The sequence below is a fragment of the Dromaius novaehollandiae genome, unplaced genomic scaffold, assembly GCF_036370855.1.
Source record: "Dromaius novaehollandiae isolate bDroNov1 unplaced genomic scaffold, bDroNov1.hap1 HAP1_SCAFFOLD_42, whole genome shotgun sequence".
Lineage (NCBI taxonomy): Eukaryota > Metazoa > Chordata > Aves > Casuariiformes > Dromaiidae > Dromaius > Dromaius novaehollandiae.
The window spans coordinates 1,386,236-1,456,428 of record NW_026991361.1 but is presented as its reverse complement, the minus strand read 5'-3'; positions in this window follow the sequence as shown (position 1 = coordinate 1,456,428).

Below are 70,193 nucleotides of genomic sequence, written 5' to 3'. Positions count from 1 at the left end.
AGCAGTGGCAGCTGAGAGGCAATGCCAGCTTGCCCCATGCCAGCCTGCGGCCCAGCACGAGGGGTTGAGTGCTGCTTTCTGCTGAGGCTCTCAGGGCACAACAGGGCTGTGCTTGTCAGGGACATGTCGTGGCATGAAATGTCCCCGCATCAGCCCCCTCCCCCCGACAATTTGTAAGGGGATGTAGCTCAGTGGAAGAGCACCTGCTTTGCATGCAGGAGGTCCTGGGTTCAATGCCCAGCATCTCCGGCGGAGGGGGAGCTTTTTCCTCAGTCTCCACCCCCCTGACCAACAGCGGGGAGGGCTGGCAAGCGGCTGCATTGCTCCTCTCCACAAAGTGTCGGCTTGCCCTCCAACGACATGGCAGGCTGTCATGTGGGAAGTGGAGCTCCCCATGCAGGAAGAGCCCAGCCACATCCTCAGAAAGCCTGCCCAGGGCAAAGGACATCATGAGGGCACGACTCTTGCAACAAGCTGAGTGGCCAGCAGTAGGCAAACAGGCAGGACTTGTCAGATCCTCAAGTGCCTCTCAGCAGAGACCACAGCCCTGTGAGGCAAGAGGGTGTGCCCATGAAGACGAGAGGGCTGGCTGCTGGCTGGGAGCTTCTTTTAGCTGCAGCAGCAGCAGCACTGCCCTGGCTGGGCAGGCAGGCGCTGGGAGGGCATCAGGCCCAGCAGGTACCTCCGAGCACGGGAGGTGAGAGCTTGGCAGGAGGGCAGAGGGGAGGCAGGTGGAGGGGAGCACTGGCACGTCGCTGGGGAATGGCTCCTGTGCCAGCAGCGCCGGCCAGCAGCAGGGGAGCAGCCACTGGGGTCACCAGGAGCGCTGGGAGCTGATTCAACAGCTGGGCATGTGGCAGCGGGAGCGGGAGCGGGAAGGGCAGGCACAAGCACAATGGCTGCTGTGTTGGTTGTGAGCTCACTTGCATTCCAGTTAGCCCAGTGGCCAGCAGTGGGTGGGCAGGCAGGTGTTAGGAGGTCATCAGCAGCATGGGAGAGGCTGCCCAGCAGCAAGGAGAGCTTGGGAGGAGGTGAGAGGGAGGGAGAGGGGAAGGTGACCTTGGTGGCTTGGATGGTGAGGTCTCTGCTTTCAGAGCAGCTGATTGGCCAGTAGCAGGTGGGCAGGCATGGGAGGTGGCCAAGGGCCTGACAAAGCCCAGGAGGTAGAGGGCAGAGCCTGGAGGGAGGAAGGAGGCAGAGAGAGGCAGGTGACTGTGGCAGCACTGGCACAGTGCTTGTGAGATGAGCTCTGTGACTGCAGCCTGCTTGGCCAGCAGCAGGCGGGCAGCACTGGGAGGTCATGCAGGGCAGGAGAAAGCCCCCAGCCGAGAGGAGAGCTGCTGAAGAGGGCAGAGGCAGAGGCAGGGAAAGCTGGCATGGCTGGGAGCTTGTTTGGGAGGTCACTTCTCTTGCAGCACTCTGATTGGGCAGCAGGCAGGCACGGTGGGGTCAGGAAGCAGCTGAGAAAAGCTTGCCCATGGAGAGGAGAGCTCTGGGGAGGGGAGAGGTGGGTCTTCAGGAAATTATTGACCTGAAAGTGTCCAGAGGGAGCTGCTTAGGACAACTTCTATCCAACTTGCTTAGCAGGAGGAGCTACATTTGCTGCAGCCTTAGGCTGCACTCAGAGAACATGAGGCACTTTCACCTAGGTCAGTAAGCAAGGGCCCCAGAGCTGGTTCAAGCTGGGCAGATAAGGAAGCTACAAGCAGTCGGCATTGCTGAGTCTCACCCTCCGAAAGGGAGGATGTTGTTAAAGAAGAGTGACTTGAAACTGTCTAGAAATAGCTGCTTAGCACAACTTCTATAAAACTTGCTTAGCATGAGTAGCTACATTTGCTGAAGCCTTAGGCCGCACTTGGGAAAAGTAATAAACCTTTACCGAGTTTAGTAAAAAATAGTGCCTCAGAGCTCGTTCAGGCTGGGAAAACAGGGAAACCACACGCAGTCTGCGTTCCTGTGTTACCCACCCCAAAAGGGAAGACGTCAAAACAATTGAAAAAGAAGACCTTGGGAGACAACCGCCAGACCCAACAAAAACAGAGGTACAACCTTCATCAGAGACCGCAAAAAACAAGAAGGAGGAGAAAACCAGCTTACCTAAGAACGACGGTGAGACCCAATGAGGAGCAGGAGACTCCAGACCAAAAAATTACTATTGGTCTAGCTTCCGCGTGAGGGGTGGGAAATGTAAGTGGAAAAACCTATAATTGCCCAGGATTTGTTTACGTTAGGGTCCCTCTTTGGAGGCACCCAGCTCGAGCTGTAATGACGGCACGCGCGTGATTAAAATGTAATTTGTTTTGATTTGGCTCTGAACTTTACTTGCGGCAACCTAGGCTCGATGCCTGTCATGGTGGCCGACAAGCCTAATTTCCATAACAGATGTCGAGGCTTTGAAATAAGACCGGCGCAGGGCATCAGGACCTTGAGGGACAAAGCCTCCGCTCACTGCTGGGGCAGTCTTCATTGCTATGGGTTGGAATCACCTCCTCCTCCTCCTTCTCTGGACCTTGCGAGGCAACGGTAGGCCCCAACAAGAAACAAAGACACATCCGTCAGCAGAAACCGCAACAGTAAAGATAAGGGAGAAAAGCAGCCTACCTAGGAACAACCATGCGAGCCAGTAAGGAGCAGGAGACCCCAGACCTGAATACTACTAGTGGTCTGAACTACCACGGGAGGGGTGGAGAGCTTCGACTGGAAAGTCGTAATGGCCCCGGGATTTCTTTGCTCGGGGTCCCTCTTTGGAGGCACCCAGCTCGAGCTGTAATGACGGCATGCACGTCCTTAAAATGTCATTATTTAATTTGCTTTGATTTGGCTGGGAACTTTTCTGCGGGAACCTAGGGTTGGAGCCTGTTCTGGTGGCCGGCGAGCCTAACCTTCCCTAAGAGCGTGGCACCCCAGATGGGACCCTAGGTGAGCACTGTTGGGGCCTCTCGTCTCCAAACGATCATCTGGCGCCATGGGGTGAGTTCACCTGGGATCTTTGGCAAGAGGAGGCCCCAAGAAGGTGAGTCTTAAATTCCCGCCTGCATTCTAAATTCTGCTCTGGTAACAGAGTGCGCTGAAGGGGTACGCGGGCTGATCACCGTAAGACGTACCAGGGGGATGGGTAGGAGTCCCATCCCCAGGGTTGGAGTGGGTTTGAAGTCCCATCTCGGTGTGGCCAGAAAGGGGAGTGCACAGCCTGGTCAGCATGAGGCGCACCGCAAGACTATAGGAACAGAAATGTAGAGAGACTGTGACTGGTGTGAGTGTGAGCAGTACTGTGTGTGAGAGTGCGTAGAGCCTGGGAACGGACCGGGGCGCCCGTGGGCTGAGGAAGCCGCCCGCTGCGAAGGGACAGCAGTCCTGGCAGTGCAAGCCTGGTGCAGGAGCAGTGGCAGCTGAGAGGCAATGCCAGCTTGCCCCATGCCAGCCTGCGGGCCAGCACGAGGGGTTGAGTGCTGCTTTCTGCTGAGGCTCTCAGGGCAGCAGGGCACAACAGGGCTGTGCTTGTCAGGGACATGTCGTGGCATGAGATGTGCCCGCATCAGCCCCCTCCCCCCGACAATTTGTAAGGGGATGTAGCTCAGTGGAAGAGCACCTGCTTTGCATGCAGGAGGTCCTGGGTTCAATGCCCAGCATCTCCGGCGGAGGGGGAGCTTTTTCCTCAGTCTCCACCCCCCTGACCAACAGCGGGGAGGGCTGGCAAGCGGCTGCATTGCTCCTCTCCACAGAGTGTCGGCTTGCCCTCCAACGACATGGCAGGCTGTCATGTGGGAAGTGGAGCTCGCCATGCAGGAAGAGCCCAGCCACATCCTCAGAAAGCCTGCCCAGGGCAAAGGACATCATGAGGGCACGACTCTTGCAACAAGCTGAGTGGCCAGCAGTAGGCAAACAGGCAGGACTTGTCAGATCCTCAAGTGCCTCTCAGCAGAGACCACAGCCCTGTGAGGCAAGAGGGTGTGCCCATGAAGACGAGAGGGCTGGCTGCTGGATGGGAGCTTCTTGTAGCTGCAGCAGCAGCAGCACTGCCCTGGCTGGGCAGGCAGGCGCTGGGAGGGCATCAGGCCCAGCAGGTACCTCCGAGCACGGGAGGTGAGAGCTTGGCAGGAGGGCAGAGGGGAGGCAGGTGGAGGGGAGCACTGGCACGTCGCTGGGGAATGGCTCCTGTGCCAGCAGCGCCGGCCAGCAGCAGGGGAGCAGCCACTGGGGTCACCAGGAGCGCTGGGAGCTGATTCAACAGCTGGGCATGTGGCAGCGGGAGCGGAAGCGGGAAGGGCAGGCGCAAGCACAATGGCTGCTGTGTTGGTTGTGAGCTCACTTGCATTCCAGTTAGCCCAGTGGCCAGCAGTGGGTGGGCAGGCAGGTGTTAGGAGGTCATCAGCAGCATGGGAGAGGCTGCCCAGCAGCAAGGAGAGCTTGGGAGGAGGTGAGAGGGAGGGAGAGGGGAAGGTGACCTTGGTGGCTTGGATGGTGAGGTCTCTGCTTTCAGAGCAGCTGATTGGCCAGTAGCAGGTGGGCAGGCATGGGAGGTGGCCAAGGGCCTGACAAAGCCCAGGAGGTAGAGGGCAGAGCCTGGAGGGAGGAAGGAGGCAGAGAGAGGCAGGTGACTGTGGCAGCACTGGCACAGTGCTTGTGAGATGAGCTCTGTGACTGCAGCCTGCTTGGCCAGCAGCAGGCGGGCAGCACTGGGAGGTCATGCAGGGCAGGAGAAAGCCCCCAGCCGAGAGGAGAGCTGCTGAAGAGGGCAGAGGCAGAGGCCGGGAAAGCTGGCATGGCTGGGAGCTTGTTTGGGAGGTCACTTCTCTTGCAGCACTCTGATTGGGCAGCAGGCAGGCACGGTGGGGTCAGGAAGCAGCTGAGAAAAGCTTGCCCATGGAGAGGAGAGCTCTGGGGAGGGGAGAGGTGGGTCTTCAGGAAATTACTGAACTGAAAGTGTCCAGAGGGAGCTGCTTAGGACAACTTCTATCCAACTTGCTTAGCAGGAGGAGCTACATTTGCTGCAGCCTTAGGCTGCACTCAGAGAACATGAGGCACTTTCACCTAGGTCAGTAAGCAAGGGCCCCAGAGCTGGTTCAAGCTGGGCAGATAAGGAAGCTACAAGCAGTCGGCATTGCTGAGTCTCACCCTCCGAAAGGGAGGATGTTGTTAAAGAAGAGTGACTTGAAACTGTCTAGAAATAGCTGCTTAGCACAACTTCTATAAAACTTGCTTAGCATGAGTAGCTACATTTGCTGAAGCCTTAGGCCGCACTTGGGAAAAGTAATAAACCTTTACCGAGTTTAGTAAAAAATAGTGCCTCAGAGCTCGTTCAGGCTGGGAAAACAGGGAAACCACACGCAGTCTGCGTTCCTGTGTTACCCACCCCAAAAGGGAAGACGTCAAAACAATTGAAAAAGAAGACCTTGGGAGACAACCGCCAGACCCAACAAAAACAGAGGTACAACCTTCATCAGAGACCTCAAAAAACAAGAAGGAGGAGAAAACCAGCTTACCTAAGAACGACAGTGAGACCCAATGAGGAGCAGGAGACTCCAGACCAAAAAATTACTATTGGTCTAGCTTCTGCGTGAGGGGTGGGAAATGTAAGTGGAAAAACCTATAATTGCCCAGGATTTGTTTACGTTAGGGTCCCTCTTTGGAGGCACCCAGCTCGAGCTGTAATGACGGCACGCGCGTGATTAAAATGTAATTTGTTTTGATTTGGCTCTGAACTTTACTTGCGGCAACCTAGGCTCGAGCCCTGTCATGGTGGCCGACAAGCCTAATGTCCATAACAGATGTCGAGGCTTTGAAATAAGACCGGCGCAGGGCATCAGGACCTTGAGGGACAAAGCCTCTGCTCACTGCTGGGGCAGTCTTCATTGCTATGGGTTGGAATCACCTCCTCCTCCTCCTTGTCCGGACCTTGCGAGGCAACGGTAGGCCCCAACAAGAAACAAAGACACATCCGTCAGCAGAAACCGCAACAGTAAAGATAAGGGAGAAAAGCAGCCTACCTAGGAACAACCATGCGAGCCAGTAAGGAGCAGGAGACCCCAGACCTGAATACTACTAGTGGTCTGAACTACCACAGGAGGGGTGGAGAGCTTCGACTGGAAAGTCGTAATGGCCCCGGGATTTCTTTGCTCGGGGTCCCTCTTTGGAGGCACCCAGCTCGAGCTGTAATGACGGCATGCACGTCCTTAAAATGTCATTATGTAATTTGCTTTGATTTGGCTGGGAACTTTTCTGCGGGAACCTAGGGTTGGAGCCTGTTCTGGTGGCCGGCGAGCCTAACCTTCCCTAAGAGCGTGGCACCCCAGATGGGACCCTAGGTGAGCACTGTTGGGGCCTCTCGTCTCCAAACGATCATCTGGTGCCATGGGGTGAGTTCACCTGGGATCTTTGGCAAGAGGAGGCCCCAAGAAGGTGAGTCTTAAATTCCTGCCTGCATTCTAAATTCTGCTCTGGTAACAGAGTGCGCTGAAGGGGTACGCGGGCTGATCACCGTAAGGCGTCCCAGGCAGGGGGGTACGCGGGCTGGCCACCGCAAGACGTACCAGGGGGATGGGTAGGAGTCCCATCCCCAGGGCTGGAGTAGGTTTGAAGTCCCATCTCGGTGTGGCCAGAAAGGGGAGTGCACAGCCTGGTCAGCATGAGGCGCACCGCAAGACTATAGGAACAGAAATGTAGAGAGACTGTGACTGGTGTGAGTGTGAGCAGTACTGTGTGTGAGAGTGCGTAGAGCCTGGGAACGGACCGGGGCGCCCGTGGGCTGAGGAAGCCGCCCGCTGCGAAGGCACAGCAGTCCTGGCAGTGCAAGCCTGGTGCAGGAGCAGTGGCAGCTGAGAGGCAATGCCAGCTTGCCCCATGCCAGCCTGCGGCCCAGCACGAGGGGTTGAGTGCTGCTTTCTGCTGAGGCTCTCAGGGCAGCAGGGCACAACAGGGCTGTGCTTGTCAGGGACATGTCATGGCATGAGATGTGCCCGCATCAGCCCCCTCCCCCCGACAATTTGTAAGGGGATGTAGCTCAGTGGAAGAGCACCTGCTTTGCATGCAGGAGGTCCTGGGTTCAATGCCCAGCATCTCCGGCGGAGGGGGAGCTTTTTCCTCAGTCTCCACCCCCCTGACCAACAGCGGGGAGGGCTGGCAAGCGGCTGCATTGCTCCTCTCCACAGAGTGTCGGCTTGCCCTCCAACGACATGGCAGGCTGTCATGTGGGAAGTGGAGCTCGCCATGCAGGAAGAGCCCAGCCACATCCTCAGAAAGCCTGCCCAGGGCAAAGGACATCATGAGGGCACGACTCTTGCAACAAGCTGAGTGGCCAGCAGTAGGCAAACAGGCAGGACTTGTCAGATCCTCAAGTGCCTCTCAGCAGAGACCACAGCCCTGTGAGGCAAGAGGGTGTGCCCATGAAGACGAGAGGGCTGGCTGCTGGATGGGAGCTTCTTGTAGCTGCAGCAGCAGCAGCACTGCCCTGGCTGGGCAGGCAGGCGCTGGGAGGGCATCAGGCCCAGCAGGTACCTCCGACCACGGGAGGTGAGAGCTTGGCAGGAGGGCAGAGGGCAGGCAGGTGGAGGGGAGCACTGGCACGTCGCTGGGGAATGGCTCCTGTGCCAGCAGCGCCGGCCAGCAGCAGGGGAGCAGCCACTGGGGTCACCATGAGCGCTGGGAGCTGATTCAACAGCTGGGCATGTGGCAGCGGGAGCGGGAAGGGCAGGCGCAAGCACAATGGCTGCTGTGTTGGTTGTGAGCTCACTTGCATTCCAGTTAGCCCAGTGGCCAGCAGTGGGTGGGCAGGCAGGTGTTAGGAGGTCATCAGCAGCATGGGAGAGGCTGCCCAGCAGCAAGGAGAGCTTGGGAGGAGGTGAGAGGGAGGGAGAGGGGAAGGTGACCTTGGTGGCTTGGATGGTGAGGTCTCTGCTTTCAGAGCAGCTGATTGGCCAGCAGCAGGTGGGCAGGCATGGGAGGTGGCCAAGGGCAGGACAAAGCCCAGGAGGTAGAGGGCAGAGCCTGGAGGGAGGAAGGAGGCAGAGAGAGGCAGGTGACTGTGGCAGCACTGGCACAGTGCTTGTGAGATGAGCTCTGTGACTGCAGCCTGCTTGGCCAGCAGCAGGCGGGCAGCACTGGGAGGTCATGCAGGGCAGGAGAAAGCCCCCAGCCGAGAGGAGAGCTGCTGAAGAGGGCAGAGGCAGAGGCCGGGAAAGCTGGCATGGCTGGGAGCTTGTTTGGGAGGTCACTTCTCTTGCAGCACTCTGATTGGGCAGCAGGCAGGCACGGTGGGGTCAGGAAGCAGCTGAGAAAAGCTTGCCCATGGAGAGGAGAGCTCTGGGGAGGGGAGAGGTGGGTCTTCAGGAAATTACTGAACTGAAAGTGTCCAGAGGGAGCTGCTTAGGACAACTTCTATCCAACTTGCTTAGCAGGAGGAGCTACATTTGCTGCAGCCTTAGGCTGCACTCAGAGAACATGAGGCACTTTCACCTAGGTCAGTAAGCAAGGGCCCCAGAGCTGGTTCAAGCTGGGCAGATAAGGAAGCTACAAGCAGTCGGCATTGCTGAGTCTCACCCTCCGAAAGGGAGGATGTTGTTAAAGAAGAGTGACTTGAAACTGTCTAGAAATAGCTGCTTAGCACAACTTCTATAAAACTTGCTTAGCATGAGTAGCTACATTTGCTGAAGCCTTAGGCCGCACTTGGGAAAAGTAATAAACCTTTACCGAGTTTAGTAAAAAATAGTGCCTCAGAGCTCGTTCAGGCTGGGAAAACAGGGAAACCACACGCAGTCTGCGTTCCTGTGTTACCCACCCCAAAAGGGAAGACGTCAAAACAATTGAAAAAGAAGACCTTGGGAGACAACCGCCAGACCCAACAAAAACAGAGGTACAACCTTCATCAGAGACCTCAAAAAACAAGAAGGAGGAGAAAACCAGCTTACCTAAGAACGACAGTGAGACCCAATGAGGAGCAGGAGACTCCAGACCAAAAAATTACTATTGGTCTAGCTTCTGCGTGAGGGGTGGGAAATGTAAGTGGAAAAACCTATAATTGCCCAGGATTTGTTTACGTTAGGGTCCCTCTTTGGAGGCACCCAGCTCGAGCTGTAATGACGGCACGCGCGTGATTAAAATGTAATTTGTTTTGATTTGGCTCTGAACTTTACTTGCGGCAACCTAGGCTCGAGCCCTGTCATGGTGGCCGACAAGCCTAATGTCCATAACAGATGTCGAGGCTTTGAAATAAGACCGGCGCAGGGCATCAGGACCTTGAGGGACAAAGCCTCTGCTCACTGCTGGGGCAGTCTTCATTGCTATGGGTTGGAATCACCTCCTCCTCCTCCTTGTCCGGACCTTGCGAGGCAACGGTAGGCCCCAACAAGAAACAAAGACACATCCGTCAGCAGAAACCGCAACAGTAAAGATAAGGGAGAAAAGCAGCCTACCTAGGAACAACCATGCGAGCCAGTAAGGAGCAGGAGACCCCAGACCTGAATACTACTAGTGGTCTGAACTACCACAGGAGGGGTGGAGAGCTTCGACTGGAAAGTCGTAATGGCCCCGGGATTTCTTTGCTCGGGGTCCCTCTTTGGAGGCACCCAGCTCGAGCTGTAATGACGGCATGCACGTCCTTAAAATGTCATTATGTAATTTGCTTTGATTTGGCTGGGAACTTTTCTGCGGGAACCTAGGGTTGGAGCCTGTTCTGGTGGCCGGCGAGCCTAACCTTCCCTAAGAGCGTGGCACCCCAGATGGGACCCTAGGTGAGCACTGTTGGGGCCTCTCGTCTCCAAACGATCATCTGGTGCCATGGGGTGAGTTCACCTGGGATCTTTGGCAAGAGGAGGCCCCAAGAAGGTGAGTCTTAAATTCCTGCCTGCATTCTAAATTCTGCTCTGGTAACAGAGTGCGCTGAAGGGGTACGCGGGCTGATCACCGTAAGGCGTCCCAGGCAGGGGGGTACGCGGGCTGGCCACCGCAAGACGTACCAGGGGGATGGGTAGGAGTCCCATCCCCAGGGCTGGAGTAGGTTTGAAGTCCCATCTCGGTGTGGCCAGAAAGGGGAGTGCACAGCCTGGTCAGCATGAGGCGCACCGCAAGACTATAGGAACAGAAATGTAGAGAGACTGTGACTGGTGTGAGTGTGAGCAGTACTGTGTGTGAGAGTGCGTAGAGCCTGGGAACGGACCGGGGCGCCCGTGGGCTGAGGAAGCCGCCCGCTGCGAAGGCACAGCAGTCCTGGCAGTGCAAGCCTGGTGCAGGAGCAGTGGCAGCTGAGAGGCAATGCCAGCTTGCCCCATGCCAGCCTGCGGCCCAGCACGAGGGGTTGAGTGCTGCTTTCTGCTGAGGCTCTCAGGGCAGCAGGGCACAACAGGGCTGTGCTTGTCAGGGACATGTCATGGCATGAGATGTGCCCGCATCAGCCCCCTCCCCCCGACAATTTGTAAGGGGATGTAGCTCAGTGGAAGAGCACCTGCTTTGCATGCAGGAGGTCCTGGGTTCAATGCCCAGCATCTCCGGCGGAGGGGGAGCTTTTTCCTCAGTCTCCACCCCCCTGACCAACAGCGGGGAGGGCTGGCAAGCGGCTGCATTGCTCCTCTCCACAGAGTGTCGGCTTGCCCTCCAACGACATGGCAGGCTGTCATGTGGGAAGTGGAGCTCGCCATGCAGGAAGAGCCCAGCCACATCCTCAGAAAGCCTGCCCAGGGCAAAGGACATCATGAGGGCACGACTCTTGCAACAAGCTGAGTGGCCAGCAGTAGGCAAACAGGCAGGACTTGTCAGATCCTCAAGTGCCTCTCAGCAGAGACCACAGCCCTGTGAGGCAAGAGGGTGTGCCCATGAAGACGAGAGGGCTGGCTGCTGGATGGGAGCTTCTTGTAGCTGCAGCAGCAGCAGCACTGCCCTGGCTGGGCAGGCAGGCGCTGGGAGGGCATCAGGCCCAGCAGGTACCTCCGACCACGGGAGGTGAGAGCTTGGCAGGAGGGCAGAGGGCAGGCAGGTGGAGGGGAGCACTGGCACGTCGCTGGGGAATGGCTCCTGTGCCAGCAGCGCCGGCCAGCAGCAGGGGAGCAGCCACTGGGGTCACCATGAGCGCTGGGAGCTGATTCAACAGCTGGGCATGTGGCAGCGGGAGCGGGAAGGGCAGGCGCAAGCACAATGGCTGCTGTGTTGGTTGTGAGCTCACTTGCATTCCAGTTAGCCCAGTGGCCAGCAGTGGGTGGGCAGGCAGGTGTTAGGAGGTCATCAGCAGCATGGGAGAGGCTGCCCAGCAGCAAGGAGAGCTTGGGAGGAGGTGAGAGGGAGGGAGAGGGGAAGGTGACCTTGGTGGCTTGGATGGTGAGGTCTCTGCTTTCAGAGCAGCTGATTGGCCAGCAGCAGGTGGGCAGGCATGGGAGGTGGCCAAGGGCAGGACAAAGCCCAGGAGGTAGAGGGCAGAGCCTGGAGGGAGGAAGGAGGCAGAGAGAGGCAGGTGACTGTGGCAGCACTGGCACAGTGCTTGTGAGATGAGCTCTGTGACTGCAGCCTGCTTGGCCAGCAGCAGGCGGGCAGCACTGGGAGGTCATGCAGGGCAGGAGAAAGCCCCCAGCCGAGAGGAGAGCTGCTGAAGAGGGCAGAGGCAGAGGCCGGGAAAGCTGGCATGGCTGGGAGCTTGTTTGGGAGGTCACTTCTCTTGCAGCACTCTGATTGGGCAGCAGGCAGGCACGGTGGGGTCAGGAAGCAGCTGAGTAAAGCTTGCCCATGGAGAGGAGAGCTCTGGGGAGGGGAGAGGTGGGTCTTCAGGAAATTATTGACCTGAAAGTGTCCAGAGGGAGCTGCTTAGGACAACTTCTATCCAACTTGCTTAGCAGGAGGAGCTACATTTGCTGCAGCCTTAGGCTGCACTCAGAGAACATGAGGCACTTTCACCTAGGTCAGTAAGCAAGGGCCCCAGAGCTGGTTCAAGCTGGGCAGATAAGGAAGCTACAAGCAGTCGGCATTGCTGAGTCTCACCCTCCGAAAGGGAGGATGTTGTTAAAGAAGAGTGACTTGAAACTGTCTAGAAATAGCTGCTTAGCACAACTTCTATAAAACTTGCTTAGCATGAGTAGCTACATTTGCTGAAGCCTTAGGCCGCACTTGGGAAAAGTAATAAACCTTTACCGAGTTTAGTAAAAAATAGTGCCTCAGAGCTCGTTCAGGCTGGGAAAACAGGGAAACCACACGCAGCCTGCGTTCCTGTGTTACCCACCCCAAAAGGGAAGACGTCAAAACAATTGAAAAAGAAGACCTTGGGAGACAACCGCCAGGCCCAACAAAAACAGAGGTACAACCTTCATCAGAGACTGCAAAAAACAAGAAGGAGGAGAAAAACAGCTTACCTAAGAACGACGGTGAGACCCAATGAGGAGCAGGAGACCCCAGACCAAAACATTACTATTGGTCTAGCTTCTGCGTGAGGGGTGGGAAATGTAAGTGGAAAAACCTATAATTGCCCAGGATTTGTTTACGTTCGGGTCCCTCTTTGGAGGCACCCAGCTCGAGCTGTAATGACGGCACGCGCGTGATTAAAATGTAATTTGTTTTGATTTGGCTCTGAACTTTACTTGCGGCAACCTAGGCTCGAGCCCTGTCATGGTGGCCGACAAGCCTAATGTCCATAACAGATGTCGAGGCTTTGAAATAAGACCGGCGCAGGGCATCAGGACCTTGAGGGACAAAGCCTCCGCTCACTGCTGGGGCAGTCTTCATTGCTATGGGTTGGAATCACCTCCTCCTCCTCCTTCTCTGGACCTTGCGAGGCAACGGTAGGCCCCAACAAGAAACAAAGACACATCCGTCAGCAGAAACCGCAACAGTAAAGATAAGGGAGAAAAGCAGCCTACCTAGGAACAACCATGCGAGCCAGTAAGGAGCAGGAGACCCCAGACCTGAATACTACTAGTGGTCTGAACTACCACGGGAGGGGTGGAGAGCTTCGATTGGAAAGTCGTAATGGCCCCGGGATTTCTTTGCTCGGGGTCCCTCTTTGGAGGCACCCAGCTCGAGCTGTAATGACGGCATGCACGTCCTTAAAATGTCATTATGTAATTTGCTTTGATTTGGCTGGGAACTTTTCTGCGGGAACCTAGGGTTGGACCCTGTTCTGGTGGCCGGTGAGCCTAACCTTCCCTAAGAGCGTGGCACCCCAGATGGGACCCTAGGTGAGCACTGTTGGGGCCTCTCGTCTCCAAACGATCATCTGGCGCCATGGGGTGAGTTCACCTGGGATCTTTGGCAAGAGGAGGCCCCAAGAAGGTGAGTCTTAAATTCCCGCCTGCATTCTAAATTCTGCTCTGGTAACAGAGTGCGCTGAAGGGGTACGCGGGCTGATCACCGTAAGGCGTCCCAGGCAGGGGGGTACGCGGGCTGGCCACCGTAAGATGTACCAGGGGGATGGGTAGGAGTCCCATCCCCAGGGCTGGAGTGGGTTTGAAGTCCCATCTCGGTGTGGCCAGAAAGGGGAGTGCACAGCCTGGTCAGCATGAGGCGCACCGCAAGACTATAGGAACAGAAATGTAGAGAGACTGTGACTGGTGTGAGTGTGAGCAGTACTGTGTGTGAGAGTGCGTAGAGCCTGGGAACGGACCGGGGCGCCCGTGGGCTGAGGAAGCCGCCCGCTGCGAAGGCACAGCAGTCCTGGCAGTGCAAGCCTGGTGCAGGAGCAGTGGCAGCTGAGAGGCAATGCCAGCTTGCCCCATGCCAGCCTGCGGGCCAGCACGAGGGGTTGAGTGCTGCTTTCTGCTGAGGCTCTCAGGGCAGCAGGGCACAACAGGGCTGTGCTTGTCAGGGACATGTCGTGGCATGAGATGTGCCCGCATCAGCCCCCTCCCCCCGACAATTTGTAAGGGGATGTAGCTCAGTGGAAGAGCACCTGCTTTGCATGCAGGAGGTCCTGGGTTCAATGCCCAGCATCTCCGGCGGAGGGGGAGCTTTTTCCTCAGTCTCCACCCCCCTGACCAACAGCGGGGAGGGCTGGCAAGCGGCTGCATTGCTCCTCTCCACAGAGTGTCGGCTTGCCCTCCAACGACATGGCAGGCTGTCATGTGGGAAGTGGAGCTCCCCATGCAGGAAGAGCCCAGCCACATCCTCAGAAAGCCTGCCCAGGGCAAAGGACATCATGAGGGCACGACTCTTGCAACAAGCTGAGTGGCCAGCAGTAGGCAAACAGGCAGGACTTGTCAGATCCTCAAGTGCCTCTCAGCAGAGACCACAGCCCTGTGAGACAAGAGGGTGTGCCCATGAAGACGAGAGGGCTGGCTGCTGGCTGGGAGCTTCTTTTAGCTGCAGCAGCAGCAGCACTGCCCTGGCTGGGCAGGCAGGCGCTGGGAGGGCATCAGGCCCAGCAGGTACCTCCGACCACGGGAGGTGAGAGCTTGGCAGGAGGGCAGGGCAGAGGGCAGGCAGGTGGAGGGGAGCACTGGCACGTCGCTGGGGAATGGCTCCTGTGCCAGCAGCGCCGGCCAGCAGCAGGGGAGCAGCCACTGGCGTCACCATGAGCGCTGGGAGCTGATTCAACAGCTGGGCATGTGGCAGCGGGAGCGGGAGCGGGAGCGGGAAGGGCAGGCACAAGCACAATGGCTGCTGTGTTGGTTGTGAGCTCACTTGCATTCCAGTTAGCCCAGTGGCCAGCAGTGGGTGGGCAGGCAGGTGTTAGGAGGTCATCAGCAGCATGGGAGAGGCTGCCCAGCAGCAAGGAGAGCTTGGGAGGAGGTGAGAGGGAGGGAGAGGGGAAGGTGACCTTGGTGGCTTGGATGGTGAGGTCTCTGCTTTCAGAGCAGCTGATTGGCCAGCAGCAGGTGGGCAGGCATGGGAGGTGGCCAAGGGCAGGACAAAGCCCAGGAGGTAGAGGGCAGAGCCTGGAGGGAGGAAGGAGGCAGAGAGAGGCAGGTGACTGTGGCAGCACTGGCACAGTGCTTGTGAGATGAGCTCTGTGACTGCAGCCTGCTTGGCCAGCAGCAGGCGGGCAGCACTGGGAGGTCATGCAGGGCAGGAGAAAGCCCCCAGCCGAGAGGAGAGCTGCTGAAGAGGGCAGAGGCAGAGGCCGGGAAAGCTGGCATGGCTGGGAGCTTGTTTGGGAGGTCACTTCTCTTGCAGCACTCTGATTGGGCAGCAGGCAGGCACGGTGGGCTCAGGAAGCAGCTGAGTAAAGCTTGCCCATGGAGAGGAGAGCTCTGGGGAGGGGAGAGGTGGGTCTTCAGGAAATTATTGACCTGAAAGTGTCCAGAGGGAGCTGCTTAGGACAACTTCTATCCAACTTGCTTAGCAGGAGGAGCTACATTTGCTGCAGCCTTAGGCTGCACTCAGAGAACATGAGGCACTTTCACCTAGGTCAGTAAGCAAGGGCCCCAGAGCTGGTTCAAGCTGGGCAGATAAGGAAGCTACAAGCAGTCGGCATTGCTGAGTCTCACCCTCCGAAAGGGAGGATGTTGTTAAAGAAGAGTGACTTGAAACTGTCTAGAAATAGCTGCTTAGCACAACTTCTATAAAACTTGCTTAGCATGAGTAGCTACATTTGCTGAAGCCTTAGGCCGCACTTGGGAAAAGTAATAAACCTTTACCGAGTTTAGTAAAAAATAGTGCCTCAGAGCTCGTTCAGGCTGGGAAAACAGGGAAACCACACACAGTCTGCGTTCCTGTGTTACCCACCCCAAAAGGGAAGACGTCAAAACAATTGAAAAAGAAGACCTTGGGAGACAACCGCCAGGCCCAACAAAAACAGAGGTACAACCTTCATCAGAGACCGCAAAAAACAAGAAGGAGGAGAAAAACAGCTTAGCTAAGAACGACGGTGAGACCCAATGAGGAGCAGGAGACCCCAGACCAAGAAATTACTATTGGTCTAGCTTCCGCGTGAGGGGTGGGAAATGTAAGTGGAAAAACCTATAATTGCCCAGGATTTGTTTACGTTAGGGTCCCTCTTTGGAGGCACCCAGCTCGAGCTGTAATGACGGCACGCGCGTGATTAAAATGTAATTTGTTTTGATTTGGCTCTGAACTTTACTTGCGGCAACCTAGGCTCGATGCCTGTCATGGTGGCCGACAAGCCTAATTTCCATAACAGATGTCGAGGCTTTGAAATAAGACCAGCGCAGGGCATCAGGACCTTGAGGGACAAAGCCTCCGCTCACTGCTGGGGCAGTCTTCATTGCTATGGGTTGGAATCACCTCCTCCTCCTCCTTGTCCGGACCTTGCGAGGCAACGGTAGGCCCCAACAAGAAACAAAGACACATCCGTCAGCAGAAACCGCAACAGTAAAGATAAGGGAGAAAAGCAGCCTACCTAGGAACAACCATGCGAGCCAGTAAGGAGCAGGAGACCCCAGACCTGAATACTACTAGTGGTCTGAACTACCACGGGAGGGGTGGAGAGCTTCGATTGGAAAGTCGTAATGGCCCCGGGATTTCTTTGCTCGGGGTCCCTCTTTGGAGGCACCCAGCTCGAGCTGTAATGACGGCATGCACGTCCTTAAAATGTCATTATGTAATTTGCTTTGATTTGGCTGGGAACTTTTCTGCGGGAACCTAGGGTTGGAGCCTGTTCTGGTAGCCGGTGAGCCTAACCTTCCCTAAGAGCGTGGCACCCCAGATGGGACCCTAGGTGAGCACTGTTGGGGCCTCTCGTCTCCAAACGATCATCTGGCGCCATGGGGTGAGTTCACCTGGGATCTTTGGCAAGAGGAGGCCCCAAGAAGGTGAGTCTTAAATTCCCGCCTGCATTCTAAATTCTGCTCTGGTAACAGAGTGCGCTGAAGGGGTACGCGGGCTGATCACCGTAAGGCGTCCCAGGCAGGGGGGTACGCGGGCTGGCCACCGTAAGACGTACCAGGGGGATGGGTAGGAGTCCCATCCCCAGGGCTGGAGTGGGTTTGAAGTCCCATCTCGGTGTGGCCAGAAAGGGGAGTGCACAGCCTGGTCAGCATGAGGCGCACCGCAAGACTATAGGAACAGAAATGTAGAGAGACTGTGACTGGTGTGAGTGTGAGCAGTACTGTGTGTGAGAGTGCGTAGAGCCTGGGAACGGACCGGGGCGCCCGTGGGCTGAGGAAGCCGCCCGCTGCGAAGGCACAGCAGTCCTGGCAGTGCAAGCCTGGTGCAGGAGCAGTGGCAGCTGAGAGGCAATGCCAGCTTGCCCCATGCCAGCCTGCGGGCCAGCACGAGGGGTTGAGTGCTGCTTTCTGCTGAGGCTCTCAGGGCAGCAGGGCACAACAGGGCTGTGCTTGTCAGGGACATGTCGTGGCATGAGATGTGCCCGCATCAGCCCCCTCCCCCCGACAATTTGTAAGGGGATGTAGCTCAGTGGAAGAGCACCTGCTTTGCATGCAGGAGGTCCTGGGTTCAATGCCCAGCATCTCCGGCGGAGGGGGAGCTTTTTCCTCAGTCTCCACCCCCCTGACCAACAGCGGGGAGGGCTGGCAAGCGGCTGCATTGCTCCTCTCCACAGAGTGTCGGCTTGCCCTCCAACGACATGGCAGGCTGTCATGTGGGAAGTGGAGCTCGCCATGCAGGAAGAGCCCAGCCACATCCTCAGAAAGCCTGCCCAGGGCAAAGGACATCATGAGGGCACGACTCTTGCAACAAGCTGAGTGGCCAGCAGTAGGCAAACAGGCAGGACTTGTCAGATCCTCAAGTGCCTCTCAGCAGAGACCACAGCCCTGTGAGACAAGAGGGTGTGCCCATGAAGACGAGAGGGCTGGCTGCTGGCTGGGAGCTTCTTGTAGCTGCAGCAGCAGCAGCACTGCCCTGGCTGGGCAGGCAGGCGCTGGGAGGGCATCAGGCCCAGCAGGTACCTCCGAGCACGGGAGGTGAGAGCTTGGCAGGAGGGCAGGGCAGAGGGGAGGCAGGTGGAGGGGAGCACTGGCACGTCGCTGGGGAATGGCTCCTGTGCCAGCAGCGCCGGCCAGCAGCAGGGGAGCAGCCACTGGCGTCACCATGAGCGCTGGGAGCTGATTCAACAGCTGGGCATGTGGCAGCGGGAGCGGGAGCGGGAGCGGGAAGGGCAGGCACAAGCACAATGGCTGCTGTGTTGGTTGTGAGCTCACTTGCATTCCAGTTAGCCCAGTGGCCAGCAGTGGGTGGGCAGGCAGGTGTTAGGAGGTCATCAGCAGCATGGGAGAGGCTGCCCAGCAGCAAGGAGAGCTTGGGAGGAGGTGAGAGGGAGGGAGAGGGGAAGGTGACCTTGGTGGCTTGGATGGTGAGGTCTCTGCTTTCAGAGCAGCTGATTGGCCAGCAGCAGGTGGGCAGGCATGGGAGGTGGCCCAGGGCAGGACAAAGCCCAGGAGGTAGAGGGCAGAGCCTGGAGGGAGGAAGGAGGCAGAGAGAGGCAGGTGACTGTGGCAGCACTGGCACAGTGCTTGTGAGATGAGCTCTGTGACTGCAGCCTGCTTGGCCAGCAGCAGGCGGGCAGCACTGGGAGGTCATGCAGGGCAGGAGAAAGCCCCCAGCCGAGAGGAGAGCTGCTGAAGAGGGCAGAGGCAGAGGCAGGGAAAGCTGGCATGGCTGGGAGCTTGTTTGGGAGGTCACTTCTCTTGCAGCACTCTGATTGGGCAGCAGGCAGGCACGGTGGGGTCAGGAAGCAGCTGAGAAAAGCTTGCCCATGGAGAGGAGAGCTCTGGGGAGGGGAGAGGTGGGTCTTCAGGAAATTATTGAACTGAAAGTGTCCAGAGGGAGCTGCTTAGGACAACTTCTATCCAACTTGCTTGGCAGGAGGAGCTACATTTGCTGCAGCCTTAGGCTGCACTCAGAGAACATGAGGCACTTTCACCTAGGTCAGTAAGCAAGGGCCCCAGAGCTGGTTCAAGCTGGGCAGATAAGGAAGCTACAAGCAGTCGGCATTGCTGAGTCTCACCCTCCGAAAGGGAGGATGTTGTTAAAGAAGAGTGACTTGAAACTGTCTAGAAATAGCTGCTTAGCACAACTTCTATAAAACTTGCTTAGCATGAGTAGCTACATTTGCTGAAGCCTTAGGCTGCACTTGGGAAAAGTAATAAACCTTTACCGAGTTTAGTAAAAAATAGTGCCTCAGAGCTCGTTCAGGCTGGGAAAACAGGGAAACCACACGCAGTCTGCGTTCCTGTGTTACCCACCCCAAAAGGGAAGACGTCAAAACAATTGAAAAAGAAGACCTTGGGAGACAACCGCCAGACCCAACAAAAACAGGTACAACCTTCATCAGAGACCGCAAAAAACAAGAAGGAGGAGAAAACCAGCTTACCTAAGAACGACAGTGAGACCCAATGAGGAGCAGGAGACTCCAGACCAAAAAATTACTATTGGTCTAGCTTCTGCGTGAGGGGTGGGAAATGTAAGTGGAAAAACCTATAATTGCCCAGGATTTGTTTACGTTAGGGTCCCTCTTTGGAGGCACCCAGCTCGAGCTGTAATGACGGCACGCGCGTGATTAAAATGTAATTTGTTTTGATTTGGCTCTGAACTTTCCTTGCGGCAACCTAGGCTCGAGCCCTGTCATGGTGGCCGACAAGCCTAATGTCCATAACAGATGTCGAGGCTTTGAAATAAGACCGGCGCAGGGCATCAGGACCTTGAGGGACAAAGCCTCTGCTCACTGCTGGGGCAGTCTTCATTGCTATGGGTTGGAATCACCTCCTCCTCCTCCTTGTCCGGACCTTGCGAGGCAACGGTAGGCCCCAACAAGAAACAAAGACACATCCGTCAGCAGAAACCGCAACAGTAAAGATAAGGGAGAAAAGCAGCCTACCTAGGAACAACCATGCGAGCCAGTAAGGAGCAGGAGACCCCAGACCTGAATACTACTAGTGGTCTGAACTACCACAGGAGGGGTGGAGAGCTTCGACTGGAAAGTCGTAATGGCCCCGGGATTTCTTTGCTCGGGGTCCCTCTTTGGAGGCACCCAGCTCGAGCTGTAATGACGGCATGCACGTCCTTAAAATGTCATTATTTAATTTGCTTTGATTTGGCTGGGAACTTTTCTGCGGGAACCTAGGGTTGGACCCTGTTCTGGTGGCCGGCGAGCCTAACCTTCCCTAAGAGCGTGGCACCCCAGATGGGACCCTAGGTGAGCACTGTTGGGGCCTCTCATCTCCAAACGATCATCTGGCGCCATGGGGTGAGTTCACCTGGGATCTTTGGCAAGAGGAGGCCCCAAGAAGGTGAGTCTTAAATTCCCGCCTGCATTCTAAATTCTGCTCTGGTAACAGAGTGCGCTGAAGGGGTACGTGGGCTGATCACCGTAAGACGTACCAGGGGGATGGGTAGGAGTCCCATCCCCAGGGTTGGAGTGGGTTTGAAGTCCCATCTCGGTGTGGCCAGAAAGGGGAGTGCGCAGCCTGGTCAGCATGAGGCGCACCGCAAGACTATAGGAACAGAAATGTAGAGAGACTGTGACTGGTGTGAGTGTGAGCAGTACTGTGTGTGAGAGTGCGTAGAGCCTGGGAACGGACCGGGGCGCCCGTGGGCTGAGGAAGCCGCCCGCTGCGAAGGCACAGCAGTCCTGGCAGTGCAAGCCTGGTGCAGGAGCAGTGGCAGCTGAGAGGCAATGCCAGCTTGCCCCATGCCAGCCTGCGGGCCAGCACGAGGGGTTGAGTGCTGCTTTCTGCTGAGGCTCTCAGGGCACCAGGGCACAACAGGGCTGTGCTTGTCAGGGACATGTCGTGGCATGAGATGTGCCCGCATCAGCCCCCTCCCCCCGACAATTTGTAAGGGGATGTAGCTCAGTGGAAGAGCACCTGCTTTGCATGCAGGAGGTCCTGGGTTCAATGCCCAGCATCTCCGGCGGAGGGGGAGCTTTTTCCTCAGTCTCCACCCCCCTGACCAACAGCGGGGAGGGCTGGCAAGCGGCTGCATTGCTCCTCTCCACAAAGTGTTGGCTTGCCCTCCAACGACATGGCAGGCTGTCATGTGGGAAGTGGAGCTCCCCATGCAGGAAGAGCCCAGCCACATCCTCAGAAAGCCTGCCCAGGGCAAAGGACATCATGAGGGCACGACTCTTGCAACAAGCTGAGTGGCCAGCAGTAGGCAAACAGGCAGGACTTGTCAGATCCTCAAGTGCCTCTCAGCAGAGACCACAGCCCTGTGAGACAAGAGGGTGTGCCCATGAAGACGAGAGGGCTGGCTGCTGGCTGGGAGCTTCTTGTAGCTGCAGCAGCAGCAGCAGCAGCACTGCCCTGGCTGGGCAGGCAGGCGCTGGGAGGGCATCAGGCCCAGCAGGTACCTCCGAGCACGGGAGGTGAGAGCTTGGCAGGAGGGCAGGGCAGAGGGCAGGCAGGTGGAGGGGAGCACTGGCACGTCGCTGGGGAATGGCTCCTGTGCCAGCAGCGCCGGCCAGCAGCAGGGGAGCAGCCACTGGCGTCACCATGAGCGCTGGGAGCTGATTCAACAGCTGGGCATGTGGCAGCGGGAGCGGGAGCGGGAGCGGGAAGGGCAGGCACAAGCACAATGGCTGCTGTGTTGGTTGTGAGCTCACTTGCATTCCAGTTAGCCCAGTGGCCAGCAGTGGGTGGGCAGGCAGGTGTTAGGAGGTCATCAGCAGCATGGGAGAGGCTGCCCAGCAGCAAGGAGAGCTTGGGAGGAGGTGAGAGGGAGGGAGAGGGGAAGGTGACCTTGGTGGCTTGGATGGTGAGGTCTCTGCTTTCAGAGCAGCTGATTGGCCAGCAGCAGGTGGGCAGGCATGGGAGGTGGCCCAGGGCAGGACAAAGCCCAGGAGGTAGAGGGCAGAGCCTGGAGGGAGGAAGGAGGCAGAGAGAGGCAGGTGACTGTGGCAGCACTGGCACAGTGCTTGTGAGATGAGCTCTGTGACTGCAGCCTGCTTGGCCAGCAGCAGGCGGGCAGCACTGGGAGGTCATGCAGGGCAGGAGAAAGCCCCCAGCCGAGAGGAGAGCTGCTGAAGAGGGCAGAGGCAGAGGCAGGGAAAGCTGGCATGGCTGGGAGCTTGTTTGGGAGGTCACTTCTCTTGCAGCACTCTGATTGGGCAGCAGGCAGGCACGGTGGGGTCAGGAAGCAGCTGAGAAAAGCTTGCCCATGGAGAGGAGAGCTCTGGGGAGGGCAGAGGTGGGTCTTCAGGAAATTATTGACCTGAAAGTGTCCAGAGGGAGCTGCTTAGGACAACTTCTATCCAACTTGCTTGGCAGGAGGAGCTACATTTGCTGCAGCCTTAGGCTGCACTCAGAGAACATGAGGCACTTTCACCTAGGTCAGTAAGCAAGGGCCCCAGAGCTGGTTCAAGCTGGGCAGATAAGGAAGCTACAAGCAGTCGGCATTGCTGAGTCTCACCCTCCGAAAGGGAGGATGTTGTTAAAGAAGAGTGACTTGAAACTGTCTAGAAATAGCTGCTTAGCACAACTTCTATAAAACTTGCTTAGCATGAGTAGCTACATTTGCTGAAGCCTTAGGCTGCACTTGGGAAAAGTAATAAACCTTTACCGAGTTTAGTAAAAAATAGTGCCTCAGAGCTCGTTCAGGCTGGGAAAATAGGGAAACCACACGCAGTCTGCGTTCCTGTGTTACCCACCCCAAAAGGGAAGACGTCAAAACAATTGAAAAAGAAGACCTTGGGAGACAAACGCCAGACCCAACAAAAACAGAGGTACAACCTTCATCAGAGACCGCAAAAAACAAGAAGGAGGAGAAAACCAGCTTACCTAAGAACGACAGTGAGACCCAATGAGGAGCAGGAGACTCCAGACCAAAAAATTACTATTGGTCTAGCTTCTGCGTGAGGGGTGGGAAATGTAAGTGGAAAAACCTATAATTGCCCAGGATTTGTTTACGTTAGGGTCCCTCTTTGGAGGCACCCAGCTCGAGCTGTAATGACGGCACGCGCGTGATTAAAATGTAATTTGTTTGGATTTGGCTCTGAACTTTACTTGCGGCAACCTAGGCTCGAGCCCTGTCATGGTGGCCGACAAGCCTAATGTCCATAACAGATGTCGAGGCTTTGAAATAAGACCGGCGCAGGGCATCAGGACCTTGAGGGACAAAGCCTCCGCTCACTGCTGGGGCAGTCTTCATTGCTATGGGTTGGAATCACCTCCTCCTCCTCCTTGTCCGGACCTTGCGAGGCAACGGTAGGCCCCAACAAGAAACAAAGACACATCCGTCAGCAGAAACCGCAACAGTAAAGATAAGGGAGAAAAGCAGCCTACCTAGGAACAACCATGCGAGCCAGTAAGGAGCAGGAGACCCCAGACCTGAATACTACTAGTGGTCTGAACTACCACGGGAGGGGTGGAGAGCTTCGATTGGAAAGTCGTAATGGCCCCGGGATTTCTTTGCTCGGGGTCCCTCTTTGGAGGCACCCAGCTCGAGCTGTAATGACGGCATGCACGTCCTTAAAATGTCATTATTTAATTTGCTTTGATTTGGCTGGGAACTTTTCTGTGGGAACCTAGGGTTGGAGCCTGTTCTGGTGGCCGGCGAGCCTAACCTTCCCTAAGAGCGTGGCACCCCAGATGGGACCCTAGGTGAGCACTGTTGGGGCCTCTCGTCTCCAAACGATCATCTGGCGCCATGGGGTGAGTTCACCTGGGATCTTTGGCAAGAGGAGGCCCCAAGAAGGTGAGTCTTAAATTCCCGCCTGCATTCTAAATTCTGCTCTGGTAACAGAGTGCGCTGAAGGGGTACGCGGGCTGATCACCGTAAGGCGTCCCAGGCAGGGGGGTACGCGGGCTGGCCACCGTAAGATGTACCAGGGGGATGGGTAGGAGTCCCATCCCCAGGGCTGGAGTGGGTTTGAAGTCCCATCTCGGTGTGGCCAGAAAGGGGAGTGCACAGCCTGGTCAGCATGAGGCGCACCGCAAGACTATAGGAACAGAAATGTAGAGAGACTGTGACTGGTGTGAGTGTGAGCAGTACTGTGTGTGAGAGTGCGTAGAGCCTGGGAACGGACCGGGGCGCCCGTGGGCTGAGGAAGCCGCCCGCTGCGAAGGGACAGCAGTCCTGGCAGTGCAAGCCTGGTGCAGGAGCAGTGGCAGCTGAGAGGCAATGCCAGCTTGCCCCATGCCAGCCTGCGGGCCAGCACGAGGGGTTGAGTGCTGCTTTCTGCTGAGGCTCTCAGGGCAGCAGGGCACAACAGGGCTGTGCTTGTCAGGGACATGTCGTGGCATGAGATGTGCCCGCATCAGCCCCCTCCCCCCGACAATTTGTAAGGGGATGTAGCTCAGTGGAAGAGCACCTGCTTTGCATGCAGGAGGTCCTGGGTTCAATGCCCAGCATCTCCGGCGGAGGGGGAGCTTTTTCCTCAGTCTCCACCCCCCTGACCAACAGCGGGGAGGGCTGGCAAGCGGCTGCATTGCTCCTCTCCACAGAGTGTCGGCTTGCCCTCCAACGACATGGCAGGCTGTCATGTGGGAAGTGGAGCTCGCCATGCAGGAAGAGCCCAGCCACATCCTCAGAAAGCCTGCCCAGGGCAAAGGACATCATGATGGCACGACTCTTGCAACAAGCTGAGTGGCCAGCAGTAGGCAAACAGGCAGGACTTGTCAGATCCTCAAGTGCCTCTCAGCAGAGACCACAGCCCTGTGAGACAAGAGGGTGTGCCCATGAAGACGAGAGGGCTGGCTGCTGGCTGGGAGCTTCTTGTAGCTGCAGCAGCAGCAGCACTGCCCTGGCTGGGCAGGCAGGCGCTGGGAGGGCATCAGGCCCAGCAGGTACCTCCGAGCACGGGAGGTGAGAGCTTGGCAGGAGGGCAGGGCAGAGGGGAGGCAGGTGGAGGGGAGCACTGGCACGTCGCTGGGGAATGGCTCCTGTGCCAGCAGCGCCGGCCAGCAGCAGGGGAGCAGCCACTGGGGTCACCATGAGCGCTGGGAGCTGATTCAACAGCTGGGCATGTGGCAGCGGGAGCGGGAGCGGGAAGGGCAGGCACAAGCACAATGGCTGCTGTGTTGGTTGTGAGCTCACTTGCATTCCAGTTAGCCCAGTGGCCAGCAGTGGGTGGGCAGGCAGGTGTTAGGAGGTCATCAGCAGCATGGGAGAGGCTGCCCAGCAGCAAGGAGAGCTTGGGAGGAGGTGAGAGGGAGGGAGAGGGGAAGGTGACCTTGGTGGCTTGGATGGTGAGGTCTCTGCTTTCAGAGCAGCTGATTGGCCAGCAGCAGGTGGGCAGGCATGGGAGGTGACCAAGGGCAGGACAAAGCCCAGGAGGTAGAGGGCAGAGCCTGGAGGGAGGAAGGAGGCAGAGAGAGGCAGGTGACTGTGGCAGCACTGGCACAGTGCTTGTGAGATGAGCTCTGTGACTGCAGCCTGCTTGGCCAGCAGCAGGCGGGCAGCACTGGGAGGTCATGCAGGGCAGGAGAAAGCCCCCAGCCGAGAGGAGAGCTGCTGAAGAGGGCAGAGGCAGAGGCAGGGAAAGCTGGCATGGCTGGGAGCTTGTTTGGGAGGTCACTTCTCTTGCAGCACTCTGATTGGGCAGCAGGCAGGCACGGTGGGGTCAGGAAGCAGCTGAGAAAAGCTTGCCCATGGAGAGGAGAGCTCTGGGGAGGGCAGAGGTGGGTCTTCAGGAAATTATTGAACTGAAAGTGTCCAGAGGGAGCTGCTTAGGACAACTTCTATCCAACTTGCTTGGCAGGAGGAGCTACATTTGCTGCAGCCTTAGGCTGCACTCAGAGAACATGAGGCACTTTCACCTAGGTCAGTAAGCAAGGGCCCCAGAGCTGGTTCAAGCTGGGCAGATAAGGAAGCTACAAGCAGTCGGCATTGCTGAGTCTCACCCTCCGAAAGGGAGGATGTTGTTAAAGAAGAGTGACTTGAAACTGTCTAGAAATAGCTGCTTAGCACAACTTCTATAAAACTTGCTTAGCATGAGTAGCTACATTTGCTGAAGCCTTAGGCTGCACTTGGGAAAAGTAATAAACCTTTACCGAGTTTAGTAAAAAATAGTGCCTCAGAGCTCGTTCAGGCTGGGAAAACAGGGAAACCACACGCAGTCTGCGTTCCTGTGTTACCCACCCCAAAAGGGAAGACGTCAGAACAATTGAAAAAGAAGACCTTGGGAGACAACCGCCAGACCCAACAAAAACAGAGGTACAACCTTCATCAGAGACCGCAAAAAACAAGAAGGAGGAGAAAAACAGCTTAGCTAAGAACGACGGTGAGACCCAATGAGGAGCAGGAGACCCCAGACCAAAAAATGACTATTGGTCTAGCTTCCGCGTGAGGGGTGGGAAATGTAAGTGGAAAAACCTATAATTGCCCAGGATTTGTTTACGTTAGGGTCCCTCTTTGGAGGCACCCAGCTCGAGCTGTAATGACGGCACGCGCGTGATTAAAATGTAATTTGTTTTGATTTGGCTCTGAACTTTCCTTGCGGCAACCTAGGCTCGAGGCCTGTCATGGTGGCCGACAAGCCTAATTTCCATAACAGATGTCGAGGCTTTGAAATAAGACCGGCGCAGGGCATCAGGACCTTGAGGGACAAAGCCTCCGCTCACTGCTGGGGCAGTCTTCATTGCTATGGGTTGGAATCACCTCCTCCTCCTCCTTGTCCGGACCTTGCGAGGCAACGGTAGGCCCCAACAAGAAACAAAGACACATCCGTCAGCAGAAACCGCAACAGTAAAGATAAGGGAGAAAAGCAGCCTACCTAGGAACAACCATGCGAGCCAGTAAGGAGCAGGAGACCCCAGACCTGAATACTACTAGTGGTCTGAACTACCACGGGAGGGGTGGAGAGCTTCGATTGGAAAGTCGTAATGGCCCCGGGATTTCTTTGCTCGGGGTCCCTCTTTGGAGGCACCCAGCTCGAGCTGTAATGACGGCATGCACGTCCTTAAAATGTCATTATGTAATTTGCTTTGATTTGGCTGGGAACTTTTCTGCGGGAACCTAGGGTTGGAGCCTGTTCTGGTGGCCGGCGAGCCTAACCTTCCCTAAGAGCGTGGCACCCCAGATGGGACCCTAGGTGAGCACTGTTGGGGCCTCTCGTCTCCAAACGATCATCTGGCGCCATGGGGTGAGTTCACCTGGGATCTTTGGCAAGAGGAGGCCCCAAGAAGGTGAGTCTTAAATTCCCGCCTGCATTCTAAATTCTGCTCTGGTAACAGAGTGCGCTGAAGGGGTACGTGGGCTGATCACCGTAAGGCGTCCCAGGCAGCGGGGTACGCGGGCTGGCCACCGTAAGACGTACCAGGGGGATGGGTAGGAGTCCCATCCCCAGGGTTGGAGTGGGTTTGAAGTCCCATCTCGGTGTGGCCAGAAAGGGGAGTGCGCAGCCTGGTCAGCATGAGGCGCACCGCAAGACTATAGGAACAGAAATGTAGAGAGACTGTGACTGGTGTGAGTGTGAGCAGTACTGTGTGTGAGAGTGCGTAGAGCCTGGGAACGGACCGGGGCGCCCGTGGGCTGAGGAAGCCGCCCGCTGCGAAGGCACAGCAGTCCTGGCAGTGCAAGCCTGGTGCAGGAGCAGTGGCAGCTGAGAGGCAATGCCAGCTTGCCCCATGCCAGCCTGCGGGCCAGCACGAGGGGTTGAGTGCTGCTTTCTGCTGAGGCTCTCAGGGCAGCAGGGCACAACAGGGCTGTGCTTGTCAGGGACATGTCGTGGCATGAGATGTGCCCGCATCAGCCCCCTCCCCCCGACAATTTGTAAGGGGATGTAGCTCAGTGGAAGAGCACCTGCTTTGCATGCAGGAGGTCCTGGGTTCAATGCCCAGCATCTCCGGCGGAGGGGGAGCTTTTTCCTCAGTCTCCACCCCCCTGACCAACAGCGGGGAGGGCTGGCAAGCGGCTGCATTGCTCCTCTCCACAGAGTGTCGGCTTGCCCTCCAACGACATGGCAGGCTGTCATGTGGGAAGTGGAGCTCCCCATGCAGGAAGAGCCCAGCCACATCCTCAGAAAGCCTGCCCAGGGCAAAGGACATCATGAGGGCACGACTCTTGCAACAAGCTGAGTGGCCAGCAGTAGGCAAACAGGCAGGACTTGTCAGATCCTCAAGTGCCTCTCAGCAGAGACCACAGCCCTGTGAGACAAGAGGGTGTGCCCATGAAGACGAGAGGGCTGGCTGCTGGCTGGGAGCTTCTTTTAGCTGCAGCAGCAGCAGCACTGCCCTGGCTGGGCAGGCAGGCGCTGGGAGGGCATCAGGCCCAGCAGGTACCTCCGAGCACGGGAGGTGAGAGCTTGGCAGGAGGGCAGAGGGGAGGCAGGTGGAGGGGAGCACTGGCACGTCGCTGGGGAATGGCTCCTGTGCCAGCAGCGCCGGCCAGCAGCAGGGGAGCAGCCACTGGGGTCACCATGAGCGCTGGGAGCTGATTCAACAGCTGGGCATGTGGCAGCGGGAGCGGGAAGGGCAGGCGCAAGCACAATGGCTGCTGTGTTGGTTGTGAGCTCACTTGCATTCCAGTTAGCCCAGTGGCCAGCAGTGGATGGGCAGGCAGGTGTTAGGAGGTCATCAGCAGCATGGGAGAGGCTGCCCAGCAGCAAGGAGAGCTTGGGAGGAGGTGAGAGGGAGGGAAAGGGGAAGGTGACCTTGGTGGCTTGGATGGTGAGGTCTCTGCTTTCAGAGCAGCTGATTGGCCAGTAGCAGGTGGGCAGGCATGGGAGGTGGCCAAGGGCAGGACAAAGCCCAGGAGGTAGAGGGCAGAGCCTGGAGGGAGGAAGGAGGCAGAGAGAGGCAGGTGACTGTGGCAGCACTGGCACAGTGCTTGTGAGATGAGCTCTGTGACTGCAGCCTGCTTGGCCAGCAGCAGGCGGGCAGCACTGGGAGGTCATGCAGGGCAGGAGAAAGCCCCCAGCCGAGAGGAGAGCTGCTGAAGAGGGCAGAGGCAGAGGCAGGGAAAGCTGGCATGGCTGGGAGCTTGTTTGGGAGGTCACTTCTCTTGCAGCACTCTGATTGGGCAGCAGGCAGGCACGGTGGGGTCAGGAAGCAGCTGAGAAAAGCTTGCCCATGGAGAGGAGAGCTCTGGGGAGGGGAGAGGTGGGCCTTCAGGAAATTATTGAACTGAAAGTGTCCAGAGGGAGCTGCTTAGGACAACTTCTATCCAACTTGCTTAGCAGGAGGAGCTACATTTGCTGCAGCCTTAGGCTGCACTCAGAGAACATGAGGCACTTTCACCTAGGTCAGTAAGCAAGGGCCCCAGAGCTGGTTCAAGCTGGGCAGATAAGGAAGCTACAAGCAGCCGGCATTGCTGGGTCTCACCCTCCGAAAGGGAGGATGTTGTTGAAGAAGAGTGACTTGAAACTGTCTAGAAATAGCTGCTTAGCACAACTTCTATAAAACTTGCTTAGCATGAGTAGCTAAATTTGCTGAAGCCTTAGGCTGCACTTGGGAAAAGTAATAAACCTTTACCGAGTTTAGTAAAAAATAGTGCCTCAGAGCTCGTTCAGGCTGGGAAAACAGGGAAACCACACGCAGCCTGCGTTCCTGTGTTACCCACCCCAAAAGGGAAGACGTCAAAACAATTGAAAAAGAAGACCTTGGGAGACAACTGCCAGGCCCAACAAAAACAGAGGTACAACCTTCATCAGAGACCGCAAAAAACAAGAAGGAGGAGAAAACCAGCTTAGCTAAGAACGACGGTGAGACCCAATGAGGAGCAGGAGACCCCAGACCAAAAAATTACTATTGGTCTATGTTGGAAACTTGCACGGGAGGAGCCGACGGAGGGAAGACCCAGACGCTCAATATGAGTGATCAGTGTACTTCAACTTTATTAGGTGTGGTCTTTCTTTATATAGCACAGGACTAATCAGGCTCATACATATTGCAAAAGCTGAGCTCCTTATTGGTAACAGCAATTTGGTTTACCCAGCAACTTCTGCATTACATCACCCGCAAGTTCCCAGGACTAATCATTGATAACACCTTGGAGCCAAGGACAATGTGTCCTTGGCTCTAGCTGTTTTTACTCTCATACGGGACTTGGCTCACATCAACTGTGTGCGATATGCACTTAGTTCTGCTTCCTTTAGTTGTTCAGTCTTCACATGACCTCTGCCCTCAAGCCAGTCCTCCACAATTTCCCCGTTTTTATTTTGTGCGAGAAAGACTTTTTCAGTTAATTGTTCAAGCTTTTGTGTTAAGCAGCCAAAAATTACTCTTACAGCAATTAAAATTAATACAATTATGAATAGAATACGTAGCCCTTCTTTGATCAAGCTCAAAATCCAGGTACTCACATTACCAAACATCTTTCTAAACAGATCATCAAACCAATTATACTGTACGGTGATTCTCTGGGTGTGGTCCTTTAGCCATTTCAATTGCTCATGGATTGACTGTCCATGATCAGAAAGATTAAAACAACACATTCCTTCAAAATCCTCACACCCGCGTCCCTGTGCCAAAAGCAGAAAGTCTATAGCTGCTCTATTTTGCAACACTGCATGTCTCAGGCTATCCATATCCTGTGACATTTCAGAGAGAATTTGTGTAGTAACATTTGATTGCCTAACAGCCCAACAAGCAAGTTTATTTAGATTAGACATGGCATGCGCAACTGCAACGTTAGGAGCTAAAGCTGCGGCGAAAAACCTTTCCGCAGGCCCCCATAATTCTACATCATCAGCACAATCTGAACCTAGTTTTTTCAATTCACGCTTGCCTCGACGATTCTCACTTCTTCTATGTCTGATTGCTGCAGTCAGATTTGACCAACGCTGATCATGTAAGTCAGGGGCGAAGAGTGTCCTAATGAGTTCGGCCAGCGTTGAAATTTTTTCTTGAATAGTTCGTTTTGGTTGTAACGGTGGTGCTATCCATTCTAGTACAATGGGTTCCGCCAACCCTCTTTTTTCCCCGTTTTTATTTTGTGTTGTGTAATGGCTCCCATTAGGTATTGTGGGCCACATAAAATAGTAAGATCAAGTGGCTGATTTTCCAGGCATCGGTGCGTAGCACGCGTAGTAATTAGCGATGCAATCTCCTGGAGTGCTCGTTGCTGTTCCTCTGTGAGCGTGACGGCAGCCGCTGGGTCTGTTCCCTTCAGCAAGGGGCGTAGCAGATTTAAGAGTTCATTAGGAATGCCGACAACCGGACGGATCCATTGGAGGTCTCCTAATAGTTTTTGAGCATCATTGAGTGTTCTTATGTCAGTCCTGATTGTCAATTTCTGTGGTCTGATGGTGGCATTCGAAATATGCCAACCTAGATACTGCCAGGGGCTGGATTCCTGTACCTTTTCCGGGGCCACCACAAGTTCCTTTTTCTTTAATTGTGTGATTAGATCAAATTTTTGTTCAGGAGAAAAAGGGGTTTTTTGTGCCAACAATATGTCGTCCATGTAGTGATATATCATGGTCTCTGGCCACTGTTGACGTAACGGTTGAAGTGCCGCATCGACATAGAGTTGACAGAGGGTTGGTGAGTTTCGCATACCCTGCGGTAGTACTGTCCATTCAAATCTTTGGTCTGGCCCCTCTCTATTGATAGCAGGGAGTGTAAATGCAAATCACTGTTTATCATCTTCATGGAGGGCTGTAGTAAAGAAACAGTCCTTTAAATCTACGATTAGCAGGTGCCAGCCTTCTGGGATCATTGCTGGGTTGGGTAACCCCGGTTGTAAAGCGCCCATGTCATGCATCTGTCTGTTTACAGCACGTAGATCGTGTAAAAGTCTGTATTTGCCGGATTTTTTCTTGATCACAAATATTGGGGTATTCCAAGGGCTGGTAGATAGTCTTAGATGACCTTGTTTGTACTGTTCCTTTACTAGTTCATGTGCTTGAATGAGACTTTCCCGTTTAAACGGCCATTGCTCTACCCACACAGGCTGATCAGTCCTCCAGCTGAGTGGGATTGGGAAAGTCCAGGCAATGGCCGGTGCTATAAAGGGTGTTCCGAGGTAAGCACCATACCCATCTGGGCAAGGATATCGCGCCCTATTAATGTTTGCACTCCTTCAGGTAGGGGTAAAATGGAAACGGAGCAATTAACCACCTTGTTCCCTATAGTCCATTGTAGCGTCGATGATTTTCGGGCGAGGGTGACCCCGCCTACTCCAGCTACCGTGGAGCTGGTCTCTCGGGTTGGCCAATGCTGGGGCCAAATCTTAGTGCTAATTATTGATACATCCGCTCCAGTGTCCAATAAGGCATTAGTGCGTATAGATTCTTCTTTATACTTTACAGTCACGGTTTGTCAGGGCCTTTGATGCATTCCGACAGTCAGTAATACTACACTTCCAGTGGAACCAAAAGCACCATAGCCTCGTGGTTGCTCTTTCGCTGGTGCCACCCCTACAGTCAGGTGGGGAAGCGGAATAAGCTGGGCTATTCTCGATCCTTGTGGTATGTGCATAGGTGGAAACATTGCTGGAACCACAATTTGTATTTCCCCGAAATAGTCCTTGTCGATCAATCCTGTCAAAACTTGTAATCCTTTCATTGTAGTGGACGATCTTCCAATCAGTAAGGCACCTACTGGCTCATGATGATTAATAATTACTGGTCCGTAGACATTCGTCCGGATTCTTGTTGGCTTTGTATCCAATAAGGTGGCGTCTACCGCTGTTGCCAAGTCCAGTCCGAGACTCCCTCTGGTGGCTGGTCGAAGACAAAGGGGTTCATGCCGTTCGGAGTGGAGCTGGGCGCCGGCTGAGGTGGTTGTGTTAACTGCGGGGGTTGCTGAGTTGTTGTGGTGAAGGCTGCCTTTTGTGTCGTCGCGGGGCGGCTCGTCCCGCTTCTCCGGGCGTTTCCCGAGCCAGCCTTCCAACAAGCCGCTCCATCATGTTTGTTGCTTTTGCAGTTGGGACACCATACTCTACTAGCTTGGCATTCTCTGCGAAGATGACCAACAACGCCGCATCGGTAGCAGTGTGCCGATCGTCGATTAGGGGGGATATTTCCGCCGGGATTTTGCAAAGGAGCAAGGGCAGCGAATACCTGACTTTGATTCTGTTGCATATTATCCCGCAACGCCTGTGCTTGCTCTCTCATGCTCTCTCCTAATTGTTTCACTGCCTCTACTAGCATAGCTTGCGGTCCTACAGGTACCTGCGCCATTCTTTCTAGCCCCTCCTCAATAGTCCATGTTCCCGGGAGTGTGGCTAAAATACTACGCGTTGAAGGGTTACTATTCTGTATTGCACATTGTTTCAAGATAGTCCCTTTCAGATAATCTGGTACCCCTGCTGCTTGTATAGCATTGGCTACTCTGTCAATAAACAAGCCGAAAGGCTGTTCCCAGCCCTGCTTTATTCCCATATAAGATGGGATACCCCTTTTTTTTTTTTTTCTTTTTTTTTTCTTTTTTTTCCTTTTTTTTTCTTTTTTTTTTTTTTTTTTCAAACTGCTTTTATTAGTGGTTTCTGACCATTAATATCATAGAGAAAAACTTATTTCACATTGATAGCCTGAGATGGGTGTCCTCAGATAACTGTGGCCAAAGGAAGAGGAGAAGGAGGAGAGGAGAAAAAGGGGGGGGGGGAAGAGAGAGGGGGGGAGAGAGAGAGGGGGGAGAGAGAGAGGGGGGGAGAGAGAGGGGGGGAGGGGGGGAAGGAGGCGCTGAGGGAGGAGGGGGGATCTGCCGCATGGTCAATGTTACTCCTTTTGGCAGGCCTGTGTTCCCAGACCCTCCCTGGGCAATAGTAAAGGTTCGAGGGGGGTGATGGGTATGGGAACACAGGGGACACCTCTGCATGCGGGGGTTCCTTGAACCCATCGGGGCTTCCCAAATGCTCCGCGGCGGCGGCAGCTACCTTTTTTTTTTTTTTTTTTTTTTTTTTTTTGAGGTGCGAGAGCATTAGTAACTGCCCTCCACGGCTTCATCAGCTTTTTTACTGTCTTGTTGTCACTTATTACTTCATCAAACAACTTGTCCCCAAATTTTTTCCATTCAGTTTGTTCGAACATGGTATCTGGGTTAACAAAACACCCCTTAGCCACTCCGTCAGCTAATAGCCCTGGGAGTTCCTTATCTGGGTTAACAAAACACCCCTTAGCCACTCCGTAAGCTAATAGCCCTGGGAGTTCCTTATGACATTCTATTCCTTGAGTACCTCGCTTTTCTAAAAAGCATCTTAATAAATAATAAGCCGCTTGTCGCGCCGTGGTTACTCACTTACCGTTGCAACCTTTGCAAGACCTGCGGCGAGACTTTCTGGCAGGACCCCGTCTCGTCCTGGGCACGGACCCCCTTTGTTTGTGTCCTCTCCACCTCCTCTGTAACTCTGGCACGTAGACCCCCTTTTGTGTCACGTCGCCTTTAGCACAGCAGGACCAGCTGTCTCTAGCACTCTGTCGACTCCTGAGTTTTTAATCACCGAGTCCCTGACCGGCAGGGTCCCTGTTCGGGCGCCATTTGTTGGAAACTTGCACGGGAGGAGCCGACGGAGGGAAGACCCAGACGCTCAATATGAGTGATCAGTGTACTTCAACTTTATTAGGTGTGGTCTTTCTTTATATAGCACAGGACTAATCAGGCTCATACATATTGCAAAAGCTGAGCTCCTTATTGGTAACAGCAATTTGGTTTACCCAGCAACTTCTGCATTACATCACCCGCAAGTTCCCAGGACTAATCATTGATAACACCTTGGAGCCAAGGACAATGTGTCCTTGGCTCTAGCTGTTTTTACTCTCATACGGGACTTGGCTCACATCAACTGTGTGCGATATGCACTTAGTTCTCCTTCCTTTAGTTGTTCAGTCTTCACATGACCTCTGCCCTCAAGCCAGTCCTCCACAGGTCTAGCTTCTGCGTGAGGGGTGGGAAATGTAAGTGGAAAAACCTATAATTGCCCAGGATTTGTTTACGTTAGGGTCCCTCTTTGGAGGCACCCAGCTCGAGCTGTAATGACGGCACGCGCGTGATTAAAATGTAATTTGTTTTGATTTGGCTCTGAACTTTCCTTGCGGCAACCTAGGCTCGAGCCCTGTCATGGTGGCCGACAAGCCTAATGTCCATAACAGATGTCGAGGCTTTGAAATAAGACCGGCGCAGGGCATCAGGACCTTGAGGGACAAAGCCTCCGCTCACTGCTGGGGCAGTCTTCATTGCTATGGGTTGGAATCACCTCCTCCTCCTCCTTGTCCGGACCTTGCGAGGCAACGGTAGGCCCCAACAAGAAACAAAGACACATCCGTCAGCAGAAACCGCAACAGTAAAGATAAGGGAGAAAAGCAGCCTACCTAGGAACAACCATGCGAGCCAGTAAGGAGCAGGAGACCCCAGACCTGAATACTACTAGTGGTCTGAACTACCACGGGAGGGGTGGAGAGCTTGGACTGGAAAGTTGTAATGGCCCCGGGATTTCTTTGCTCGGGGTCCCTCTTTGGAGGCACCCAGCTCGAGCTGTAATGACGGCATGCACGTCCTTAAAATGTCATTATTTAATTTGCTTTGATTTGGCTGGGAACTTTTCTGCGGGAACCTAGGGTTGGACCCTGTTCTGGTGGCCGGCGAGCCTAACCTTCCCTAAGAGCGTGGCACCCCAGATGGGACCCTAGGTGAGCACTGTTGGGGCCTCTCGTCTCCAAACGATCATCTGGCGCCATGGGGTGAGTTCACCTGGGATCTTTGGCAAGAGGAGGCCCCAAGAAGGTGAGTCTTAAATTCCCGCCTGCATTCTAAATTCTGCTCTGGTAACAGAGTGCGCTGAAGGGGTACGCGGGCTGATGACCGTAAGGCGTCCCAGGCAGGGGGGTACGCGGGCTGGCCACCGTAAGGCGTCCCAGGCAGGGGGGTACGCGGGCTGGCCACCGTAAGACGTACCAGGGGGATGGGTAGGAGTCCCATCCCCAGGGTTGGAGTGGGTTTGAAGTCCCATCTCGGTGTGGCCAGAAAGGGGAGTGCACAGCCTGGTCAGCATGAGGCGCACCGCAAGACTATAGGAACAGAAATGTAGAGAGACTGTGACTGGTGTGAGTGTGAGCAGTACTGTGTGTGAGAGTGCGTAGAGCCTGGGAACGGACCGGGGCGCCCGTGGGCTGAGGAAGCCGCCCGCTGCGAAGGCACAGCAGTCCTGGCAGTGCAAGCCTGGTGCAGGAGCAGTGGCAGCTGAGAGGCAATGCCAGCTTGCCCCATGCCAGCCTGCGGGCCAGCACGAGGGGTTGAGTGCTGCTTTCTGCTGAGGCTCTCAGGGCAGCAGGGCACAACAGGGCTGTGCTTGTCAGGGACATGTCGTGGCATGAGATGTGCCCGCATCAGCCCCCTCCCCCCGACAATTTGTAAGGGGATGTAGCTCAGTGGAAGAGCACCTGCTTTGCATGCAGGAGGTCCTGGGTTCAATGCCCAGCATCTCCGGCGGAGGGGGAGCTTTTTCCTCAGTCTCCACCCCCCTGACCAACAGCGGGGAGGGCTGGCAAGCGGCTGCATTGCTCCTCTCCACAGAGTGTCGGCTTGCCCTCCAACGACATGGCAGGCTGTCATGTGGGAAGTGGAGCTCGCCATGCAGGAAGAGCCCAGCCACATCCTCAGAAAGCCTGCCCAGGGCAAAGGACATCATGATGGCACGACTCTTGCAACAAGCTGAGTGGCCAGCAGTAGGCAAACAGGCAGGACTTGTCAGATCCTCAAGTGCCTCTCAGCAGAGACCACAGCCCTGTGAGACAAGAGGGTGTGCCCATGAAGACGAGAGGGCTGGCTGCTGGCTGGGAGCTTCTTGTAGCTGCAGCAGCAGCAGCACTGCCCTGGCTGGGCAGGCAGGCGCTGGGAGGGCATCAGGCCCAGCAGGTACCTCCGAGCACGGGAGGTGAGAGCTTGGCAGGAGGGCAGGGCAGAGGGGAGGCAGGTGGAGGGGAGCACTGGCACGTCGCTGGGGAATGGCTCCTGTGCCAGCAGCGCCGGCCAGCAGCAGGGGAGCAGCCACTGGGGTCACCATGAGCGCTGGGAGCTGATTCAACAGCTGGGCATGTGGCAGCGGGAGCGGGAGCGGGAAGGGCAGGCACAAGCACAATGGCTGCTGTGTTGGTTGTGAGCTCACTTGCATTCCAGTTAGCCCAGTGGCCAGCAGTGGGTGGGCAGGCAGGTGTTAGGAGGTCATCAGCAGCATGGGAGAGGCTGCCCAGCAGCAAGGAGAGCTTGGGAGGAGGTGAGAGGGAGGGAGAGGGGAAGGTGACCTTGGTGGCTTGGATGGTGAGGTCTCTGCTTTCAGAGCAGCTGATTGGCCAGCAGCAGGTGGGCAGGCATGGGAGGTGGCCCAGGGCAGGACAAAGCCCAGGAGGTAGAGGGCAGAGCCTGGAGGGAGGAAGGAGGCAGAGAGAGGCAGGTGACTGTGGCAGCACTGGCACAGTGCTTGTGAGATGAGCTCTGTGACTGCAGCCTGCTTGGCCAGCAGCAGGCGGGCAGCACTGGGAGGTCATGCAGGGCAGGAGAAAGCCCCCAGCCGAGAGGAGAGCTGCTGAAGAGGGCAGAGGCAGAGGCAGGGAAAGCTGGCATGGCTGGGAGCTTGTTTGGGAGGTCACTTCTCTTGCAGCACTCTGATTGGGCAGCAGGCAGGCACGGTGGGGTCAGGAAGCAGCTGAGAAAAGCTTGCCCATGGAGAGGAGAGCTCTGGGGAGGGCAGAGGTGGGTCTTCAGGAAATTATTGAACTGAAAGTGTCCAGAGGGAGCTGCTTAGGACAACTTCTATCCAACTTGCTTGGCAGGAGGAGCTACATTTGCTGCAGCCTTAGGCTGCACTCAGAGAACATGAGGCACTTTCACCTAGGTCAGTAAGCAAGGGCCCCAGAGCTGGTTCAAGCTGGGCAGATAAGGAAGCTACAAGCAGTCGGCATTGCTGAGTCTCACCCTCCGAAAGGGAGGATGTTGTTAAAGAAGAGTGACTTGAAACTGTCTAGAAATAGCTGCTTAGCACAACTTCTATAAAACTTGCTTAGCATGAGTAGCTACATTTGCTGAAGCCTTAGGCTGCACTTGGGAAAAGTAATAAACCTTTACCGAGTTTAGTAAAAAATAGTGCCTCAGAGCTCGTTCAGGCTGGGAAAACAGGGAAACCACACGCAGTCTGCGTTCCTGTGTTACCCACCCCAAAAGGGAAGACGTCAGAACAATTGAAAAAGAAGACCTTGGGAGACAACCGCCAGACCCAACAAAAACAGAGGTACAACCTTCATCAGAGACCGCAAAAAACAAGAAGGAGGAGAAAAACAGCTTAGCTAAGAATGACGGTGAGACCCAATGAGGAGCAGGAGACCCCAGACCAAAAAATTACTATTGGTCTAGCTTCCGCGTGAGGGGTGGGAAATGTAAGTGGAAAAACCTATAATTGCCCAGGATTTGTTTACGTTAGGGTCCCTCTTTGGAGGCACCCAGCTCGAGCTGTAATGACGGCACGCGCGTGATTAAAATGTAATTTGTTTTGATTTGGCTCTGAACTTTCCTTGCGGCAACCTAGGCTCGAGGCCTGTCATGGTGGCTGACAAGCCTAATTTCCATAACAGATGTCGAGGCTTTGAAATAAGACCGGCGCAGGGCATCAGGACCTTGAGGGACAAAGCCTCCGCTCACTGCTGGGGCAGTCTTCATTGCTATGGGTTGGAATCACCTCCTCCTCCTCCTTGTCCGGACCTTGCGAGGCAACGGTAGGCCCCAACAAGAAACAAAGACACATCCGTCAGCAGAAACCGCAACAGTAAAGATAAGGGAGAAAAGCAGCCTACCTAGGAACAACCATGCGAGCCAGTAAGGAGCAGGAGACCCCAGACCTGAATACTACTAGTGGTCTGAACTACCACGGGAGGGGTGGAGAGCTTCGATTGGAAAGTCGTAATGGCCCCGGGATTTCTTTGCTCGGGGTCCCTCTTTGGAGGCACCCAGCTCGAGCTGTAATGACGGCATGCACGTCCTTAAAATGTCATTATGTAATTTGCTTTGATTTGGCTGGGAACTTTTCTGCGGGAACCTAGGGTTGGAGCCTGTTCTGGTGGCTGGCGAGCCTAACCTTCCCTAAGAGCGTGGCACCCCAGATGGGACCCTAGGTGAGCACTGTTGGGGCCTCTCGTCTCCAAACGATCATCTGGCGCCATGGGGTGAGTTCACCTGGGATCTTTGGCAAGAGGAGGCCCCAAGAAGGTGAGTCTTAAATTCCCGCCTGCATTCTAAATTCTGCTCTGGTAACAGAGTGCGCTGAAGGGGTACGTGGGCTGATCACCGTAAGGCGTCCCAGGCAGCGGGGTACGCGGGCTGGCCACCGTAAGACGTACCAGTGGGATGGGTAGGAGTCCCATCCCCAGGGTTGGAGTGGGTTTGAAGTCCCATCTCGGTGTGGCCAGAAAGGGGAGTGCGCAGCCTGGTCAGCATGAGGCGCACCGCAAGACTATAGGAACAGAAATGTAGAGACACTGTGACTGGTGTGAGTGTGAGCAGTACTGTGTGTGAGAGTGCGTAGAGCCTGGGAACGGACCGGGGCGCCCGTGGGCTGAGGAAGCCGCCCGCTGCGAAGGCACAGCAGTCCTGGCAGTGCAAGCCTGGTGCAGGAGCAGTGGCAGCTGAGAGGCAATGCCAGCTTGCCCCATGCCAGCCTGCGGGCCAGCACGAGGGGTTGAGTGCTGCTTTCTGCTGAGGCTCTCAGGGCAGCAGGGCACAACAGGGCTGTGCTTGTCAGGGACATGTCGTGGCATGAGATGTGCCCGCATCAGCCCCCTCCCCCCGACAATTTGTAAGGGGATGTAGCTCAGTGGAAGAGCACCTGCTTTGCATGCAGGAGGTCCTGGGTTCAATGCCCAGCATCTCCGGCGGAGGGGGAGCTTTTTCCTCAGTCTCCACCCCCCTGACCAACAGCGGGGAGGGCTGGCAAGCGGCTGCATTGCTCCTCTCCACAGAGTGTCGGCTTGCCCTCCAACGACATGGCAGGCTGTCATGTGGGAAGTGGAGCTCGCCATGCAGGAAGAGCCCAGCCACATCCTCAGAAAGCCTGCCCAGGGCAAAGGACATCATGATGGCACGACTCTTGCAACAAGCTGAGTGGCCAGCAGTAGGCAAACAGGCAGGACTTGTCAGATCCTCAAGTGCCTCTCAGCAGAGACCACAGCCCTGTGAGACAAGAGGGTGTGCCCATGAAGACGAGAGGGCTGGCTGCTGGCTGGGAGCTTCTTGTAGCTGCAGCAGCAGCAGCACTGCCCTGGCTGGGCAGGCAGGCGCTGGGAGGGCATCAGGCCCAGCAGGTACCTCCGAGCACGGGAGGTGAGAGCTTGGCAGGAGGGCAGGGCAGAGGGGAGGCAGGTGGAGGGGAGCACTGGCACGTCGCTGGGGAATGGCTCCTGTGCCAGCAGCGCCGGCCAGCAGCAGGGGAGCAGCCACTGGGGTCACCAGGAGCGCTGGGAGCTGATTCAACAGCTGGGCATGTGGCAGCGGGAGCGGGAGCGGGAAGGGCAGGCACAAGCACAATGGCTGCTGTGTTGGTTGTGAGCTCACTTGCATTCCAGTTAGCCCAGTGGCCAGCAGTGGGTGGGCAGGCAGGTGTTAGGAGGTCATCAGCAGCATGGGAGAGGCTGCCCAGCAGCAAGGAGAGCTTGGGAGGAGGTGAGAGGGAGGGAGAGGGGAAGGTGACCTTGGTGGCTTGGATGGTGAGGTCTCTGCTTTCAGAGCAGCTGATTGGCCAGCAGCAGGTGGGCAGGCATGGGAGGTGGCCCAGGGCAGGACAAAGCCCAGGAGGTAGAGGGCAGAGCCTGGAGGGAGGAAGGAGGCAGAGAGAGGCAGGTGACTGTGGCAGCACTGGCACAGTGCTTGTGAGATGAGCTCTGTGACTGCAGCCTGCTTGGCCAGCAGCAGGCGGGCAGCACTGGGAGGTCATGCAGGGCAGGAGAAAGCCCCCAGCCGAGAGGAGAGCTGCTGAAGAGGGCAGAGGCAGAGGCAGGGAAAGCTGGCATGGCTGGGAGCTTGTTTGGGAGGTCACTTCTCTTGCAGCACTCTGATTGGGCAGCAGGCAGGCACGGTGGGGTCAGGAAGCAGCTGAGAAAAGCTTGCCCATGGAGAGGAGAGCTCTGGGGAGGGCAGAGGTGGGTCTTCAGGAAATTATTGAACTGAAAGTGTCCAGAGGGAGCTGCTTAGGACAACTTCTATCCAACTTGCTTGGCAGGAGGAGCTACATTTGCTGCAGCCTTAGGCTGCACTCAGAGAACATGAGGCACTTTCACCTAGGTCAGTAAGCAAGGGCCCCAGAGCTGGTTCAACCTGGGCAGATAAGGAAGCTACAAGCAGTCGGCATTGCTGAGTCTCACCCTCCGAAAGGGAGGATGTTGTTAAAGAAGAGTGACTTGAAACTGTCTAGAAATAGCTGCTTAGCACAACTTCTATAAAACTTGCTTAGCATGAGTAGCTACATTTGCTGAAGCCTTAGGCTGCACTTGGGAAAAGTAATAAACCTTTACCGAGTTTAGTAAAAAATAGTGCCTCAGAGCTCGTTCAGGCTGGGAAAACAGGGAAACCACACGCAGTCTGCGTTCCTGTGTTACCCACCCCAAAAGGGAAGACGTCAGAACAATTGAAAAAGAAGACCTTGGGAGACAACCGCCAGACCCAACAAAAACAGAGGTACAACCTTCATCAGAGACCGCAAAAAACAAGAAGGAGGAGAAAAACAGCTTAGCTAAGAATGACGGTGAGACCCAATGAGGAGCAGGAGACCCCAGACCAAAAAATTACTATTGGTCTAGCTTCCGCGTGAGGGGTGGGAAATGTAAGTGGAAAAACCTATAATTGCCCAGGATTTGTTTACGTTAGGGTCCCTCTTTGGAGGCACCCAGCTCGAGCTGTAATGACGGCACGCGCGTGATTAAAATGTAATTTGTTTTGATTTGGCTCTGAACTTTCCTTGCGGCAACCTAGGCTCGAGGCCTGTCATGGTGGCTGACAAGCCTAATGTCCATAACAGATGTCGAGGCTTTGAAATAAGACCGGCGCAGGGCATCAGGACCTTGAGGGACAAAGCCTCCGCTCACTGCTGGGGCAGTCTTCATTGCTATGGGTTGGAATCACCTCCTCCTCCTCCTTGTCCGGACCTTGCGAGGCAACGGTAGGCCCCAACAAGAAACAAAGACACATCCGTCAGCAGAAACCGCAACAGTAAAGATAAGGGAGAAAAGCAGCCTACCTAGGAACAACCATGCGAGCCAGTAAGGAGCAGGAGACCCCAGACCTGAATACTACTAGTGGTCTGAACTACCACGGGAGGGGTGGAGAGCTTCGATTGGAAAGTCGTAATGGCCCCGGGATTTCTTTGCTCGGGGTCCCTCTTTGGAGGCACCCAGCTCGAGCTGTAATGACGGCATGCACGTCCTTAAAATGTCATTATGTAATTTGCTTTGATTTGGCTGGGAACTTTTCTGCGGGAACCTAGGGTTGGAGCCTGTTCTGGTGGCTGGCGAGCCTAACCTTCCCTAAGAGCGTGGCACCCCAGATGGGACCCTAGGTGAGCACTGTTGGGGCCTCTCGTCTCCAAACGATCATCTGGCGCCATGGGGTGAGTTCACCTGGGATCTTTGGCAAGAGGAGGCCCCAAGAAGGTGAGTCTTAAATTCCCGCCTGCATTCTAAATTCTGCTCTGGTAACAGAGTGCGCTGAAGGGGTACGTGGGCTGATCACCGTAAGGCGTCCCAGGCAGGGGGGTACGCGGGCTGGCCACCGTAAGACGTACCAGTGGGATGGGTAGGAGTCCCATCCCCAGGGTTGGAGTGGGTTTGAAGTCCCATCTCGGTGTGGCCAGAAAGGGGAGTGCGCAGCCTGGTCAGCATGAGGCGCACCGCAAGACTATAGGAACAGAAATGTAGAGACACTGTGACTGGTGTGAGTGTGAGCAGTACTGTGTGTGAGAGTGCGTAGAGCCTGGGAACGGACCGGGGCGCCCGTGGGCTGAGGAAGCCGCCCGCTGCGAAGGCACAGCAGTCCTGGCAGTGCAAGCCTGGTGCAGGAGCAGTGGCAGCTGAGAGGCAATGCCAGCTTGCCCCATGCCAGCCTGCGGGCCAGCACGAGGGGTTGAGTGCTGCTTTCTGCTGAGGCTCTCAGGGCAGCAGGGCACAACAGGGCTGTGCTTGTCAGGGACATGTCGTGGCATGAGATGTGCCCGCATCAGCCCCCTCCCCCCGACAATTTGTAAGGGGATGTAGCTCAGTGGAAGAGCACCTGCTTTGCATGCAGGAGGTCCTGGGTTCAATGCCCAGCATCTCCGGCGGACGGGGAGCTTTTTCCTCAGTCTCCACCCCCCTGACCAACAGCGGGGAGGGCTGGCAAGCGGCTGCATTGCTCCTCTCCACAGAGTGTCGGCTTGCCCTCCAACGACATGGCAGGCTGTCATGTGGGAAGTGGAGCTCGCCATGCAGGAAGAGCCCAGCCACATCCTCAGAAAGCCTGCCCAGGGCAAAGGACATCATGAGGGCACGACTCTTGCAACAAGCTGAGTGGCCAGCAGTAGGCAAACAGGCAGGACTTGTCAGATCCTCAAGTGCCTCTCAGCAGAGACCACAGCCCTGTGAGACAAGAGGGTGTGCCCATGAAGACGAGAGGGCTGGCTGCTGGCTGGGAGCTTCTTTTAGCTGCAGCAGCAGCAGCACTGCCCTGGCTGGGCAGGCAGGCGCTGGGAGGGCATCAGGCCCAGCAGGTACCTCCGAGCACGGGAGGTGAGAGCTTGGCAGGAGGGCAGAGGGGAGGCAGGTGGAGGGGAGCACTGGCACGTCGCTGGGGAATGGCTCCTGTGCCAGCAGCGCCGGCCAGCAGCAGGGGAGCAGCCACTGGGGTCACCATGAGCGCTGGGAGCTGATTCAACAGCTGGGCATGTGGCAGCGGGAGCGGGAAGGGCAGGCGCAAGCACAATGGCTGCTGTGTTGGTTATGAGCTCACTTGCATTCCAGTTAGCCCAGTGGCCAGCAGTGGGTGGGCAGGCAGGTGTTAGGAGGTCATCAGCAGCATGGGAGAGGCTGCCCAGCAGCAAGGAGAGCTTGGGAGGAGGTGAGAGGGAGGGAGAGGGGAAGGTGACCTTGGTGGCTTGGATGGTGAGGTCTCTGCTTTCAGAGCAGCTGATTGGCCAGTAGCAGGTGGGCAGGCATGGGAGGTGGCCAAGGGCCTGACAAAGCCCAGGAGGTAGAGGGCAGAGCCTGGAGGGAGGAAGGAGGCAGAGAGAGGCAGGTGACTGTGGCAGCACTGGCACAGTGCTTGTGAGATGAGCTCTGTGACTGCAGCCTGCTTGGCCAGCAGCAGGTGGGCAGCACTGGGAGGTCATGCAGGGCAGGAGAAAGCCCCCAGCCGAGAGGAGAGCTGCTGGAGAGGGCAGAGGCAGAGGCAGGGAAAGCTGGCATGGCTGGGAGCTTGTTTGGGAGGTCACTTCTCTTGCAGCACTCTGATTGGGCAGCAGGCAGGCACGGTGGGGTCAGGAAGCAGCTGAGAAAAGCTTGCCCATGGAGAGGAGAGCTCTGGGGAGGGGAGAGGTGGGCCTTCAGGAAATTATTGAACTGAAAGTGTCCAGAGGGAGCTGCTTAGGACAACTTCTATCCAACTTGCTTAGCAGGAGGAGCTACATTTGCTGCAGCCTTAGGCTGCACTCAGAGAACATGAGGCACTTTCACCTAGGTCAGTAAGCAAGGGCCCCAGAGCTGGTTCAAGCTGGGCAGATAAGGAAGCTACAAGCAGCCGGCATTGCTGGGTCTCACCCTCCGAAAGGGAGGATGTTGTTGAAGAAGAGTGACTTGAAACTGTCTAGAAATAGCTGCTTAGCACAACTTCTATAAAACTTGCTTAGCATGAGTAGCTACATTTGCTGAAGCCTTAGGCTGCACTTGGGAAAAGTAATAAACCTTTACCGAGTTTAGTAAAAAATAGTGCCTCAGAGCTCGTTCAGGCTGGGAAAACAGGGAAACCACACGCAGCCTGCGTTCCTGTGTTACCCACCCCAAAAGGGAAGACGTCAAAACAATTGAAAAAGAAGACCTTGGGAGACAACTGCCAGGCCCAACAAAAACAGAGGTACAACCTTCATCAGAGACCGCAAAAAACAAGAAGGAGGAGAAAACCAGCTTAGCTAAGAACGACGGTGAGACCCAATGAGGAGCAGGAGACCCCAGACCAAAAAATTACTATTGGTCTATGTTGGAAACTTGCACGGGAGGAGCCGACGGAGGGAAGACCCAGACGCTCAATATGAGTGATCAGTGTACTTCAACTTTATTAGGTGTGGTCTTTCTTTATATAGCACAGGACTAATCAGGCTCATACATATTGCAAAAGCTGAGCTCCTTATTGGTAACAGCAATTTGGTTTACCCAGCAACTTCTGCATTACATCACCCGCAAGTTCCCAGGACTAATCATTGATAACACCTTGGAGCCAAGGACAATGTGTCCTTGGCTCTAGCTGTTTTTACTCTCATACGGGACTTGGCTCACATCAACTGTGTGCGATATGCACTTAGTTCTGCTTCCTTTAGTTGTTCAGTCTTCACATGACCTCTGCCCTCAAGCCAGTCCTCCACAATTTCCCCGTTTTTATTTTGTGCGAGAAAGACTTTTTCAGTTAATTGTTCAAGCTTTTGTGTTAAGCAGCCAAAAATTACTCTTACAGCAATTAAAATTAATACAATTATGAATAGAATACGTAGCCCTTCTTTGATCAAGCTCAAAATCCAGGTACTCACATTACCAAACATCTTTCTAAACAGATCATCAAACCAATTATACTGTACGGTGATTCTCTGGGTGTGGTCCTTTAGCCATTTCAATTGCTCATGGATTGACTGTCCATGATCAGAAAGATTAAAACAACACATTCCTTCAAAATCCTCACACCCGCGTCCCTGTGCCAAAAGCAGAAAGTCTATAGCTGCTCTATTTTGCAACACTGCATGTCTCAGGCTATCCATATCCTGTGACATTTCAGAGAGAATTTGTGTAGTAACATTTGATTGCCTAACAGCCCAACAAGCAAGTTTATTTAGATTAGACATGGCATGCGCAACTGCAACGTTAGGAGCTAAAGCTGCGGCGAAAAACCTTTCCGCAGGCCCCCATAATTCTACATCATCAGCACAATCTGAACCTAGTTTTTTCAATTCACGCTTGCCTCGACGATTCTCACTTCTTCTATGTCTGATTGCTGCAGTCAGATTTGACCAACGCTGATCATGTAAGTCAGGGGCGAAGAGTGTCCTAATGAGTTCGGCCAGCGTTGAAATTTTTTCTTGAATAGTTCGTTTTGGTTGTAACGGTGGTGCTATCCATTCTAGTACAATGGGTTCCGCCAACCCTCTTTTTTCCCCGTTTTTATTTTGTGTTGTGTAATGGCTCCCATTAGGTATTGTGGGCCACATAAAATAGTAAGATCAAGTGGCTGATTTTCCAGGCATCGGTGCGTAGCACGCGTAGTAATTAGCGATGCAATCTCCTGGAGTGCTCGTTGCTGTTCCTCTGTGAGCGTGACGGCAGCCGCTGGGTCTGTTCCCTTCAGCAAGGGGCGTAGCAGATTTAAGAGTTCATTAGGAATGCCGACAACCGGACGGATCCATTGGAGGTCTCCTAATAGTTTTTGAGCATCATTGAGTGTTCTTATGTCAGTCCTGATTGTCAATTTCTGTGGTCTGATGGTGGCATTCGAAATATGCCAACCTAGATACTGCCAGGGGCTGGATTCCTGTACCTTTTCCGGGGCCACCACAAGTTCCTTTTTCTTTAATTGTGTGATTAGATCAAATTTTTGTTCAGGAGAAAAAGGGGTTTTTTGTGCCAACAATATGTCGTCCATGTAGTGATATATCATGGTCTCTGGCCACTGTTGACGTAACGGTTGAAGTGCCGCATCGACATAGAGTTGACAGAGGGTTGGTGAGTTTCGCATACCCTGCGGTAGTACTGTCCATTCAAATCTTTGGTCTGGCCCCTCTCTATTGATAGCAGGGAGTGTAAATGCAAATCACTGTTTATCATCTTCATGGAGGGCTGTAGTAAAGAAACAGTCCTTTAAATCTACGATTAGCAGGTGCCAGCCTTCTGGGATCATTGCTGGGTTGGGTAACCCCGGTTGTAAAGCGCCCATGTCATGCATCTGTCTGTTTACAGCACGTAGATCGTGTAAAAGTCTGTATTTGCCGGATTTTTTCTTGATCACAAATATTGGGGTATTCCAAGGGCTGGTAGATAGTCTTAGATGACCTTGTTTGTACTGTTCCTTTACTAGTTCATGTGCTTGAATGAGACTTTCCCGTTTAAACGGCCATTGCTCTACCCACACAGGCTGATCAGTCCTCCAGCTGAGTGGGATTGGGAAAGTCCAGGCAATGGCCGGTGCTATAAAGGGTGTTCCGAGGTAAGCACCATACCCATCTGGGCAAGGATATCGCGCCCTATTAATGTTTGCACTCCTTCAGGTAGGGGTAAAATGGAAACGGAGCAATTAACCACCTTGTTCCCTATAGTCCATTGTAGCGTCGATGATTTTCGGGCGAGGGTGACCCCGCCTACTCCAGCTACCGTGGAGCTGGTCTCTCGGGTTGGCCAATGCTGGGGCCAAATCTTAGTGCTAATTATTGATACATCCGCTCCAGTGTCCAATAAGGCATTAGTGCGTATAGATTCTTCTTTATACTTTACAGTCACGGTTTGTCAGGGCCTTTGATGCATTCCGACAGTCAGTAATACTACACTTCCAGTGGAACCAAAAGCACCATAGCCTCGTGGTTGCTCTTTCGCTGGTGCCACCCCTACAGTCAGGTGGGGAAGCGGAATAAGCTGGGCTATTCTCGATCCTTGTGGTATGTGCATAGGTGGAAACATTGCTGGAACCACAATTTGTATTTCCCCGAAATAGTCCTTGTCGATCAATCCTGTCAAAACTTGTAATCCTTTCATTGTAGTGGACGATCTTCCAATCAGTAAGGCACCTACTGGCTCATGATGATTAATAATTACTGGTCCGTAGACATTCGTCCGGATTCTTGTTGGCTTTGTATCCAATAAGGTGGCGTCTACCGCTGTTGCCAAGTCCAGTCCGAGACTCCCTCTGGTGGCTGGTCGAAGACAAAGGGGTTCATGCCGTTCGGAGTGGAGCTGGGCGCCGGCTGAGGTGGTTGTGTTAACTGCGGGGGTTGCTGAGTTGTTGTGGTGAAGGCTGCCTTTTGTGTCGTCGCGGGGCGGCTCGTCCCGCTTCTCCGGGCGTTTCCCGAGCCAGCCTTCCAACAAGCCGCTCCATCATGTTTGTTGCTTTTGCAGTTGGGACACCATACTCTACTAGCTTGGCATTCTCTGCGAAGATGACCAACAACGCCGCATCGGTAGCAGTGTGCCGATCGTCGATTAGGGGGGATATTTCCGCCGGGATTTTGCAAAGGAGCAAGGGCAGCGAATACCTGACTTTGATTCTGTTGCATATTATCCCGCAACGCCTGTGCTTGCTCTCTCATGCTCTCTCCTAATTGTTTCACTGCCTCTACTAGCATAGCTTGCGGTCCTACAGGTACCTGCGCCATTCTTTCTAGCCCCTCCTCAATAGTCCATGTTCCCGGGAGTGTGGCTAAAATACTACGCGTTGAAGGGTTACTATTCTGTATTGCACATTGTTTCAAGATAGTCCCTTTCAGATAATCTGGTACCCCTGCTGCTTGTATAGCATTGGCTACTCTGTCAATAAACAAGCCGAAAGGCTGTTCCCAGCCCTGCTTTATTCCCATATAAGATGGGATACCCCTTTTTTTTTTTTTTTCTTTTTTTTTTCTTTTTTTTCCTTTTTTTTTCTTTTTTTTTTTTTTTTTCAAACTGCTTTTATTAGTGGTTTCTGACCATTAATATCATAGAGAAAAACTTATTTCACATTGATAGCCTGAGATGGGTGTCCTCAGATAACTGTGGCCAAAGGAAGAGGAGAAGGAGGAGAGGAGAAAAAGGGGGGGGGGGGGAAGAGAGAGGGGGGGAGAGAGAGAGGGGGGAGAGAGAGAGGGGGGGAGAGAGAGGGGGGGAGGGGGGGAAGGAGGCGCTGAGGGAGGAGGGGGGATCTGCCGCATGGTCAATGTTACTCCTTTTGGCAGGCCTGTGTTCCCAGACCCTCCCTGGGCAATAGTAAAGGTTCGAGGGGGGTGATGGGTATGGGAACACAGGGGACACCTCTGCATGCGGGGGTTCCTTGAACCCATCGGGGCTTCCCAAATGCTCCGCGGCGGCGGCAGCTACCTTTTTTTTTTTTTTTTTTTTTTTTTTTTTGAGGTGCGAGAGCATTAGTAACTGCCCTCCACGGCTTCATCAGCTTTTTTACTGTCTTGTTGTCACTTATTACTTCATCAAACAACTTGTCCCCAAATTTTTTCCATTCAGTTTGTTCGAACATGGTATCTGGGTTAACAAAACACCCCTTAGCCACTCCGTCAGCTAATAGCCCTGGGAGTTCCTTATCTGGGTTAACAAAACACCCCTTAGCCACTCCGTAAGCTAATAGCCCTGGGAGTTCCTTATGACATTCTATTCCTTGAGTACCTCGCTTTTCTAAAAAGCATCTTAATAAATAATAAGCCGCTTGTCGCGCCGTGGTTACTCACTTACCGTTGCAACCTTTGCAAGACCTGCGGCGAGACTTTCTGGCAGGACCCCGTCTCGTCCTGGGCACGGACCCCCTTTGTTTGTGTCCTCTCCACCTCCTCTGTAACTCTGGCACGTAGACCCCCTTTTGTGTCACGTCGCCTTTAGCACAGCAGGACCAGCTGTCTCTAGCACTCTGTCGACTCCTGAGTTTTTAATCACCGAGTCCCTGACCGGCAGGGTCCCTGTTCGGGCGCCATTTGTTGGAAACTTGCACGGGAGGAGCCGACGGAGGGAAGACCCAGACGCTCAATATGAGTGATCAGTGTACTTCAACTTTATTAGGTGTGGTCTTTCTTTATATAGCACCGGACTAATCAGGCTCATACATATTGCAAAAGCTGAGCTCCTTATTGGTAACAGCAATTTGGTTTACCCAGCAACTTCTGCATTACATCACCCGCAAGTTCCCAGCACTAATCATTGATAACACCTTGGAGCCAAGGACAATGTGTCCTTGGCTCTAGCTGTTTTTACTCTCATACGGGACTTGGCTCACATCAACTGTGTGCGATATGCACTTAGTTCTCCTTCCTTTAGTTGTTCAGTCTTCACATGACCTCTGCCCTCAAGCCAGTCCTCCACAGGTCTAGCTTCTGCGTGAGGGGTGGGAAATGTAAGTGGAAAAACCTATAATTGCCCAGGATTTGTTTACGTTAGGGTCCCTCTTTGGAGGCACCCAGCTCGAGCTGTAATGACGGCACGCGCGTGATTAAAATGTAATTTGTTTTGATTTGGCTCTGAACTTTCCTTGCGGCAACCTAGGCTCGAGCCCTGTCATGGTGGCCGACAAGCCTAATGTCCATAACAGATGTCGAGGCTTTGAAATAAGACCGGCGCAGGGCATCAGGACCTTGAGGGACAAAGCCTCCGCTCACTGCTGGGGCAGTCTTCATTGCTATGGGTTGGAATCACCTCCTCCTCCTCCTTGTCCGGACCTTGCGAGGCAACGGTAGGCCCCAACAAGAAACAAAGACACATCCGTCAGCAGAAACCGCAACAGTAAAGATAAGGGAGAAAAGCAGCCTACCTAGGAACAACCATGCGAGCCAGTAAGGAGCAGGAGACCCCAGACCTGAATACTACTAGTGGTCTGAACTACCACGGGAGGGGTGGAGAGCTTGGACTGGAAAGTTGTAATGGCCCCGGGATTTCTTTGCTCGGGGTCCCTCTTTGGAGGCACCCAGCTCGAGCTGTAATGACGGCATGCACGTCCTTAAAATGTCATTATTTAATTTGCTTTGATTTGGCTGGGAACTTTTCTGCGGGAACCTAGGGTTGGACCCTGTTCTGGTGGCCGGCGAGCCTAACCTTCCCTAAGAGCGTGGCACCCCAGATGGGACCCTAGGTGAGCACTGTTGGGGCCTCTCGTCTCCAAACGATCATCTGGCGCCATGGGGTGAGTTCACCTGGGATCTTTGGCAAGAGGAGGCCCCAAGAAGGTGAGTCTTAAATTCCCGCCTGCATTCTAAATTCTGCTCTGGTAACAGAGTGCGCTGAAGGGGTACGCGGGCTGATGACCGTAAGGCGTCCCAGGCAGGGGGGTACGCGGGCTGGCCACCGTAAGGCGTCCCAGGCAGGGGGGTACGCGGGCTGGCCACCGTAAGACGTACCAGGGGGATGGGTAGGAGTCCCATCCCCAGGGTTGGAGTGGGTTTGAAGTCCCATCTCGGTGTGGCCAGAAAGGGGAGTGCACAGCCTGGTCAGCATGAGGCGCACCGCAAGACTATAGGAACAGAAATGTAGAGAGACTGTGACTGGTGTGAGTGTGAGCAGTACTGTGTGTGAGAGTGCGTAGAGCCTGGGAACGGACCGGGGCGCCCGTGGGCTGAGGAAGCCGCCCGCTGCGAAGGCACAGCAGTCCTGGCAGTGCAAGCCTGGTGCAGGAGCAGTGGCAGCTGAGAGGCAATGCCAGCTTGCCCCATGCCAGCCTGCGGCCCAGCACGAGGGGTTGAGTGCTGCTTTCTGCTGAGGCTCTCAGGGCACCAGGGCACAACAGGGCTGTGCTTGTCAGGGACATGTCGTGGCATGAGATGTGCCCGCATCAGCCCCCTCCCCCCGACAATTTGTAAGGGGATGTAGCTCAGTGGAAGAGCACCTGCTTTGCATGCAGGAGGTCCTGGGTTCAATGCCCAGCATCTCCGGCGGAGGGGGAGCTTTTTCCTCAGTCTCCACCCCCCTGACCAACAGCGGGGAGGGCTGGCAAGCGGCTGCATTGCTCCTCTCCACAAAGTGTTGGCTTGCCCTCCAACGACATGGCAGGCTGTCATGTGGGAAGTGGAGCTCCCCATGCAGGAAGAGCCCAGCCACATCCTCAGAAAGCCTGCCCAGGGCAAAGGACATCATGAGGGCACGACTCTTGCAACAAGCTGAGTGGCCAGCAGTAGGCAAACAGGCAGGACTTGTCAGATCCTCAAGTGCCTCTCAGCAGAGACCACAGCCCTGTGAGACAAGAGGGTGTGCCCATGAAGACGAGAGGGCTGGCTGCTGGCTGGGAGCTTCTTGTAGCTGCAGCAGCAGCAGCAGCAGCACTGCCCTGGCTGGGCAGGCAGGCGCTGGGAGGGCATCAGGCCCAGCAGGTACCTCCGAGCACGGGAGGTGAGAGCTTGGCAGGAGGGCAGGGCAGAGGGCAGGCAGGTGGAGGGGAGCACTGGCATGTCGCTGGGGAATGGCTCCTGTGCCAGCAGCGCCGGTCAGCAGCAGGGGAGCAGCCACTGGGGTCACCATGAGCGCTGGGAGCTGATTCAACAGCTGGGCATGTGGCAGCGGGAGCGGGAGCGGGAGCGGGAAGGGCAGGCACAAGCACAATGGCTGCTGTGTTGGTTGTGAGCTCACTTGCATTCCAGTTAGCCCAGTGGCCAGCAGTGGGTGGGCAGGCAGGTGTTAGGAGGTCATCAGCAGCATGGGAGAGGCTGCCCAGCAGCAAGGAGAGCTTGGGAGGAGGTGAGAGGGAGGGAGAGGGGAAGGTGACCTTGGTGGCTTGGATGGTGAGGTCTCTGCTTTCAGAGCAGCTGATTGGCCAGCAGCAGGTGGGCAGGCATGGGAGGTGGCCCAGGGCAGGACAAAGCCCAGGAGGTAGAGGGCAGAGCCTGGAGGGAGGAAGGAGGCAGAGAGAGGCAGGTGACTGTGGCAGCACTGGCACAGTGCTTGTGAGATGAGCTCTGTGACTGCAGCCTGCTTGGCCAGCAGCAGGCGGGCAGCACTGGGAGGTCATGCAGGGCAGGAGAAAGCCCCCAGCCGAGAGGAGAGCTGCTGAAGAGGGCAGAGGCAGAGGCAGGGAAAGCTGGCATGGCTGGGAGCTTGTTTGGGAGGTCACTTCTCTTGCAGCACTCTGATTGGGCAGCAGGCAGGCACGGTGGGGTCAGGAAGCAGCTGAGAAAAGCTTGCCCATGGAGAGGAGAGCTCTGGGGAGGGCAGAGGTGGGTCTTCAGGAAATTATTGAACTGAAAGTGTCCAGAGGGAGCTGCTTAGGACAACTTCTATCCAACTTGCTTGGCAGGAGGAGCTACATTTGCTGCAGCCTTAGGCTGCACTCAGAGAACATGAGGCACTTTCACCTAGGTCAGTAAGCAAGGGCCCCAGAGCTGGTTCAAGCTGGGCAGATAAGGAAGCTACAAGCAGTCGGCATTGCTGAGTCTCACCCTCCGAAAGGGAGGATGTTGTTAAAGAAGAGTGACTTGAAACTGTCTAGAAATAGCTGCTTAGCACAACTTCTATAAAACTTGCTTAGCATGAGTAGCTACATTTGCTGAAGCCTTAGGCTGCACTTGGGAAAAGTAATAAACCTTTACCGAGTTTAGTAAAAAATAGTGCCTCAGAGCTCGTTCAGGCTGGGAAAACAGGGAAACCACACGCAGTCTGCGTTCCTGTGTTACCCACCCCAAAAGGGAAGACGTCAGAACAATTGAAAAAGAAGACCTTGGGAGACAACCGCCAGACCCAACAAAAACAGAGGTACAACCTTCATCAGAGACCGCAAAAAACAAGAAGGAGGAGAAAAACAGCTTAGCTAAGAACGACGGTGAGACCCAATGAGGAGCAGGAGACCCCAGACCAAAAAATTACTATTGGTCTAGCTTCCGCGTGAGGGGTGGGAAATGTAAGTGGAAAAACCTATAATTGCCCAGGATTTGTTTACGTTAGGGTCCCTCTTTGGAGGCACCCAGCTCGAGCTGTAATGACGGCACGCGCGTGATTAAAATGTAATTTGTTTTGATTTGGCTCTGAACTTTCCTTGCGGCAACCTAGGCTCGAGGCCTGTCATGGTGGCTGACAAGCCTAATGTCCATAACAGATGTCGAGGCTTTGAAATAAGACCGGCGCAGGGCATCAGGACCTTGAGGGACAAAGCCTCCGCTCACTGCTGGGGCAGTCTTCATTGCTATGGGTTGGAATCACCTCCTCCTCCTCCTTGTCCGGACCTTGCGAGGCAACGGTAGGCCCCAACAAGAAACAAAGACACATCCGTCAGCAGAAACCGCAACAGTAAAGATAAGGGAGAAAAGCAGCCTACCTAGGAACAACCATGCGAGCCAGTAAGGAGCAGGAGACCCCAGACCTGAATACTACTAGTGGTCTGAACTACCACGGGAGGGGTGGAGAGCTTCGATTGGAAAGTCGTAATGGCCCCGGGATTTCTTTGCTCGGGGTCCCTCTTTGGAGGCACCCAGCTCGAGCTGTAATGACGGCATGCACGTCCTTAAAATGTCATTATGTAATTTGCTTTGATTTGGCTGGGAACTTTTCTGCGGGAACCTAGGGTTGGAGCCTGTTCTGGTGGCTGGCGAGCCTAACCTTCCCTAAGAGCGTGGCACCCCAGATGGGACCCTAGGTGAGCACTGTTGGGGCCTCTCGTCTCCAAACGATCATCTGGCGCCATGGGGTGAGTTCACCTGGGATCTTTGGCAAGAGGAGGCCCCAAGAAGGTGAGTCTTAAATTCCCGCCTGCATTCTAAATTCTGCTCTGGTAACAGAGTGCGCTGAAGGGGTACGCGGGCTGATCACCGTAAGGCGTCCCAGGCAGGGGGGTACGCGGGCTGGCCACCGCAAGACGTACCAGGGGGATGGGTAGGAGTCCCATCCCCAGGGCTGGAGTAGGTTTGAAGTCCCATCTCGGTGTGGCCAGAAAGGGGAGTGCACAGCCTGGTCAGCATGAGGCGCACCGCAAGACTATAGGAACAGAAATGTAGAGAGACTGTGACTGGTGTGAGTGTGAGCAGTACTGTGTGTGAGAGTGCGTAGAGCCTGGGAACGGACCGGGGCGCCCGTGGGCTGAGGAAGCCGCCCGCTGCGAAGGCACAGCAGTCCTGGCAGTGCAAGCCTGGTGCAGGAGCAGTGGCAGCTGAGAGGCAATGCCAGCTTGCCCCATGCCAGCCTGCGGGCCAGCACGAGGGGTTGAGTGCTGCTTTCTGCTGAGGCTCTCAGGGCACCAGGGCACAACAGGGCTGTGCTTGTCAGGGACATGTCGTGGCATGAGATGTGCCCGCATCAGCCCCCTCCCCCCGACAATTTGTAAGGGGATGTAGCTCAGTGGAAGAGCACCTGCTTTGCATGCAGGAGGTCCTGGGTTCAATGCCCAGCATCTCCGGCGGACGGGGAGCTTTTTCCTCAGTCTCCACCCCCCTGACCAACAGCGGGGAGGGCTGGCAAGCGGCTGCATTGCTCCTCTCCACAGAGTGTCGGCTTGCCCTCCAACGACATGGCAGGCTGTCATGTGGGAAGTGGAGCTCCCCATGCAGGAAGAGCCCAGCCACATCCTCAGAAAGCCTGCCCAGGGCAAAGGACATCATGAGGGCACGACTCTTGCAACAAGCTGAGTGGCCAGCAGTAGGCAAACAGGCAGGACTTGTCAGATCCTCAAGTGCCTCTCAGCAGAGACCACAGCCCTGTGAGACAAGAGGGTGTGCCCATGAAGACGAGAGGGCTGGCTGCTGGCTGGGAGCTTCTTTTAGCTGCAGCAGCAGCAGCACTGCCCTGGCTGGGCAGGCAGGCGCTGGGAGGGCATCAGGCCCAGCAGGTACCTCCGAGCACGGGAGGTGAGAGCTTGGCAGGAGGGCAGAGGGGAGGCAGGTGGAGGGGAGCACTGGCACGTCGCTGGGGAATGGCTCCTGTGCCAGCAGCGCCGGCCAGCAGCAGGGGAGCAGCCACTGGGGTCACCAGGAGCGCTGGGAGCTGATTCAACAGCTGGGCATGTGGCAGCGGGAGCGGGAAGGGCAGGCGCAAGCACAATGGCTGCTGTGTTGGTTGTGAGCTCACTTGCATTCCAGTTAGCCCAGTGGCCAGCAGTGGGTGGGCAGGCAGGTGTTAGGAGGTCATCAGCAGCATGGGAGAGGCTGCCCAGCAGCAAGGAGAGCTTGGGAGGAGGTGAGAGGGAGGGAGAGGTGAAGGTGACCTTGGTGGCTTGGATGGTGAGGTCTCTGCTTTCAGAGCAGCTGATTGGCCAGTAGCAGGTGGGCAGGCATGGGAGGTGGCCAAGGGCCTGACAAAGCCCAGGAGGTAGAGGGCAGAGCCTGGAGGGAGGAAGGAGGCAGAGAGAGGCAGGTGACTGTGGCAGCACTGGCACAGTGCTTGTGAGATGAGCTCTGTGACTGCAGCCTGCTTGGCCAGCAGCAGGCGGGCAGCACTGGGAGGTCATGCAGGGCAGGAGAAAGCCCCCAGCCGAGAGGAGAGCTGCTGAAGAGGGCAGAGGCAGAGGCAGGGAAAGCTGGCATGGCTGGGAGCTTGTTTGGGAGGTCACTTCTCTTGCAGCACTCTGATTGGGCAGCAGGCAGGCACGGTGGGGTCAGGAAGCAGCTGAGAAAAGCTTGCCCATGGAGAGGAGAGCTCTGGGGAGGGGAGAGGTGGGCCTTCAGGAAATTATTGAACTGAAAGTGTCCAGAGGGAGCTGCTTAGGACAACTTCTATCCAACTTGCTTAGCAGGAGGAGCTACATTTGCTGCAGCCTTAGGCTGCACTCAGAGAACATGAGGCACTTTCACCTAGGTCAGTAAGCAAGGGCCCCAGAGCTGGTTCAAGCTGGGCAGATAAGGAAGCTACAAGCAGCCGGCATTGCTGGGTCTCACCCTCCGAAAGGGAGGATGTTGTTGATGAAGAGTGACTTGAAACTGTCTAGAAATAGCTGCTTAGCACAACTTCTATAAAACTTGCTTAGCATGAGTAGCTAAATTTGCTGAAGCCTTAGGCTGCACTTGGGAAAAGTAATAAACCTTTACCGAGTTTAGTAAAAAATAGTGCCTCAGAGCTCGTTCAGGCTGGGAAAACAGGGAAACCACACGCAGCCTGCGTTCCTGTGTTACCCACCCCAAAAGGGAAGACGTCAAAACAATTGAAAAAGAAGACCTTGGGAGACAACTGCCAGGCCCAACAAAAACAGAGGTACAACCTTCATCAGAGACCGCAAAAAACAAGAAGGAGGAGAAAACCAGCTTAGCTAAGAACGACGGTGAGACCCAATGAGGAGCAGGAGACCCCAGACCAAAAAATTACTATTGGTCTATGTTGGAAACTTGCACGGGAGGAGCCGACGGAGGGAAGACCCAGACGCTCAATATGAGTGATCAGTGTACTTCAACTTTATTAGGTGTGGTCTTTCTTTATATAGCACAGGACTAATCAGGCTCATACATATTGCAAAAGCTGAGCTCCTTATTGGTAACAGCAATTTGGTTTACCCAGCAACTTCTGCATTACATCACCCGCAAGTTCCCAGGACTAATCATTGATAACACCTTGGAGCCAAGGACAATGTGTCCTTGGCTCTAGCTGTTTTTACTCTCATACGGGACTTGGCTCACATCAACTGTGTGCGATATGCACTTAGTTCTGCTTCCTTTAGTTGTTCAGTCTTCACATGACCTCTGCCCTCAAGCCAGTCCTCCACAATTTCCCCGTTTTTATTTTGTGCGAGAAAGACTTTTTCAGTTAATTGTTCAAGCTTTTGTGTTAAGCAGCCAAAAATTACTCTTACAGCAATTAAAATTAATACAATTATGAATAGAATACGTAGCCCTTCTTTGATCAAGCTCAAAATCCAGGTACTCACATTACCAAACATCTTTCTAAACAGATCATCAAACCAATTATACTGTACGGTGATTCTCTGGGTGTGGTCCTTTAGCCATTTCAATTGCTCATGGATTGACTGTCCATGATCAGAAAGATTAAAACAACACATTCCTTCAAAATCCTCACACCCGCGTCCCTGTGCCAAAAGCAGAAAGTCTATAGCTGCTCTATTTTGCAACACTGCATGTCTCAGGCTATCCATATCCTGTGACATTTCAGAGAGAATTTGTGTAGTAACATTTGATTGCCTAACAGCCCAACAAGCAAGTTTATTTAGATTAGACATGGCATGCGCAACTGCAACGTTAGGAGCTAAAGCTGCGGCGAAAAACCTTTCCGCAGGCCCCCATAATTCTACATCATCAGCACAATCTGAACCTAGTTTTTTCAATTCACGCTTGCCTCGACGATTCTCACTTCTTCTATGTCTGATTGCTGCAGTCAGATTTGACCAATGCTGATCATGTAAGTCAGGGGCGAAGAGTGTCCTAATGAGTTCGGCCAGCGTTGAAATTTTTTCTTGAATAGTTCGTTTTGGTTGTAACGGTGGTGCTATCCATTCTAGTACAATGGGTTCCGCCAACCCTCTTTTTTCCCCGTTTTTATTTTGTGTTGTGTAATGGCTCCCATTAGGTATTGTGGGCCACATAAAATAGTAAGATCAAGTGGCTGATTTTCCAGGCATCGGTGCGTAGCACGCGTAGTAATTAGCGATGCAATCTCCTGGAGTGCTCGTTGCTGTTCCTCTGTGAGCGTGACGGCAGCCGCTGGGTCTGTTCCCTTCAGCAAGGGGCGTAGCAGATTTAAGAGTTCATTAGGAATGCCGACAACCGGACGGATCCATTGGAGGTCTCCTAATAGTTTTTGAGCATCATTGAGTGTTCTTATGTCAGTCCTGATTGTCAATTTCTGTGGTCTGATGGTGGCATTCGAAATATGCCAACCTAGATACTGCCAGGGGCTGGATTCCTGTACCTTTTCCGGGGCCACCACAAGTTCCTTTTTCTTTAATTGTGTGATTAGATCAAATTTTTGTTCAGGAGAAAAAGGGGTTTTTTGTGCCAACAATATGTCGTCCATGTAGTGATATATCATGGTCTCTGGCCACTGTTGACGTAACGGTTGAAGTGCCGCATCGACATAGAGTTGACAGAGGGTTGGTGAGTTTCGCATACCCTGCGGTAGTACTGTCCATTCAAATCTTTGGTCTGGCCCCTCTCTATTGATAGCAGGGAGTGTAAATGCAAATCGCTGTTTATCATCTTCATGGAGGGCTGTAGTAAAGAAACAGTCCTTTAAATCTACGATTAGCAGGTGCCAGCCTTCTGGGATCATTGCTGGGTTGGGTAACCCCGGTTGTAAAGCGCCCATGTCATGCATCTGTCTGTTTACAGCACGTAGATCGTGTAAAAGTCTGTATTTGCCGGATTTTTTCTTGATCACAAATATTGGGGTATTCCAAGGGCTGGTAGATAGTCTTAGATGACCTTGTTTGTACTGTTCCTTTACTAGTTCATGTGCTTGAATGAGACTTTCCCGTTTAAACGGCCATTGCTCTACCCACACAGGCTGATCAGTCCTCCAGCTGAGTGGGATTGGGAAAGTCCAGGCAATGGCCGGTGCTATAAAGGGTGTTCCGAGGTAAGCACCATACCCATCTGGGCAAGGATATCGCGCCCTATTAATGTTTGCACTCCTTCAGGTAGGGGTAAAATGGAAACGGAGCAATTAACCACCTTGTTCCCTATAGTCCATTGTAGCGTCGATGATTTTCGGGCGAGGGTGACCCCGCCTACTCCAGCTACCGTGGAGCTGGTCTCTCGGGTTGGCCAATGCTGGGGCCAAATCTTAGTGCTAATTATTGATACATCCGCTCCAGTGTCCAATAAGGCATTAGTGCGTATAGATTCTTCTTTATACTTTACAGTCACGGTTTGTCAGGGCCTTTGATGCATTCCGACAGTCAGTAATACTACACTTCCAGTGGAACCAAAAGCACCATAGCCTCGTGGTTGCTCTTTCGCTGGTGCCACCCCTACAGTCAGGTGGGGAAGCGGAATAAGCTGGGCTATTCTCGATCCTTGTGGTATGTGCATAGGTGGAAACATTGCTGGAACCACAATTTGTATTTCCCCGAAATAGTCCTTGTCGATCAATCCTGTCAAAACTTGTAATCCTTTCATTGTAGTGGACGATCTTCCAATCAGTAAGGCACCTACTGGCTCATGATGATTAATAATTACTGGTCCGTAGACATTCGTCCGGATTCTTGTTGGCTTTGTATCCAATAAGGTGGCGTCTACCGCTGTTGCCAAGTCCAGTCCGAGACTCCCTCTGGTGGCTGGTCGAAGACAAAGGGGTTCATGCCGTTCGGAGTGGAGCTGGGCGCCGGCTGAGGTGGTTGTGTTAACTGCGGGGGTTGCTGAGTTGTTGTGGTGAAGGCTGCCTTTTGTGTCGTCGCGGGGCGGCTCGTCCCGCTTCTCCGGGCGTTTCCCGAGCCAGCCTTCCAACAAGCCGCTCCATCATGTTTGTTGCTTTTGCAGTTGGGACACCATACTCTACTAGCTTGGCATTCTCTGCGAAGATGACCAACAACGCCGCATCGGTAGCAGTGTGCCGATCGTCGATTAGGGGGGATATTTCCGCCGGGATTTTGCAAAGGAGCAAGGGCAGCGAATACCTGACTTTGATTCTGTTGCATATTATCCCGCAACGCCTGTGCTTGCTCTCTCATGCTCTCTCCTAATTGTTTCACTGCCTCTACTAGCATAGCTTGCGGTCCTACAGGTACCTGCGCCATTCTTTCTAGCCCCTCCTCAATAGTCCATGTTCCCGGGAGTGTGGCTAAAATACTACGCGTTGAAGGGTTACTATTCTGTATTGCACATTGTTTCAAGATAGTCCCTTTCAGATAATCTGGTACCCCTGCTGCTTGTATAGCATTGGCTACTCTGTCAATAAACAAGCCGAAAGGCTGTTCCCAGCCCTGCTTTATTCCCATATAAGATGGGATACCCCTTTTTTTTTTTTTTTCTTTTTTTTTTCTTTTTTTTCCTTTTTTTTTCTTTTTTTTTTTTTTTTCAAACTGCTTTTATTAGTGGTTTCTGACCATTAATATCATAGAGAAAAACTTATTTCACATTGATAGCCTGAGATGGGTGTCCTCAGATAACTGTGGCCAAAGGAAGAGGAGAAGGAGGAGAGGAGAAAAAGGGGGGGGGGGGGAAGAGAGAGGGGGGGAGAGAGAGAGGGGGGAGAGAGAGAGGGGGGGAGAGAGAGGGGGGGAGGGGGGGAAGGAGGCGCTGAGGGAGGAGGGGGGATCTGCCGCATGGTCAATGTTACTCCTTTTGGCAGGCCTGTGTTCCCAGACCCTCCCTGGGCAATAGTAAAGGTTCGAGGGGGGTGATGGGTATGGGAACACAGGGGACACCTCTGCATGCGGGGGTTCCTTGAACCCATCGGGGCTTCCCAAATGCTCCGCGGCGGCGGCAGCTACCTTTTTTTTTTTTTTTTTTTTTTTTTTTTTTTGAGGTGCGAGAGCATTAGTAACTGCCCTCCACGGCTTCATCAGCTTTTTTACTGTCTTGTTGTCACTTATTACTTCATCAAACAACTTGTCCCCAAATTTTTTCCATTCAGTTTGTTCGAACATGGTATCTGGGTTAACAAAACACCCCTTAGCCACTCCGTCAGCTAATAGCCCTGGGAGTTCCTTATCTGGGTTAACAAAACACCCCTTAGCCACTCCGTAAGCTAATAGCCCTGGGAGTTCCTTATGACATTCTATTCCTTGAGTACCTCGCTTTTCTAAAAAGCATCTTAATAAATAATAAGCCGCTTGTCGCGCCGTGGTTACTCACTTACCGTTGCAACCTTTGCAAGACCTGCGGCGAGACTTTCTGGCAGGACCCCGTCTCGTCCTGGGCACGGACCCCCTTTGTTTGTGTCCTCTCCACCTCCTCTGTAACTCTGGCACGTAGACCCCCTTTTGTGTCACGTCGCCTTTAGCACAGCAGGACCAGCTGTCTCTAGCACTCTGTCGACTCCTGAGTTTTTAATCACCGAGTCCCTGACCGGCAGGGTCCCTGTTCGGGCGCCATTTGTTGGAAACTTGCACGGGAGGAGCCGACGGAGGGAAGACCCAGACGCTCAATATGAGTGATCAGTGTACTTCAACTTTATTAGGTGTGGTCTTTCTTTATATAGCACCGGACTAATCAGGCTCATACATATTGCAAAAGCTGAGCTCCTTATTGGTAACAGCAATTTGGTTTACCCAGCAACTTCTGCATTACATCACCCGCAAGTTCCCAGGACTAATCATTGATAACACCTTGGAGCCAAGGACAATGTGTCCTTGGCTCTAGCTGTTTTTACTCTCATACGGGACTTGGCTCACATCAACTGTGTGCGATATGCACTTAGTTCTCCTTCCTTTAGTTGTTCAGTCTTCACATGACCTCTGCCCTCAAGCCAGTCCTCCACAGGTCTAGCTTCTGCGTGAGGGGTGGGAAATGTAAGTGGAAAAACCTATAATTGCCCAGGATTTGTTTACGTTAGGGTCCCTCTTTGGAGGCACCCAGCTCGAGCTGTAATGACGGCACGCGCGTGATTAAAATGTAATTTGTTTTGATTTGGCTCTGAACTTTCCTTGCGGCAACCTAGGCTCGAGCCCTGTCATGGTGGCCGACAAGCCTAATGTCCATAACAGATGTCGAGGCTTTGAAATAAGACCGGCGCAGGGCATCAGGACCTTGAGGGACAAAGCCTCCGCTCACTGCTGGGGCAGTCTTCATTGCTATGGGTTGGAATCACCTCCTCCTCCTCCTTGTCCGGACCTTGCGAGGCAACGGTAGGCCCCAACAAGAAACAAAGACACATCCGTCAGCAGAAACCACAACAGTAAAGATAAGGGAGAAAAGCAGCCTACCTAGGAACAACCATGCGAGCCAGTAAGGAGCAGGAGACCCCAGACCTGAATACTACTAGTGGTCTGAACTACCACGGGAGGGGTGGAGAGCTTCGATTGGAAAGTTGTAATGGCCCCGGGATTTCTTTGCTCGGGGTCCCTCTTTGGAGGCACCCAGCTCGAGCTGTAATGACGGCATGCACGTCCTTAAAATGTCATTATTTAATTTGCTTTGATTTGGCTGGGAACTTTTCTGCGGGAACCTAGGGTTGGAGCCTGTTCTGGTGGCCGGCGAGCCTAACCTTCCCTAAGAGCGTGGCACCCCAGATGGGACCCTAGGTGAGCACTGTTGGGGCCTCTCGTCTCCAAACGATCATCTGGCGCCATGGGGTGAGTTCACCTGGGATCTTTGGCAAGAGGAGGCCCCAAGAAGGTGAGTCTTAAATTCCCGCCTGCATTCTAAATTCTGCTCTGGTAACAGAGTGCGCTGAAGGGGTACGCGGGCTGATCACCGTAAGGCGTCCCAGGCAGGGGGGTACGCGGGCTGGCCACCGTAAGACGTCCCAGGGGGATGGGTAGGAGTCCCATCCCCAGGGTTGGAGTGGGTTTGAAGTCCCATCTCGGTGTGGCCAGAAAGGGGAGTGCACAGCCTGGTCAGCATGAGGCGCACCGCAAGACTATAGGAACAGAAATGTAGAGAGACTGTGACTGGTGTGAGTGTGAGCAGTACTGTGTGTGAGAGTGCGTAGAGCCTGGGAACGGACCGGGGCGCCCGTGGGCTGAGGAAGCCGCCCGCTGCGAAGGCACAGCAGTCCTGGCAGTGCAAGCCTGGTGCAGGAGCAGTGGCAGCTGAGAGGCAATGCCAGCTTGCCCCATGCCAGCCTGCGGGCCAGCACGAGGGGTTGAGTGCTGCTTTCTGCTGAGGCTCTCAGGGCACCAGGGCACAACAGGGCTGTGCTTGTCAGGGACATGTCGTGGCATGAGATGTGCCCGCATCAGCCCCCTCCCCCCGACAATTTGTAAGGGGATGTAGCTCAGTGGAAGAGCACCTGCTTTGCATGCAGGAGGTCCTGGGTTCAATGCCCAGCATCTCCGGCGGACGGGGAGCTTTTTCCTCAGTCTCCACCCCCCTGACCAACAGCGGGGAGGGCTGGCAAGCGGCTGCATTGCTCCTCTCCACAGAGTGTCGGCTTGCCCTCCAACGACATGGCAGGCTGTCATGTGGGAAGTGGAGCTCGCCATGCAGGAAGAGCCCAGCCACATCCTCAGAAAGCCTGCCCAGGGCAAAGGACATCATGAGGGCACGACTCTTGCAACAAGCTGAGTGGCCAGCAGTAGGCAAACAGGCAGGACTTGTCAGATCCTCAAGTGCCTCTCAGCAGAGACCACAGCCCTGTGAGACAAGAGGGTGTGCCCATGAAGACGAGAGGGCTGGCTGCTGGCTGGGAGCTTCTTTTAGCTGCAGCAGCAGCAGCAGCAGCACTGCCCTGGCTGGGCAGGCAGGCGCTGGGAGGGCATCAGGCCCAGCAGGTACCTCCGAGCACGGGAGGTGAGAGCTTGGCAGGAGGGCAGAGGGCAGGCAGGTGGAGGGGAGCACTGGCACGTCGCTGGGGAATGGCTCCTGTGCCAGCAGCGCCGGCCAGCAGCAGGGGAGCAGCCACTGGCGTCACCATGAGCGCTGGGAGCTGATTCAACAGCTGGGCATGTGGCAGCGGGAGCGGAAGCGGGAAGGGCAGGCGCAAGCACAATGGCTGCTGTGTTGGTTGTGAGCTCACTTGCATTCCAGTTAGCCCAGTGGCCAGCAGTGGGTGGGCAGGCAGGTGTTAGGAGGTCATCAGCAGCATGGGAGAGGCTGCCCAGCAGCAAGGAGAGCTTGGGAGGAGGCGAGAGGGAGGGAGAGGGGAAGGTGACCTTGGTGGCTTGGATGGTGAGGTCTCTGCTTTCAGAGCAGCTGATTGGCCAGCAGCAGGTGGGCAGGCATGGGAGGTGGCCAAGGGCAGGACAAAGCCCAGGAGGCAGAGGGCAGAGCCTGGAGGGAGGAAGGAGGCAGAGAGAGGCAGGTGACTGTGGCAGCACTGGCACAGTGCTTGTGAGATGAGCTCTGTGACTGCAGCCTGCTTGGCCAGCAGCAGGCGGGCAGCACTGGGAGGTCATGCAGGGCAGGAGAAAGCCCCCAGCCGAGAGGAGAGCTGCTGAAGAGGGCAGAGGCAGAGGCAGGGAAAGCTGGCATGGCTGGGAGCTTGTTTGGGAGGTCACTTCTCTTGCAGCACTCTGATTGGGCAGCAGGCAGGCACGGTGGGGTCAGGAAGCAGCTGAGAAAAGCTTGCCCATGGAGAGGAGAGCTCTGGGGAGGGGAGAGGTGGGTCTTCAGGAAATTATTGACCTGAAAGTGTCCAGAGGGAGCTGCTTAGGACAACTTCTATCCAACTTGCTTAGCAGGAGGAGCTACATTTGCTGCAGCCTTAGGCTGCACTCAGAGAACATGAGGCACTTTCACCTAGGTCAGTAAGCAAGGGCCCCAGAGCTGGTTCAAGCTGGGCAGATAAGGAAGCTACAAGCAGTCGGCATTGCTGTGTCTCACCCTCCGAAAGGGAGGATGTTGTTAAAGAAGAGTGACTTGAAACTGTCTAGAAATAGCTGCTTAGCACAACTTCTATAAAACTTGCTTAGCATGAGTAGCTACATTTGCTGAAGCCTTAGGCTGCACTTGGGAAAAGTAATAAACCTTTACCGAGTTTAGTAAAAAATAGTGCCTCAGAGCTCGTTCAGGCTGGGAAAACAGGGAAACCACACGCAGTCTGCGTTCCTGTGTTACCCACCCCAAAAGGGAAGACGTCAGAACAATTGAAAAAGAAGACCTTGGAAGACAACCGCCAGACCCAACAAAAACAGAGGTACAACCTTCATCAGAGACCGCAAAAAACAAGAAGGAGGAGAAAAACAGCTTACCTAAGAACGACGGTGAGACCCAATGAGGAGCAGGAGACCCCAGACCAAAAAATTACTATTGGTCTAGCTTCCGCGTGAGGGGTGGGAAATGTAAGTGGAAAAACCTATAATTGCCCAGGATTTGTTTACGTTAGGGTCCCTCTTTGGAGGCACCCAGCTCGAGCTGTAATGACGGCACGCGCGTGATTAAAATGTAATTTGTTTGGATTTGGCTCTGAACTTTACTTGCGGCAACCTAGGCTCGAGCCCTGTCATGGTGGCCGACAAGCCTAATGTCCATAACAGATGTCGAGGCTTTGAAATAAGACCGGCGCAGGGCATCAGGACCTTGAGGGACAAAGCCTCCGCTCACTGCTGGGGCAGTCTTCATTGCTATGGGTTGGAATCACCTCCTCCTCCTCCTTGTCCGGACCTTGCGAGGCAACGGTAGGCCCCAACAAGAAACAAAGACACATCCGTCAGCAGAAACCGCAACAGTAAAGATAAGGGAGAAAAGCAGCCTACCTAGGAACAACCATGCGAGCCAGTAAGGAGCAGGAGACCCCAGACCTGAATACTACTAGTGGTCTGAACTACCACGGGAGGGGTGGAGAGCTTCGATTGGAAAGTCGTAATGGCCCCGGGATTTCTTTGCTCGGGGTCCCTCTTTGGAGGCACCCAGCTCGAGCTGTAATGACGGCATGCACGTCCTTAAAATGTCATTATTTAATTTGCTTTGATTTGGCTGGGAACTTTTCTGCGGGAACCTAGGGTTGGACCCTGTTCTGGTGGCCGGCGAGCCTAACCTTCCCTAAGAGCGTGGCACCCCAGATGGGACCCTAGGTGAGCACTGTTGGGGCCTCTCGTCTCCAAACGATCATCTGGCGCCATGGGGTGAGTTCACCTGGGATCTTTGGCAAGAGGAGGCCCCAAGAAGGTGAGTCTTAAATTCCCGCCTGCATTCTAAATTCTGCTCTGGTAACAGAGTGCGCTGAAGGGGTACGCGGGCTGATCACCGTAAGGCGTCCCAGGCAGGGGGGTACGCGGGCTGGCCACCGTAAGACGTACCAGGGGGATGGGTAGGAGTCGCATCCCCAGGGTTGGAGTGGGTTTGAAGTCCCATCTCGGTGTGGCCAGAAAGGGGAGTGCACAGCCTGGTCAGCATGAGGCGTACCGCAAGACTATAGGAACAGAAATGTAGAGACACTGTGACTGGTGTGAGTGTGAGCAGTGCTGCGTGTGAGAGTGCGTAGAGCCTGGGAACGGACCGGGGTGCCCGTGGGCTGAGGAAGCCGCCCGCTGCGAAGGCACAGCAGTCCTGGCAGTGCAAGCCTGGTGCAGGAGCAGTGGCAGCTGAGAGGCAATGCCAGCTTGCCCCATGCCAGCCTGCGGGCCAGCACGAGGGGTTGAGTGCTGCTTTCTGCTGAGGCTCTCAGGGCAGCAGGGCACAACAGGGCTGTGCTTGTCAGGGACATGTCGTGGCATGAGATGTGCCCGCATCAGCCCCCTCCCCCCGACAATTTGTAAGGGGATGTAGCTCAGTGGAAGAGCACCTGCTTTGCATGCAGGAGGTCCTGGGTTCAATGCCCAGCATCTCCGGCGGAGGGGGAGCTTTTTCCTCAGTCTCCACCCCCCTGACCAACAGCGGGGAGGGCTGGCAAGCGGCTGCATTGCTCCTCTCCACAAAGTGTCGGCTTGCCCTCCAACGACATGGCAGGCTGTCATGTGGGAAGTGGAGCTCCCCATGCAGGAAGAGCCCAGCCACATCCTCAGAAAGCCTGCCCAGGGCAAAGGACATCATGAGGGCACGACTCTTGCAACAAGCTGAGTGGCCAGCAGTAGGCAAACAGGCAGGACTTGTCAGATCCTCAAGTGCCTCTCAGCAGAGACCACAGCCCTGTGAGACAAGAGGGTGTGCCCATGAAGACGAGAGGGCTGGCTGCTGGCTGGGAGCTTCTTTTAGCTGCAGCAGCAGCAGCAGCAGCACTGCCCTGGCTGGGCAGGCAGGCGCTGGGAGGGCATCAGGCCCAGCAGGTACCTCCGAGCACGGGAGGTGAGAGCTTGGCAGGAGGGCAGAGGGGAGGCAGGTGGAGGGGAGCACTGGCACGTCGCTGGGGAATGGCTCCTGTGCCAGCAGCGCCGGCCAGCAGCAGGGGAGCAGCCACTGGGGTCACCAGGAGCGCTGGGAGCTGATTCAACAGCTGGGCATGTGGCAGCGGGAGCGGGAGCGGGAAGGGCAGGCGCAAGCACAATGGCTGCTGTGTTGGTTGTGAGCTCACTTGCATTCCAGTTAGCCCAGTGGCCAGCAGTGGGTGGGCAGGCAGGTGTTAGGAGGTCATCAGCAGCATGGGAGAGGCTGCCCAGCAGCAAGGAGAGCTTGGGAGGAGGTGAGAGGGAGGGAGAGGTGAAGGTGACCTTGGTGGCTTGGATGGTGAGGTCTCTGCTTTCAGAGCAGCTGATTGGCCAGCAGCAGGTGGGCAGGCATGGGAGGTGGCCAAGGGCCTGACAAAGCCCAGGAGGTAGAGGGCAGAGCCTGGAGGGAGGAAGGAGGCAGAGAGAGGCAGGTGACTGTGGCAGCACTGGCACAGTGCTTGTGAGATGAGCTCTGTGACTGCAGCCTGCTTGGCCAGCAGCAGGCGGGCAGCACTGGGAGGTCATGCAGGGCAGGAGAAAGCCCCCAGCCGAGAGGAGAGCTGCTGGAGAGGGCAGAGGCAGAGGCCGGGAAAGCTGGCATGGCTGGGAGCTTGTTTGGGAGGTCACTTCTCTTGCAGCAGTCTGATTGGGCAGCAGGCAGGCACGGTGGGGTCAGGAAGCAGCTGAGAAAAGCTTGCCCATGGAGAGGAGAGCTCTGGGGAGGGGGGAGGAGGGTCTTCAGGAAATTATTGAACTGAAAGTGTCCAGAGGGAGCTGCTTAGGACAACTTCTATCCAACTTGCTTAGCAGGAGGAGCTACATTTGCTGCAGCCTTAGGCTGCACTCAGAGAACATGAGGCACTTTCACCTAGGTCAGTAAGCAAGGGCCCCAGAGCTGGTTCAAGCTGGGCAGATAAGGAAGCTACAAGCAGCCGGCATTGCTGGGTCTCACCCTCCGAAAGGGAGGATGTTGTTAAAGAAGAGTGACTTGAAACTGTCTAGAAATAGCTGCTTAGCACAACTTCTATAAAACTTGCTTAGCATGAGTAGCTACATTTGCTGAAGCCTTAGGCCGCACTTGGGAAAAGTAATAAACCTTTACCGAGTTTAGTAAAAAATAGTGCCTCAGAGCTCGTTCAGGCTGGGAAAACAGGGAAACCACACGCAGCCTGCGTTCCTGTGTTACCCACCCCAAAAGGGAAGACGTCAAAACAATTGAAAAAGAAGACCTTGGGAGACAACTGCCAGGCCCAACAAAAACAGAGGTACAACCTTCATCAGAGACCGCAAAAAACAAGAAGGAGGAGAAAACCAGCTTAGCTAAGAACGACGGTGAGACCCAATGAGGAGCAGGAGACCCCAGACCAAAAAATTACTATTGGTCTATGTTGGAAACTTGCACGGGAGGAGCCGACGGAGGGAAGACCCAGACGCTCAATATGAGTGATCAGTGTACTTCAACTTTATTAGGTGTGGTCTTTCTTTATATAGCACCGGACTAATCAGGCTCATACATATTGCAAAAGCTGAGCTCCTTATTGGTAACAGCAATTTGGTTTACCCAGCAACTTCTGCATTACATCACCCGCAAGTTCCCAGCACTAATCATTGATAACACCTTGGAGCCAAGGACAATGTGTCCTTGGCTCTAGCTGTTTTTACTCTCATACGGGACTTGGCTCACATCAACTGTGTGCGATATGCACTTAGTTCTGCTTCCTTTAGTTGTTCAGTCTTCACATGACCTCTGCCCTCAAGCCAGTCCTCCACAATTTCCCCGTTTTTATTTTGTGCGAGAAAGACTTTTTCAGTTAATTGTTCAAGCTTTTGTGTTAAGCAGCCAAAAGTTACTCTTACAGCAATTAAAATTAATACAATTATGAATAGAATACGTAGCCCTTCTTTGATCAAGCTCAAAATCCAGGTACTCACATTACCAAACATCTTTCTAAACAGATCATCAAACCAATTATACTGTACGGTGATTCTCTGGGTGTGGTCCTTTAGCCATTTCAATTGCTCATGGATTGACTGTCCATGATCAGAAAGATTAAAACAACACATTCCTTCAAAATCCTCACACCCGCGTCCCTGTGCCAAAAGCAGAAAGTCTATAGCTGCTCTATTTTGCAACACTGCATGTCTCAGGCTATCCATATCCTGTGACATTTCAGAGAGAATTTGTGTAGTAACATTTGATTGCCTAACAGCCCAACAAGCAAGTTTATTTAGATTAGACATGGCATGCGCAACTGCAACGTTAGGAGCTAAAGCTGCGGCGAAAAACCTTTCCGCAGGCCCCCATAATTCTACATCATCAGCACAATCTGAACCTAGTTTTTTCAATTCACGCTTGCCTCGACGATTCTCACTTCTTCTATGTCTGATTGCTGCAGTCAGATTTGACCAACGCTGATCATGTAAGTCAGGGGCGAAGAGTGTCCTAATGAGTTCGGCCAGCGTTGAAATTTTTTCTTGAATAGTTCGTTTTGGTTGTAACGGTGGTGCTATCCATTCTAGTACAATGGGTTCCGCCAACCCTCTTTTTTCCCCGTTTTTATTTTGTGTTGTGTAATGGCTCCCATTAGGTATTGTGGGCCACATAAAATAGTAAGATCAAGTGGCTGATTTTCCAGGCATCGGTGCGTAGCACGCGTAGTAATTAGCGATGCAATCTCCTGGAGTGCTCGTTGCTGTTCCTCTGTGAGCGTGACGGCAGCCGCTGGGTCTGTTCCCTTCAGCAAGGGGCGTAGCAGATTTAAGAGTTCATTAGGAATGCCGACAACCGGACGGATC